Genomic DNA, 65,174 nt, shown 5'->3' with positions numbered 1-65,174 from the left:
AGGGAGAGAAAATATGGTCTAACTTGGGGACTATAACATTTTCATGCTCCGTATCTTCCAACTGGATTAACAGTCCTGAGACTATAAACTCTCACCAACCTCGATCTAACATTATAATCCAAAAGGAGTCATCCAGAAATCCTTTTTATTTCAGTATTTCTGTTTCCAAACCATAGAAACCACCTTTAATAAAGTCCCTTTACCGCATGTCCTGCCCGAGCTCCCAGATTGAGAATGTGGAAAATGTGGAGCAGGCTTCTGGAAGCAAACCGATTTATATATTGACCTCACAGCTTCGGCACTTCTGGGACTGAATTGCTGCTTTAAAGAATAAAATTGCCGTTTTCTTACGATATACTGAACACTGGCTGATTTTCCGGCGGTTATTATTTGAAGACTTTTGGAATATCTCCAGGCCGAGGAAAGTGGTTCTATTAAAATTTTGGAGCACGTCCAGGGTTTGAACCCGGAACCTCTTGCATTTTAATTGATGTGAATTCCCAAAACGACAACCACACCCCTAGACCAAAGAACCACTGAGCTTGCAATGGTTGTTTTATCTCAGCAATGAGAATTTCGCATACATAAAGCAGATATTTTAGATCAGAGACAGCGTTAAATCTCATTGCTTTCTAATGCATCAATGTGTGAATATGACATTAAATGTGTTTCAATACAGTAGGGGGATTTAAAGCAGATTCTGAGCCAATGGTTTCTAAGGTGATCTTACCTGTGGCTCGTTATTTCCCTCTCCCCTTCCTCCCACACGCTGACGGTTTTTAAACCTTGTTTTATTTGTGCTTCTCTGAGCCAGTGCATTCCACAGTCTCACAAGCCTTTCTACAAATACCCTTGCACTGCTTGACTTCTCTGTTTATTAGTTACTAGCTGGGGGGCCCAGCGTTGCCAGGGCTTTTTTGGGCTGCGCGGTTTGCGGCCAGCCACTGCCGGTCCCCCGCTCTGTGTCTTGGGACGTGCGGCTGACGGCGGACCGCTGCCGCTCCCCCGCTGTGTGTCTCAGGCTGAGCGGTTGTCAGGGCTGGCCCGAGTGACCCCAACTCACCTCCGAATCAGTCGGGCAGGGAGCGGGATACTGTGCCAGAGCTGCAATGAGGGGGTTTGTTGTGTTGGTGGTGTCGATGTAGGTATAAACAAAATGGCGGCGAAGTTTCGGGATGCTGCAGGGTTAGGTCCGCCCACACACACACACGCCATGAAATGCCCCCCGTGACGCAGCGCGCTCCCCCCCCGTAGGATTGGTCAACCTTCACGTCAGTCAATGCTAATTAGCGGATTTCCCCCCGTTTGATTGGCCAACCGCTAATGAGTGGAACTTTGAAAGTTTTTATCTACTGTCCGAACAATTTCTATCTGACCAAAAAGTAAATACACCTAGGATACCCTCCTAATCATAACCTTTCTTTTGATATAACATATGTGTAGGTAAGCTGTATAACGTTTGAGTGATGCCCAGACAGACAGACACCACTATCCTTTTATATGTATATACTAGCTGGGGGGGCCCCGTGTTGCCAGGGCTGTTTTGGGCTGGGCGGTTTAAATCGAGTCCCAGGCTTTTGGGACTGTCTCTGTGTCCCTCTGTGAATCTGCTGCCGGGCAACATTTCTACCGTTTAATACCTTCAAAGATGAAAGTGAAAGTACTTATCAAACGTTTTTGGTAAATCTTATGTTATTTATTAAAAGAGATACTAATTTTTAGCAGCTGGATTAGCAGATTTTGAGCTGGAAGTAGTTGAAGCAATGGCTGCCAGATCCATGAGATGAAAACAATTAGTCCCGCCCACACACACACTGATTGGCCAACCATCAGGTGACTGAACTGTAGGATTGGTCAATCATGATGGCGCAGGATTGGTCGACCTTGACATCAGTCAATCAATGGTAATTAGCAGATAATGAGATTAATTTTGAAGGTTTTTTGTATAACATGCGAAGAATTTTTGTCCGACTGAAAACTAAATATGCTTACGACCGTCCTGGAATGGTAAGCTTTCTTTGGACGTAACGCTAATGTAGGTACGCTCTATAACTTTCGAGTGTATAGCCGGACAGACACACAGAAGGACAGACAGACAGACAGACAGATAGACAGACAGACAGACAGATCAATCCTTTTATATATATAGATACTAGCTGAAGTGCCCGGCGGTGCCAAGGGATTTTTGAGGGCATGTTCTTGTTGGAAGAGAGAGAGAGAGCGACTGGGAGGAAGAGAGAGAGCGACTGGGGGGAAGAGAGAGAGCGACTGGGGGGAAGAGAGAGAGCGACTGGGGGAAGAAAGAGTGTGACTGGGGGGAAGAGAGAGAGTGACTGGGGGGGAAGAGAGAGAGCGACTGGGGGGGAAGAGAGAGACTGACTGGGGGGAAGAGAGCGAGCAACTGGGGGGAAGAGAGAGAGCGACTGGGGGGAAGAGAGAGAGCGATTGGGGGGAAGAGAGAGAGCGACTGGGGGGAAGAGAGAGAGCCACTGGGGGGGAAGAGAGAGAGTGACTGGGGGGTAAGAGAGAGAGCGACTGGGGGGGAAGAGAGAGACTGACTGGGGGGAAGAGAGCGAGCAACTGGGGGGATGAGAGAGAGCGACTGGGGGGAAGAGAGAGAGCAATTGGGGGGAAGAGAGAGAGCGACTGGGGGGAAGAGAGAGAGCCACTGGGGGGGAAGAGAGAGAGAGACTGGAGGAAGAGGGAGAGCGACTGGGGGGAAGAGAGAGAGCGACTGGGGGGAAGAGAGAGAGTGACTGGGGGGAAGAGAGAGAGCGACTGGGGGAAGAGAGAGAGCGGCTGGGGGGCATAGAGAGAGCGACTGGGGGGAAGAGAGAGAGCGAGTGGGGGGAAGAGAGATAGCGACTGGGGGGAAGAGAGAGAGCGACTGGGGGGAAGAGAGTGAGCGACAGGTGGAAGAGAGAGAGCGACTGGGGGAAGAGAGAGAGCGACTGGGGGGAAGAGAGATAGCGACTGGGGAGGGGGCAGGGGGAGGGTAGAGGGGGAGGGGAGAGGAGGCGGAGGAGCGGGGAGGGGGAGAGGGTGCAGGGGGAGGGGGGAGGGAGGGGGAGGGGGAAGGGGAGGCGGAGGGGGAGAAGGGGAAGGGGGCGATGGGGGAAGGGGGAGTGGGGGATGGGGAGGGAGGGGGTAAGTGGAGGGGAAGGGGAGGGGGAAGGGGAGGGGAAGCGGGGAGGAAGGGGAGGGGGAAGGGGAGGGGGGAAGGGGAAGGGGGGAGGGGGGAAGAGGGGAAGGGGAAGGGGAGGGGAGGGAAGGGGGAAATGGGGGGAAGGGAAAGGGGAGGAGGGGGGAAGTGGGAGGAGGGGGAGGGGAGTGGGGGGAAGGGGTGTGTGGGGGGGAGAGGGAGGGGGGTGTGGGGGGGAGGGGATTGGGGTAGGGGGATGTGGGGTGGGAAGGGAGGGGTGAAAAGGAGGGGGGAGAAAGGGAGGTAGAGAGAAAGGGAGGGGGGGAACCAGCAGATCCTTTCCTCTCTGCTGGCGTTGGCTCCGCAGAGCTCCATGCCACCCCATGCACTGACATGGCCCAGTCGAGCGCAGCACCCCGGTCAGGCAGAGCCCCGCTATCCTGAGCCCCGCCCCCCGCTCTCCCGAGTCCCGCCCGCTCTCATGAGACCCGCTCTCCCGCGTAAACCGGCTTCAAGACCGCCGAGCGTGGAAGAGAGAGAGAGAGACGCAGCATCTCACCTGCTGGCTTCCCGTGCTTTATGCCTCGGGCGTCTGTGTGTCGCCTGCTGTGCGTGCACCCTGTGCCTGTCCTGTGTCCATCGCGGCCGACGCCGTTGCCCCGGGTAATGTGATGGGGTTACTGGGTGAGGGGGGGAGGAGCTTGCCACAAGCCGTGGGACAATTACCTAGCTCGGGCGTGGCTGGGCAGGAGAGGGCCAGGCTTTGAGGCCTTACAAAAACGGGGAAATGTAGGAAAAAGAATCAGGTAATAGAAAATATTTACAAATGAATTCACTTTTTATTAAAAACTATTTAATAAAGGCAATTTTTTTTTACTGGAAATTTAGATTTGAAAAGAAACACGCAGAAAGTGGGAAAAATAAATGAACAGTTTGGAATCAAGATGGCGGCCACTCACCTCGGTTATGAATGATAAGGCCCACCCACACACGCACCGATTGGTCAACCGTCAGGTCGCTGAACTGTAGGATTGGTCAATCATCACATTACTCAACTGTGGGCTGGCCCGCCTGCACACAAAATGAACCCACCCCCACTCGATGCAAATGAGCTGATAATGAGCGGAATTTTGAAAGTTTTTTGGATACCGTCGGCACAATTGTTGTCCGACCAAAATGTAAATACGCCTACAAGATACCCCTAATGATGAGCTTTCTTTTCATATAACATATGTGTAGGTACGCTCTATAACGTTTGATTGTATAGACGGAAAGGCAGACAGACAGAGAGACAGACAGACAGAGACATACTGTTTTATATATACTAGCTGGCGTGCCCGGTGGTGACGAGGCTTTTTTGAGGAGAGAGAGAGAGAGAGAGAGCGACGGGGGGGGGGGGAGAGAGAGAGCGCGACTGGGGGGAAGAGAGAGAGCGCGACTGGGGGGAAGAGAGAGAGCGACTGGGGGAAAGAGAGAGAGCGACTGGGGGGAAGAGAGAGAGCAACTGGGGGGAAGAGAGAACGACTGGGGGGAAGAGAGAGAGCGACCGGGGAAGAGACCGAGTGACGGGGGGAAGAGAGAGAGCGACTGGGGGAAGAGAGAGAGCAACTGGGGGAAAGAGAGAGCATGATGGGGGGATGAGAGAGAGCGACTGGTGGGAAGAGAGAGAGCGACTGGGGGGAAGAGAGAGAGCGACTGGGGGAAGAGAGAGAGTGATGGGGGGAAGAGAGAGCACGATGGGGGGACGAGAGAGAGCGACTGGTGGGAAGAGAGAGAGCGACTGGGGGGAAGAGAGAGAGCGACTGGGGGAAGAGAGAGAGTGACTGGGGGGAAGAGAGAGAGCGACTGGGGGGAAGAGAGAGAGCGACTGGCAGATGAGAGTGAGCGACTGGGGGGAAGAGGGAGAGCGACTGGGGGGAAGAGGGAGAGCGAGTGGGGGGAAGAGGGGAGTGGGGGGAAGAGGGGAGGAAGGGGGAGAAAGAGGGGCGGAAGGGGAAGTGTGGGAGGGAGGGGCAGGGAGGGGGGAAGGTGGGAGGGGAGGGAAGGGGGGAGGGAAGGGAGGGAGGGGAGGGGAGGGGGGAGGGGAGTTGGGGGGAGGGGGGGAGGGAAGAGGGGAAGGGGGAGGGAAGGGCGTAAGGGGGAGGGAAGGGGAGGGGAGGAAAAGGGGAGCGGGGGGGAGGAGGGAGGGGGAAGGGGGAGGGAAGGGGGGGAGCTGGGGGGAGGAGGGAGGGGGATGAGGGGGGAGGGAGGGGGAGGGGAGGGGAGAGGGAGAGGGGGAGGGGGAGAGAGAGAGTGGGAGAGGCCGGGTTGCCGGGGTAACCCTCCTCCCCCTCCCGCGACCCGCCCCTGCCAAACCCGCCACCCTGCCCATCGCGAGCCCCGTCCCCCCAGCTCCCCGAGCCCCGCCCCCCTCCTGAGGCCGGGCCTGAGGCGGCTTGAGATGGCCGATTGCCGGGGTAACCCTCTTCCCTCTCCACCCTCCCGATCTCCGGGACCGGGACCGGGCTTGGGCCTGAGCGGGTTGAGATGGCCGATTGCGGCTGGCCAAGCCCGGTTGCCAGTTTAACACTCTACACTCCCCCTTCCCGCTAGCCCCTACCCCTCCCCTCCACCCCCTCCCCCTCCCCTCCTGAGCTCCGCTCCCCTTGAGCCCTGCCCCACAGTAAACTGCTCGCTTCCCTCTGCCCGCACTCTGTGGGCCCTGTGGTCAGCCTTCACCAAGATGGCTGGCTGCTCATTCGGAATCGGGCCCAGCGGGACGGCCAGTGCGCAGCTCGGGCGTGGTTGGGATGGTCAGGCCCAGGGTTGAAGGCCTGAGTCCTGCAGACAGCAGACCTGCAGAAATGAAACAGGTAATGGGCTCATTTATTACACACAAATTATATAATGAGTTAGTTGGGCTCCTAAGTACCAAATCTGTGGTGGATAAAATCCCCTACACACGTACAGAAGTGGGAAAAAAATAAACTTACGAATCAAGATGACTGACACTCACCTCGGTTCAGAATGATAAGGCCCGCCCGCCATCAGGTCACTGAAGTGTAGGATTGGTCAAGGGCCCTGTCACTCGACTCTATGACGGCCCGCCCGCCCGCGTGATGAACCCGCCCCTGTAATGCAGCGATTGGTCGACCGTCAGGTCGCTCGACCATATGATTGGTCGACCTTCACGTCACTCGATTCTAATGAGCGGATAATGAGAGGAATTTTGAATAATGAGCAGATAATGAGCGGAATTTTGAACGTTTTTTGGATATCGCGGGCGCAATTTTTGTCTCGCTGAAACGTAAACATGCTTATGACCGTTCTGGAATCGTAATCTTTCTTTTGATGTGACGCACGTTAGGCACGCTCTATAACTTGATAGTGTATAGCTGGACAGACAGACAGACATAAGTACCGCTATTATATATAGATAGATAGATGATAGATGAAGCACCTTGAGGTGCAATGGTGGCACTTGTGACGTCAACTTAAAAGGCGGCACTTTGGAAACACTTTGCCGTCTCAATTTTTTTGCACAGAATTGAACCGGAATCTTTCAACATGGACTATTGTATTTGCTGCATCACAATAAAACATATCTTGTTATAAATGCTGGCTCATTAGCTCCCCAGTATCGGAGGAAGGATGGTCTGATCTCCTCATTTATTTCATGTAAGACACAAACACAGGGTAATCATTCAGAATCATCTCACAGATTGACACAGATATAAACAAAGCGGGGGATACAGATAGCAATGGGACTCATGGCGGAATAGACAAGAGAACTGGAGAAATACAAAACGGCCTGTGACTCCAGGAGACAGTGACCGGTAGCTGATAGACATCAGTGAGTGGAGGCGAGCATATGGGTCGGGTTTTGGCCCATTGGCTTAGCTGGTCAAAGCGTCTGTATAGTGATAGATTGGTAGATCCTGGATTCGACTCCCTAGCGGAGCCTTTTTTTTTCTTAATGACTCTGTAGGGGTGAAATTCTTCCCGTGTGAATAGGCTACAGTCCTTTTAAATGTAACTGCGGCTGCTTTAGTTACCGTTCTGGATGAAGGCTCCAGTCGCTGCGGGTCTGGCTCGAATTCCACTGCTTCCTAATTTCTGGTGGTGCTCATTTTGGCCTTCACAAGAAATCCATCTTTTCTAAGCAGTGCCGTGCGTTACTTTGCTGTGATCAGAGCAAAGCTCCAGCTGTTGATGTGTGGCACTGTGAACCTCTAGTGCTTAGTACTCTGCGTTGTGGCAGTCGCAACCTCGGTTCGAATCGGAATCACCGCGCTGATTTTTCTTCCTTCCACAATCAATAGCCTTCCTTTACTTTACTCCTTCAATTTCACTGTAACTTTCCTGCGGTATTACCTTAATCTAATATTCACTTTCTCCTACTTAAACCACTAAGTGTGCTCCACTAAAACTGCTGTTCCTGGGGCACATGTCCCATTCGCCCCAATCTGAGTTGGTGCTTTGAAACGACTTGATACATTTAGATCCGCGGGACCGCTCGACAGTCAAGCTCTGCGAAAGCAGGGCCGGCCTTTGGAACCAAAGCAGCCAGATTGTACAAGAAAATTCAATCTGAAATCAAGTGAACTGCGGAGGCTAACTGAAGAACTGGGTTTTATTTACCTGGCAGTTGGCTCTTTTCCCTGAACACTTGAGTAGCGTGAGTGACGGGAAGCACTACATAGCCGCTGATGAAGGGAGAAATATGTAATTTTGGCAAACTTGTTATCAAAAAGGATAATGGACGCTCAGGAGGTATCAAGGAGAGTAATGGACACTGCGGATGCAGCAGACAGTGTAAGGGACGCTCTGGATGTAGCAGAAAGTTTAAGGGACGCTCCGGATTTACCAGACAGTGTAAGGGACACTCCGGATGTATCAGATAGGGTACGGGATGCTCCAGATGTGCCAGACAGGGTAAGTTACCCTCCCGGTGTACCAGACAGTGTAAGGGATGCTCGGGATGTATCAGGTAAGGTAAGCGACGCTCCAACAGTACCAGACACGGTGAGGGATGCTCAAGAAATTCTAGAGCGGGTAAGGGACTCTCAGGGCTTATCGGACAGGGTAAGTGCCGCTCAGGCGTTATCAGAGAGGCTGACGGATGCAGAGTTATTACTTTCTGAACATCATATTTTCAAAGTATCAATAAAAGCAAAAGTTGAATGCGAATGTAACAGATGGTCTGCCGTGTCCCACGTGGGGGCAATGAGAAGGTAGAATGGGGCCGGACTGGACATTTGAAGCGCTCAGAAATACATTTAAAACTGACACAGATTCCCCTAACCAATACATTAATAAATAATACAGATACATCTAAATACATTTGTAACGGACAGGTGTAAAAGCATTTACATGTAACACAATAGCAACTCACAAATACATTTGTATCTAATATTGCCAAACACAAATATACTTAGAACCATCAGGGGTGATTGTTTGCCATAAAAAATTACTTTAATTGATTGTCTTTAAAGCGATGATATTTACAATGCAGTTTGCATTGACCTTCCTCCAAAGCCGCTGGAGATTGTTGGAGAATGATTTGGGCCCTGATCGATTGTTTGTTAGGCCGATTGGAACAAGTTTTGAGCGCAAGTCCAATATTACAAGTAGACAATAAAAGGGGCTCACGCGGGACCGTTCGCAAATTTCAATCTACAATCCCCAAAGCGAGATTCACACCTCTAGACTTAAGAGCCACTCAGTCTAGAATACAGACCCAAAAATGAAATGGATTTGTCATGTATTGTCCATTGCATTTTGACTGATTCAGGTAAGCAGAGTATTGGAGACAGCAGTTTTACATTCCCAATGCTCTGTCACGTGTGCCCGCAGTTCCATTCCCGTTCCAGGCCCTCTTTTTACTGTCGATGACGGGCCCGGAATGTGCTTGGAGAAGTATTAGAATCGCAGCACAGCCCTTCCCAATGTCGCTTCCTCTAAATCTCCGTCCAGGATTTTCACCAGTGCAAGATGCATCAGCTTGAGCTACTGTTTAATTTGTTCTCGGCATTAACTGTGCTGATCCTTTAACTTGTCCCACTACACGGCATCTCCAAATTTGTCGATTGCATCTCGAGGGCATTTTTCATATGTAAACCTGCAACATCTGCTACAGGAGAAAGATTCAATTTCAGCGGTTCCAACAACAATGAGTCGCTCGATATCAACATCGACCATTCTCACCTACATGCTACCGATGCAAATCTCTGCGCTCCTCTGCTTCAGTGATATCTTGTTTCGCAGCGATGGGCAGTTTACGCTCTCTGAGGCTGCAATCGCTGCTGTCTGCCGGCAGCGGGCGCTTGGAGAGAGCGGGGCCGGACATGTGGCCTGAACTTCGCTGCTGTCGCGGCCTCACTCACTCCGGGAGCTGGGGAACAGCAAACAAACTCATGGGTTTGTTGCCGCGTCAGAAATGCGGCTCCGAACTGTTGCTATTAACAGAGGCAGCGCTGCCGGATGCTGTAATTAACCCTCACACTTTCGGTATCTCCCGACAATGGCCTGTGAAGAAAAGCCCGCGAAAGTGAGTTTAAATACTCACTGAACCTCCGGTCTCACCGTTCTCGACACTGGCCTGTGAATAAAAGACCGCGAAAGTTAGTTTAAATACTCACTGAACCTTCGCTCTCACCACTCCCGACAATCTCCCTATCGCCGTATCCCTTGATGCCCTGACTCGGCAGAAATCTATCGACTTCTGCTTTGAATATACCCAATGACTGAGCCTCCACACCCCTCTGGGGTAAAGAATTCCAAAGATTTACCTTCCACTGTCTGAAGAAATGTCTTCTCATCTCAGTCCTGAATGGCCTGCCCTTTATCCTGAGACTGTGGCCCCTGGTTCTGGACTCCCCAGCCTTGGGAAACATCCTCCCAGCATCCACCCTATCAAGCCCCGTAATAATTTTGTATGCTTCAATGAGATCCCCTCTCATTCTTCGGAATTCAAGAGAATACAGGCCTAGTTTACTCAATCTACTCTTATACGACAGTCCTGCCATCTCAGGAATTAATCTCATAAAACTTCGTTGCACTCCCTCTATGATAAGTATATCCTTCCTTAGGAAAGGAGACCAAAATTGTACACAGTACTCCAGGTGTGGCCTCACCAAGGGCCTATATAATTGGAGTAAGACTTCTTTACTCCTTTACTCAAATCCTCTTGTAATGAAGGCCAGCATACCATTTGCCTTGCTAGTGGTTTGCTGCACTTGCACATTCACATGCAGTGACCCATATACAAGGACACCCAAGTCCCTATTAAGCATCTGCATTCCCCAATTTTTCACCATTTAGGAAATACTCTGCCTTTCTGTTTTTTCTACCAAAGTGGATAACATCACATTTATCCACATTATATTCCATCTGCCATGTTCTCGCCCACTCACTGAGCCTGTCGAGATCCCCTTGAAGCTTCTTCACATCCTTTTCACAGCGGACACTGCCACCTAGCTTTGTATCATCAGCAAATTTTGAAATGATACATTTAGTCCCCTCATCCAAATCATTGATATAGATTGTGAATAGCTGGGGCCCGAGCACCGATCCTTGTGGTGCCCCACTAGTCACAGCCTACCATCCTGAAAAAGACCCGTTTATTCCTACTCTTTGTTTTCTGTCTGTTAACCAGTCTAAAGCCCGTGTAGATTGGTGTTCGCTCTCAGCTTTTCCCATCGATGTGAAAATGAAACAGGAGGAGGCGAGGATTGCCTTGAACAGCAGAGCTGCTCACTGACTCTGTTTCTATTGCTGCAGGAGTTGTTCTGTTCCTCTAAAGATTCCCCACACCATTAAAACGCCTGTCTTAACACACAGTCATTAAATGGGCGGTTTTATTATATTTTGGAGAGATTCCATCAAATAGATTTCAATAAATCTGCAAGAAGACGAGGTTAGGACTGGAACTGATAAGATGTTGATCACAGAGTTAACATCAAAGACAGGCTCCGTGTCCAATGAGGCAGGAAACTGCGAAAAAGGAGGATGGGAATGAAGTAAGGCGGGATGAATGTGAGAAAGGAGGAAGGAGCTCTCGATTCCATCTTCTTTCCATTAGAGCTGTGTGAAACATTACTTTGAGAAAGTGGGAGAATTTTAACAAACAGGGAGAGAAAATATTGTCTAAGTTGGGGAGTAACATCTCCAGGCCACGTATCTTCCAACTGGATTAACAGTCCTGAGACTTTAACGACTCACCAACCTCGATCTAACATTATCCAAAAGGAGGCATCCAAAAATCCCTTTTATTTCAGTATTTCTGTTTCCAAACCGTATAAACAATCTTTAATAAAGTCCCTTTACCACACGTCCTGCCCGTGCTCCCAGATTGAGAATGTGGAAAATGTGGAGCAGGCTTCTGGAAGCAAACGGTTTTACATATTGACCTCACAGCTTCGGCACTTCTGGGACTGAACTCCTGCTTTAAAGAATATAATTGCCGTTTTCTTACGATATACTGAACACAGGCTGATTTTCTGGCGGTTATTAGTTGAAGACTTGTGGAATGTCTCCAGGCCGAGGAAAGTGATTCTATTAAAATGTTAGAGCACGTCTGGGATTTGAATCCGGCACCTCTGGCATTTTAATTGATGTGAATTCCCAAAACGTGAATCACACTCCGATAGCAAAGAGCTGCTAACCTTGCACAGCGTGTTTAATCTCGGCTATGATAATTTCGCACATTAAGGCAGATATTTTAGATCAGAGACAGCGTTAAATCTCATATATTGCTCAAATGCATCAATGTGTGAATATGACATTAAATGTGTTTCAATACAGTGAGGGGATTTAAAGCAGATTCGGGGCCAGTGGATTCCAAGGTGATGTTAACTGTGTCTCTCTTGCCTCCCTCTCCCCTGCTGCCGGTTTTTAAACCTTGTTTTAAATCTGCTGCTCTGCTGGGCCAGTGCATTCCACAGTCTCACAACCCTTTCTACAAATACCCTTTCACTGCTTGACTTCTCTGTTTATTAGTTATGAATCACCTTGAGGTGGAATGGTGGCGTTTGTGACATCAGATTAAAAGGCAGCCTATCGGAAACACGTTGGGGTCACAGTTTCTTTTGCACAGAATTGAAACTGAATCTTTCAAGATGGAATATTGTATTTGCTGCATCACAATAAACAATATCTTGTTATAACTGTTGGCTTAATAGTTCCCCAGTGTCTGAGGAAGAATTGTCTGATGCCCTCATTTATTTCATATAAGGCACAAACATAGGATAATCATTCAGAATCACCTCACAGATTGACACTGAGATAAATTAACCGGGAGATACAGACAGCAATGGGACACATGGCGGAATGGACAAGAGAGCTGGAGAAATAAGAAACGGCCTGAGTGTCCAGAAGACAGTGACTGGTAGCTGATAGACATCAGTAAGTAGAGGCGAGAAATTGCATTAGCATTTGGCCCCGTGGCTTAGCTGGTTAAAGCGTCTGTCTAGTAAACAGAAAATCCTGGGTTCGATTCCCAGCGCGGCCTTTCTTGATGAATCTCTAGGGGTGAGGTTCTTTTAATGTGAAAAGGCTCAAATTCTTTTAAATGTAACTGTGGCTGCACTAGTTCCCATTCTGCATGAAGGTCCAAGTCGTTGCGAGGCCTGGGTCGAATTTCACCGCTTCTGAATTTCTGATGGTGCTGATTTTGGATTCTTCACCAAAAATCCATGTTCCTTATGCAGTGCAGTGCGTTACTTTGTTGCGGTCAGAGCAGCGTTCCAGTTGTTGATGTGTGGCGCCATGCTCGTATAGTGATTAATGCTCTGCGTTTTGGCCGCAGCAACTTCGGTTCGAATTCAAAACATAACGCAGATTTTTCTTCTTTCCACAATTAATAGCCCTCTTTTACTTTCCCCCTTCAATTTCATTGTAATTTTCCTGCGGTATTACCTTAATCCAACATTCACTTTCAGCCACTTAAACCGCTAAGTGTGCTCTGCTACCACCGCTCTTCCTGGGCCACATGTCCCATACGCCCCAATCTGAGTTGGTGCTTTGAAACCAGTCGATACATTTAGACCTGTGGGACCTCTCAATAGGCAAGCTCTGCGAAAGCAGGGCCGACCTTTGGAACCAAAGCAGCCCGATTGTACAAGAAAATTCCTAGGCAAATGAAGCTTTAAACTTTACAAACAAATCGTTTTATTAACATAATATTTCAAGTTTTACAGAGAGAGACTTGTACAACCTCAGTGGTGCAACTCAAAACTCAGAATGGTCAATTCTTCTGCTTCGGGAGAGGGAGAGATGAATTATGTATAGGTTTCCTCCTTGTTGTTTTCCTGGTCAGTCTTCCAGATCTCCACTCCGTTTGTCTGTCTCCAGGCCTGTCTCCTGGAATGTGTTGTGCTTTTCACTTTAGAATGGCTGCTGTTTTACCATTGCTGCTGACAGAAGCAAGCCTTCCAGTGACTCTCCATTCTCTCTCTCCCATGGTTACACAGACTGATGCTCCCGGTCAGCACTGAGTGTATGTGAAGGTTCCTCAGTGACTATCGAGGCCTCCTTACCTGGAGCTTCCAGACAGTCTGCGGAACACTTTTGGAATTCGGTCAGCAAACCTTCTTGAAGTAAGTGATCCAGGTCTCTCGGCAATCCTTTAGTTTCCGTAAAACCGGCACTGAAAATTCCAAAATCCTCCCAGAGGGAGCAGATTGAAGAAAATAAATTATTAGAAGTAATTAATTACAATAATGAGAGAACCCGCTGCGAGCAGGGCTCGAACCTTGTCGGGAAAACGCCATTGGATTTCAAGGCCAACGCCTTAACCACTCGGCCATTGCAGCCGCGACAAAGTCTGCTCCAAGATATTAAATTCTCAAATCGCTGACCCTGTTTATTATTGGCGATGACGGTTTTGTGATATTTAATTTGCTGCAAATTCAGCAAGTCCAGAAGAATCGCAGCGATCATTACAATAAAAGAAAACTTCCGATATTTAACGGTATGTAAGATGTTGAGAACAGTATGGAATATTCTGCAGGGTAATGAAAATAAATAGCAGAAACATTGTGTTATGCTCCCACATGACACAGATCAGCCACAGCCTCTGCTCGCTGGCTGCAGAAACCTTGCCTCCAGATTACAAACTGATTCTAGGTCGGAGATAAATATTCAGGGTAGAGCCTCAACACAGTGGGTGGGATCAAATAATAAAGCAGATATTTTAGACCAGAGACAGCGGTAAATGTCCTATATTGCTCACATGCATCAGTGTGAATCTGACATTCACAGAATCAATCACAGAAACCCCACAATGCAGATGGAGGCCATTTCGGCCCATTGAGCCTGCACCGACACATATCCCACCCGATCCCCGTAACCCCTACATATCCCACCCTATCCCCGTAACCCCACGTATTTAATCCCCCTAGCACTAAGGGTCAATTTATCATAGCTAATCAACCTAACCCACACATCTTTGGGACTAGTGGGAGGAAACCGGAGCACTAGCAGGAAACCCACGCAAACATGGGGAAAATGTGCAAACTCCACACAGACAGTCACCCGAGGACCAGAATCGAACTCGGGTCCCTGGCGCTGTGAGGCAACAGTGCTAACCACTATGCCACCGTGCTGGGTTTAAATACAGTGAGGCGATTTAAAGTAGATTCGGGGCCAATAGTTTCCAAGTTGATCTTTCCTGTGTCTCTCATGCCTCTCTCCCCCCTTCCTTCCACAGGCTGCCGGTTTTTTAACCTTGTTTTAAATCTGCTGCTTGCTGGGCCAGTGCATTCCACAGTCTCACAACCCTTTCTACAAATACCGTTTCACTGCTTGGCCTCTCTGTGTATTAGTTATGAATCACCTTGCGGTGAAATGGTGGCGTCTGTGACGTCAAATTAAAAAGTGGCCTATTGGAAACACGTTGGGATTGCAATTTATTTTGCACAGAATTGAACCTATATAATGAAAGATGGAATATTCTAATTGCAGCATCACAATAATCTAAATCTTGTTATCAATGTTGGCTCATTCGTTCCCCAGTGTCAGAGGAAGAATTGTCTGACCCCTCATTTATTTCATGTAAAACATAAACACAGATATTCATTTAGAATCAACTCAGAGATTGAAACTGAGATAAACACAGTGAGATACAGACAGCATCGGGACGCTTGGCGGAATAGACAGGAGAGATGGCTCGATACAAAACGGCCTCAGCCTCCAACAGGCTGTGACATGTAGCTGATTGATACCAGTGAGAGGCGACGGCATAATTCAGGCGCGATTTGCCTCTGTGGCTTAGCTGGTTAAAGCGCCTGTTCAGTAAACAGGCGATCCTGGGTTTGACTCCCAGCGGGGCCTTTTGTCCTAATGAATCTCCAGGGGTGAGTTTACTCTGTTGTGAAAGGGCTACAACCCTTTTAAATGTAACTGCGGCTCCACAAGTTCCCATTATGGTTTATGGCTCCATTCGCTGCGGGTCGTGGGTCTAATTCCACCGCTGTCAAAATTTCTGGTGGTGCTGATATTGACATCTTCCCCAAAAATCAAACTTTTCTAAGCAGTGCCATGCGTGATTTTGCTGTGGTAAGGGCAGTGTTGGAGTTGCTGATGTATGACGCTGGGATCATATACTGGTCAGTACTCTGCACTGTGGCCACAGCAACTTTGGTTCGAATCAGAATCACGCTATAGTTTGCTTTATATCATGTTTTTTGCGGCACCTGCTGATAGAACAAAGCGAAAAATCAATCTTCACTACATCAAACAGTATTCTTTTATTTATGGTGAAATCCTATTTACTCCTTCAAACCCCGCGCTCTCACATGCCTGAGCTTGATGCTCCATAATTCAAACCCGCCCCTTCTCCCAGCTTTATCTTCTGACCACAATCTAGAGCCGTCCTTTACTTTCCTCCTTCCGTTTCTTTGTCACATTCCTGTGGCATTACCTTAATCTAACATTCACTTTCACCCACTTACACCATTACGTTTGCTCTGCTACCACCGCTGTTCCTGGGGCACATGTCCCATTCGCAGCAATCTGAATTGATGCTTTGAAACCAGTCGATACATTTAGACCTGCGGGACCGCTCGACAGACAAGTATTTCGAAAGCACGGCCGGCCTTTGGAAGCAAAATAACAGGATTGCACGAGAAATGTTCTTGGCCTAATGGATAAGGCGTCTGACGTTGTTGCTAATCGTAGTCAGGATTGCTGTCAGTCACGGATCATTCTATGTCTGTCTAAAACGGGTTTGCTCACATTCTTGCTTTGGTGTTTCAAAGCTACGAGAAGTCCCGTGTTCAAATCCCGGACGAACCCCGCTAGATTTTAGTCAAATCTCAGCTTCTTACAGTCGATCGACATTGCAGAAAACATAAATACTTTCCATTAAAAACATGAGATTTCGTGTAATTTTGCCCATATATTTCGAAATCACAGAGCTTCACTGAAGCAACTGAAAACCCAACAACTGAGAAAAGTTAAAGTCTCCCAGGTGTATTCTGCTCGGTGTCTCATTGGACGTCCTGCATCCGTGTTCTATTCTGGCTAATGCAGGAACTTTACATTTTGCTTTCTGCACCCATGAGCTCGCCTGAATTGGGATAAACTTACATTCAGTGTCAATCTTCTGAAACACCCACTTCCCTGAATATTAGTCAGTTCTGCTTCCTCTATCGCTGAAAGGGTGTGAGAAGCTGGCTTGTGAATTGGTCCTATGGGTGTCGAATTCAAACCGTACAGGGTTCTGTACTGGCCGGGAATCAAACCGGTGTGACCAGCCTGCCTGGTCTGATTAAAAGGGGTGCACACCTCTTCTTTCGATCAGGCACATTACTGCCTTCCAGATGTAACGGAATACCCTTTGCTTGCAGCAGCTGATTCTACATTTTCAGCATTGTCGATCTGGGTGCACGGCAGGACAAACGGTAAAGGGGACTTTCTTGAGGAGTATTTCTGATTGGATGCAAAAAGCAGGAAATGGAATGGCTGAGTTGATGTAGACGGGAGACGAGAGGTTAAGACGATAGAATGTTAATCCATTGTGCTTATTTATTGTGTTGAATGTTTGATGCTGATAAACCTTCCCAGCATTTGACTGAATCTTACTTAAAATTAGCTTTAATTCTAATCTTGGCCAAACCAGTGGTCTCGGCCACTTCATTGTTCATATCTTGTTAAAATTAACACGGACCATTGGAATTCTCCATCTTCTCGAATGAAGGTGAAACAGAGATCACGAATCAGAGAGAGATCTTTCTTCCTTCTTCCTTCCGTTCGTTCGGCTGGAGTGAAATGACGGAGACAAAATAAAGATGACATCCAAACCGAAACAATGTGCACGAAAGTCCTCTTCACTGCAATCCTGCCCGTTACACCCGGATCCACAACGTTGAAAATGTACAGTCAGCTTCTGTGAACAAAAGCAATTTAGATATTTCCGTTACATGAGGTCAGTGATTGTTAGAAATGGTCAGGTGTAAAACAGGTCCGATCCAGGATGCAACCCAGTGTGCAAGCTGATCGCAGAAGACTGGAAACTACAATTGTCTGATAGCATTATAATACACCACAAAGTTAAACAGCTTATCCATTATGTGATCCGGTTATTAATGAATGATTTCTAATTTCCACTGAATTAACTGAATCTTTTTTTTATTTTTAACTTTGCAGCCAGCATTTCTTCAGACAACAACAAAACCAACACAATTTTATGGCAGCAGTGGGATTCGAACCATCGCCCCTGAAAAGACTAGAGCCTAAATCCAGCACTTTAGATGGCTCGGCCACATCACCACACCAACTCTGCCCCAGTTCTGATACTGTTGACTGATAATTGAATGCCGGCTCTCCTGTTGATTTTGCATTGAGGCAAGGGCTTTGCATTGCGTTCATGGAGGCAGGTGGTTGAGAGGTTAAAGCATAGGGTCGCTAATTGTTTATATTCTACACGCGTTGTTTCGAATTCTACCATTATTGCATTTATGATTGATCTTTTTCCCCTTTTTCAACACATCCAAGACTCAGGTATCTGAGTCCATTGCTTGCCCAATCCGCAGTGGGAAGTATTGTTTTGCTGCCTCACTCTATTTGCTCAAATCAACAAAGTCCTCATTTCGGCCCCAACTGCTCCTTGCACGGAGGTGTTGAAATTGTAAGATATGAGTTACGTGATGTATCAATCAAAGTGGATAGTGATGCCCTGGTAAAACGGAAATTTCTCTTCAGATGCTGCCTGAGCTGCTGAATATTTCCAGCATTTTCTTCTTTTAATTTTCTGCTTTCACTATTGCAGTTTACCCAACAACACAAAACTTGCCTCAAGGGCGCAGCTTCAGGCATAACGTTCCTGTGCTCTTCCCACACACAAGATCGCGCTTAACTTTCCCACACACGCTGTAAAGTCAGTCGGTTCCGCCCACATTGTCCTGCGCCACGACATTCCAGATACACTTTGCTCCTGGTATCAGGGAGTCTAAGAGTTTCTCAGTGGGGATTGTGAGGGCAATGGGATCTCAGAGGCTCTGAAAGAATTGAAGGGTTTCTGAGATAGTATCACGTGGGTATGAGGGCTCTAAGTGTATACCAGAGAGAGTAACGGAATCTCAGAAGGTATAGCAGAGGATAAGGGAACTCAGGAGGTACCAGAGAGGTTATGAGCGCTCGGGAGTTATGAGAGAGTGTAAGGGGCGCTCTGGAATGTATCGAAGAGAGTAAGGGACGCTGAGGAGCTATCACCAAGAGTAACCAATGGTCTGGAGAGATCAGAGTGGGAAATGAACACTCAAGTTTTATCAGAAAGATTGAGGAAGGCTTAGGTGGTAGCAGCGAGTCTGGTGGAACAGGAGGTGCTATCTTCTGAACATCACATTTTCTAAATATCAACATGGTGAATGAAAGCAAAGTTGAATCCGAATGTGACAGCTGGTCTGCCGTGTCCTAAGTGGCAACAATGAGAAGGTAGAATGGGGTCGGACTGGACATTTTCCGCGCTTAGAAATACATTTATAACTGACACAGATCGCCCACCCAATACATTAAATAATACAGACACATCTAAGTATATTAGTAACTAACAGAGACGCAAAATCATTTATATTCAACACATTAGCAACTAGCAAATACATGTGTATCTAACATGAACATACACAAATATATTTACAAGGATCACAGGTAATTGATTGCTAAAAAATGACTTTAGTTGAGTGTCTTTAAAGCCATGATGTAAATATGGCAGTTTACATTAACCTTCTTCCAAAGCCACTGGTGATTGCTGTGGAATGATTTGGGTCCTATCTGATAATTTATGACGTGGAACTGCAAGGTTGAAGCACATTGGATTGATTCCACTGGCCCTGTTCTGCTGACTCCCAACACAATACATATTACAACCAATCAAACAATCCTGCCTTGAATGGAAGTGGGCTTCGTTTTCTGGAAGGAATATATCAACTGGGCCGAAAAATGACTTCCAGCAGATCCAGATAAAATCGTACAGTATAGGTAAAGGACAAAATCTCTGAAGTGGGATTCGAACACACACGATCTAAACGCAGCACCCTAGACCGCTCGGCCATCCGGACTTCCTCCCGAATGGAAAAGTCAATGTCCCTCCACTTACACACTGAGGTGGACAAAATGCGACCTGTTGCTGGAAGGCCGAGTGACCGGGAGACAAGCTCCCCGGATTTCAATGTCAGTGTGCTCTGTGTATGAGGAGGCTTCGGCGGGCTGTGTGGCATGTTGCTTCACCGGCTGTATTGCGCTGCCTTCGCTGCAGTGGGTCCCCCAGTGATGGGTTTTAGGATACTTGCTTTTCTTGTTATATATAAATGACCTGGACTTGGGTATAGGGAGTCAAATTTCAAAGTTTGCAGGTGTGTTGGCAACGTAGTAAATAGTGGGAATGCAGCAGTTCGTGTTCACCTAGGTAGGTATTGGACGAATGACTACTAAATAATCGACTTCAACTTCAGAACAATCAGTAAGTTATTTAATGCAGGAAACCGATGTTATACAGCAGACAATGGAGTTGAATGCAGGAGAGCCAACAGATACGTCTTTACCCAGCGGGGACGCCACGAGGACTGAGTCTGCAGTCCTGTGGATTGCGTGATGACGTCATCACGCTTGGCTGTGTTTTCCCGTGCTTCGGGCGTCACGTGACCGCGTCGTGAAGTCAGCTCGTTCGCCCACGCTTGGGGCGGTCACGTGACACACGCCGATAAGTCGGCGCGTTACCCGGCACTGAGGCTGGCCGTTGCAGCCGAAGTCGCGGGAGCGAGAAGCACCCGGCACTGCAGCTGGCCGATGCGGCCGAAGTCGTGGGCGCAGTCGGCCGAGCTGTGCCAGCTGCCGTCACGGGAGGCCGAGTCGGGTCGGCGGCCGCCGCGCGTGCGTCACGTGATGCGTGACGTGAGCGCGTTAGGACGCGTCCTTAAAGTGGCAACGGCCCAAACAGGTAAGTTAAAGGGGCAACGGCCCAAACAGGTAAGTTATGCACATACAAAGGTAAGTTAAAGGGAATTATGTATATACATAGTGAGGGACACCCTGTGGAATGGTATTGGATGAATGAATACTAAATAATCGAGATCGACTTCAGGAGAACAATCAATAAGTTATTCAATGCAGGAAACAGATGTTATACAGCAGACAATGGAGTTGGATGCAGGAGAGCCAGTAGGCATGTCTTAACCCAGCGGGGATGCCACGAATACTGAATCCGCAGTCCTGTGGAGAGTGTGATGATGTCATCATGCTCGGCCGCGTCTCCCGCGCTTGTGTGGTCACGTGACCGCGTCGTGACGTCAGCGCATTTGCCCACGCTTGAGCGGTCACGTGACCTGCGTCGTTGCATCGGCGCATAACTGTGGCTGGCCGTTGAGGCCGAAGACGCGAGAGCGAGAGGCACCCGGCGCTGCTGCTGGCCGATGCAGCCGAAGTTGCGAGTGCGAGAGCGTCCACCCGGCACCCGGCACTGTGGCTGGCCGATGCCGCCGATGTCGCGGGCGCGGTAGGCCGAGCTGTGCTGGCGGCCATCACGGGAGGCTGAGCCGGGCCGGTGGCCACCGCCCGTGCGTCACGTGATGCGTGACGTGACGTCAGCTCCTTAGGACGTGTCCTTAAAGGGGCAATGGCCCAAACAGGTATGTTAAAGGGGCAATGGCCCAAACAGGTAAGTTATGTACATACAAAGTTAAGTTAAAGGGAATTATGTATATACATAGTAAGGGACAGCCGGTGGAACCGCCAATGCGCCCCCCCAGAATTCACATTAATGAAAGTCGAAAGATGAGATGGACTGACGAGCTAGTGGTCTCGGCGGGCATGCTGTCTCGACTTGGCAGGCCAGATTTGAAGATGCAGGTCATAAGCTGATCCTTACGCACATCATCGCAAATAAAATGTATCCATCAGGTGAAGGACGATGGAGGCATGTGAAACAGCAGGCCTTATCAGAGTGATGAGCAGGTTGGGTGGACGTGGGCGATGTCTCCGTTGATGTTGAAACAAGTCCTTGTTCTGACAAACTCTGCAGGAACGCCAAACGATTGATCCAGAAGGACTTGACAGGCAAGGTCGGTGAACTCGCTGACAGGTGAGCATATCCTTCGGGAGGCTGGAACGCACAGAATGGTGCGTGCCATAGTGCTATGACGATAACACAACGGAGGGTGAAAAGTTGCTGCGTTGATCAGTGATCGTTGAAAACAGCAACTTTCCCATGGCAGATTGTGGCCGCGGGATGCCCGTTGGACTGTCCTCGATGTTTGCAGCGTCAGTAGATGTTTGCGTTTGTTAAGGAGAAAACTGGAGAAAGGGCGGCAACGGTCCGGGTTGTTGTGAATTTCGGTAGCGGTAAACTGCCTGGAGGATGGCAACGCTTTTTGTTGTTGTTGACTTAGTGGAAAAACTTCCGAGAGGGCGGCACGCTTCTCTGCCTCACTGAAAAGTGTGGTAGTTAACACAACCAGCAGGCTGACGGGCTGGTGTATCGTCGGCCGGAACGAGTCTTCGTGGTTGGGGTCACCAATGTAGCAGTTCGTGTTCACCTAGGTAGGTATTGAATGAATGACTACTAAATAATCGAGTTGGACTTCAGGAGAACAATCAATAAGTTATTTAATGCAGGAAACAGATGTTATACAGCAAACAATGGAGTTGGATGCAGGAGAGCCGGTAGGTACGTCTTAACCCAGCGGGGACACCACAAGGACTAAGTCCACAGTCCTGTGGATTGTGTGATGACGTCATCACGCTCGGCTGTGTTTTCCCACGCTTCGTGCGTCACGTGACCGCATCGTGACGTCAGCGCTTTCGCCCGCGCTTGGGGCGGTCACATGATCCGCGCCGATATTTCGGCGCATTTATCCTGCACTGAGGCTGGCCGTTGTGGCTGAAGTCCGAGCGCGAGAGGCACCCGGCACTGTTACCGGCTGTTGTGACCGTCGAGGGAGTGGACGGCCGAAGTAGGCCAGCGGCCGACGGGTTTAGGTGTGTCACGTGATGCGTGAAGTAACGTCAGTGCATTATGTCGCATCCTTAAAGTGGCAACGGCCCAAACAGGTAAGTTAAAGGGGTAACGGCCCAAAGAGGTAAGTTATATACATACATAAGTATGTTAAAGCGAATTATGTATAATATATGTAAGGGACACCCGGTGGAACCGCCACAAGAATGTTATTGGCAGATTTCAGGAGGACATAGACAGACCGGCGAAATGTTCATGGCAGATGAAATTTGACGAATAAATTTTGGTAGGAAGTATCAGGAGAGTGAAAATAAACCACGTGTTACGTTTAAAGTGGGTGCAGGAACAGAGCGACCTGGGGGTGTACGGTCACAAGTAATTAGGGGTGGTAGAACAAGTTGAGAAGGCTGTAAGGAGGGCATCGCGGTCCTTGACTTTATAAATCGGGGAATAGAGCAAAAAAGCAAGGAATTTATGTTCAAACTTCATAAAACACTAATTAGGCCCAAGCTGGAGTATTGTGGCCAATTCTGGGCTCCACAGTGAGGAATGATGTCAAGCCCTCAGAGAGTGTGCAGTGGAGATTTACTAGAATTGTACCAGTGATCAAAGACTTCAGTTACGTGCAGAGACTAGAGAAGCTGGGTTGTTCTCGTTAGAGCAGAGAAGCTTAAGGGGAGATTTGAGGGAAGTCATTAAAAACTTGAAGGACTTGGGGAGAGTTAAGAAGAACAATCTGTTTCCAGTGACCAGAGGGCGGGTTACCTGAATTCACAGATTTATGGTATTTGGAACTGAAACAGAAGTGACAGGAGGAAACATTAATACAGTGAATTTTTATGATCTGTAATGCACTGCCTGAAGGGGTAGTGGAAGCAGGTTCAATACTAACATTTGAAAGGTAATTGGATAAACTCTTGGGAATAAAAAAATATGCTGGACTATGGGGAACCCGCAGGGGAGTGGGATTAATTGGTACACTCTTTCAAAGGCTGGATGGGCCGAATGCCCTCTACTGTGCTGTAATATTCTTCCATTCTATGATTCCATGATATCGATCTCAATGCCGTCGCCTATAGGGGAGAGATGCAAAGCTCTGCACAACTCTGCTTCAGCGGCATCTTATTCCCCAGAGGTGGGCTGTAATGTGCTGTCTGAGGCCACATTTGCTGCTATTTCCATCAGCGGGTTATTGAAGAGAGCTGCTTTTCGCGGCCTCACTCATTCTGGGCTCTGGAAAACAGCAGCAAAATGATAGATTTGCTGCCGTGTCTCAAATTCAGCTTAAAACAGTTGTTATTAACCGAGGCAGCCCTTCAGGATCTTATAATGATCTCTCACAAATCAACTGAAACCAGTCAGAATGTGAATATCATTTTGCTTTTCCAAAATAAAAGATGTGAGTTTCTTTGTGGAAACATGGAGAGAGTCTGGTCTGGCTCACTGCGGAAACATCCATGTCACAGCGAACCAGCTCTCCTGCAACCAGTGCAGCCTCCCATCCGGCATTTCGGGGCCTAGTCTGCTAAGATGAATTCTGATTTCCGTGAAGCCAGTCTCAGGCTTTTATATATTTTTGATGTGCGTGCTATCCGACCGCAGGGTAAATGTTGGGAATATCAACCGGGCCCAGCTGGCAATGTTTGCAGCACATTTGTGTTCATTCGTTGTCAACTGAAACTGTGAGACAATAAGGTAAAGATTACTCGATCGTTATTGGAACCATCAATTATTTGAGCTGGCAGCTGATCTTGTCAACCGGTTGTGCCACAGAGACCCAACCCTTTCCAAACTGAAACACCGAGCTACAACCTCAGGTTACAGCGACCAATATGGATCGATGATGTATTACAAATTACTTTCAGTCTGATTTAGATAAGTGGAGCATTGGAGACTGCACTTTATACATTCTGAATTCCAATGTCCTCTCAGCTCAGCCCGCAGATCTATTCCCGGTCCCAGATCTCTTTCACATTTCGATGACGCCCATCCTATAACCAAGTTTGCTGATGGCATTAAGTTAGGCGGCAAATTAAGTAGTGTAGGTGGGAGCAGAAAGTTCCAAAGGAACATTGATAGATTAAGTGAATGGGCACAACTGTGGCCGATGGAGTTCAACGTGGAGAACTGTGAGGTCATCCACTTTAGACCTGAGTAATACAAATCAGAGTATATTCAAAAAGGTGATGAGTTAGGAACTCTGGAGGAGCAGAAAGTATGAAAACTCCACGTAGAGTAATTACTTCCAACTACTGGACAGGTAAAACATAAAATGAAAGGTTCATGGAATTGTAGCCTTCATCTCAATTTGGCGGTAATACAGAGTGATGGAAGTTCTGCTGGACGTCTACAGGAAAGATAGGGAAATGGTACAGGGGGAGTAGTAGTCTTAGTGATTAAGCATGAAATCACTACAATGCTAAGAGAGGATATAATGAGAGATAAGTAGGCTATGGAGACTTTATGGGTAGAATTAAGAGCTAGGAAAAGATTTAAGACTGTCGTGGAAGTTGGGTAGAGGCCCCCTGGTCGCAGCTGTGAAATGTTAGATTTTATAAATGCAGAAATTAGACAAGCGTGTAGGAAAAGCAGAGTGGTTTTAATGGAGGATTTAAATTTTCCTATAGATAGCGATAAGCAGACTAGCACCTGTCAGATATTTAATTAATTTATTGAGTGCGTCCGGAATAGTTTTCTACAACAATATGCCTTAGAAAAAACAGGCGGGCAGGCCATATTTGATTTAGTAATGAGTAATGAGTCAGATTTATTCAACAGACTAAAGGTGCATCAACATTTATTTAATAGTGATCATAACATGATCGAGTTCAACGTAGTGTTTGAAAGGAAGAAACGCGAAACAACTACTAAGATTCTAGATTTAGGTGAGGCCGACTTCAACGGGATGAAGGAGAGACTGTCCACATTAAACTGGGCAAATCTGTTAATAGGTTAAATGACAGCAGATCAGTGTTCAAAATAAATTTAACATGGTACAGAATCAGTTTATACCCCTGAGGGGCAAGAACTCTACTGGACAATAAAACAGGCATGGACGACTAAAGAGGTAAGAGACAGACAGCAGTAAAATAAAATAAAAAGCATACAAAAAAGCTAAACATAGCACAGATCCTGACGAATGGGAAAGATACAAAGCACAGATAGCAAGAGCAGATAGTAATAGCTACAAAGAGGGAGTATGAACAGAAAGAGACTGGTGAAATGGGCAGAGACATGGCAGATGAAAGTTAACGCAGAGAAGTGCAAAGGGATATATTTTGGTCGGAAGAATGAGGAGAGGCAATGTAAACTAAATGGTACTAATTTAATGGGGCCGATTATTTCCTTTTATCGGCTCCCTCTGGAGATCACTGGCCCCTAAATTGCTCACAATGCTCTCCACTGCAATTTATTAAACAGCTCTAAATGGTTCAATTATAAAAAAGGTGCAGGAACAGGGAGACATTGGGTGTGTGCACACAAACCTTTGAAGGTGGCAGGACAAGGCGAGAAGGATGTTAGAAATGATTAGGGTTCCTTTCTTTTATTAATAGATGAATAGAGCATAAAAGCAAGGAAATTATGCTAAACATTTATAAAGCATTGGTGAGGCCTCAGCTGGAGTATTGCGTTCAATTCTGGGCAGCACACTTTAGGAAAGAACTCAAGGCCTTGTAGAGAGTCCAGAATAGAGTTACTGGAATGGTACCAGGGATGGGGGACCTCATTTATGCGAAGAGACTGGAGAAGCTGGGATTTTTCTCCTTAGAGCAGTGAATGTCAAGAAGATTGTTGATAGATATGTTCAAAATTAAGAATGGTTTTGATAGAGATAAAAAAGGAGAAACCTTAAAAATGTCAAATTAAATATGATAAAACCCTCCCAGGCACAGTTGGGGGTGATATTTGGTTTATGAGACGGACGCCTTACCACTTGGCCACCGTGCAGTACTCAGAGCTTGAGTTGAGGTTGAGGGAAAACAGAACAGATACTTGTATACAGCAATAAAATGAGATAGTGGAGCCGGCAAATAACCGCCTCATTTAGATGAATCCTTTAATAAAACCTTTCAGAGAATCAGAGAATCATACATCACAGAAGGAGGCCATTTGCCCCGTCGTGCTCTTGAAAGAGCAATCCAATTATTCCCAGTTCGTTCCCCATACCCCTGCACAATTTTCCAATTCAAGTATTTATCCAATTCCCTTTTGAAAGTTACTATTGAAGCTGCATCCACCATCACTTCAGGCAGAGCATTACAGATTATAATAACTCGTAATGTAAAAAAGAAAAACTCCTCATCTCCCCTCTGGTTCTTTTGCCAATTACATTTCGACTGTTGTCCTCTGGGTGTTGCCAGGACTGGAGAATTTTGGCTCTGAGGAAAGATTGGATAGGCTGGAGTTGTTTTCTTTGGAACAGAGGAGGCGGAGGTGAGACTTAATTCAGGTGTATGAAATATTGTGGGGCCGAGCTAGAGTGGATAGGAAGCACCCATTTCAGTTAGCAGAGAGGTTTATAACAAGGAGGAATAGATTTAAAGTAATTGGTAGAAGAATTAGAGGGAAGTTGGGGAGAACTTTTTTCACCCAAAGGGTGGTGGGGGTCTGTAACTCTCTACCTGAAATGGTGGTAGAGCAGGAACCCACGTCATATTTGAAAAGTACTTGGATATTCACTTGATGTGCCGTAAACTGCAAGGCTACGGACCAATAGCTGGAAAGTGGGATTAGGCTGGGTCGGTCTTTCAGCCAGAGCCTATCACCCTCCTTCTGGGCTGTAAATTTCTAAGGTTCTTTGAGTCTAAGAGGTACTGAGTTCTCCTAGGTGTCCTGGGCATAGCTGTGTCCGACAGCCAACATCACAGTGGGATCTTGCTGTGCAGAAATCGGCTGCCGTGTTTTCCCATATTATAAGCAGTGACTATGCTTCAAAAAGTACTTCATTTTCTGTAAAGCAATTTTTAAAAAATCAACATTGATGGGATGTGGGTGTCGCTGGCAATATCAGAATTTATTGCACATCCCTAATTGCCCTTGAAAAGGTGGTGATGAGCGCCTTTTCGAAACACTGCAGTCCGTGAGGTGAAGGTACCGACGTTGCTTTTAGGGATGGAGATCCCGGATTTTGACCCAGAGACAATGAAGGAACGATGATATATTTCCAAGTCAGGATGGTGCATTCCTTGGAGGGGAACTTGTAGGTGGTGGTGTTCCCATGCACTAACTGCTCTTGTCCTTCTATGAGGTACAGGTCGCGGTTTTGGGAGGTGCTGTGGAAGAAGCTTCAGCACTTGTGTAGCGCGATTGTTACTTTCCACATATCAGCCCAAGCCTGAATGTTGTGCAGGTCTTGCTGCATGCAGGCCAGGATTGATTCATTATCTGATGAGAAGAGAATGGAACTGAACATTGTGCAATCATCACTGAACATCCCCAGGTCAGACCTTATGATAGAAGGAAGGTCATTGATGAAGCAGGTGAAGATTAACTCCTGCAGTGATGTCCCGGTGCTGACGTGATTCGCCTCCAACATCCACAAGCATCTTCCTTTATGCTAGGTATGTCTCCAAAAGTCGGCTTTCCCCTGTGTCCACCCACAAGTTCCATTGACTTCAATTTTACTCGGGCTCATTGGTGCAACACTTGGTCTAATGCTGTTTTGCTGCTAAGAGCAATCACTCTCACCTCGCCTTTAGAATTCAGCTCCTTTGTCCATGTTAGAATCAAGGCTGTAATGTGGTCTGGAACCTAGTGGTCCTGTCGGGACTCAAACTGAGCATTGGTGAGCAACTGGGACGTCCGACGGTCGTGAAAGGTGCTATAGGAGTGCAAGTTGTCTTTTTTACTGTTTAAAAACTACTAACATATGCATGATGTTTATTTGTAGGAACAGATGATCATCGAGCTGAAACCTTAACTCTGCCTTCCTCTCCCCACAGATCCTGCCAGGGTGTCCCAGCATGGCCCGTTTATAAATGTTGATATTAAATAAATGGTTCCATCTGCAGTGGGGAAAGAGTAAAAGTGATATCGCTGGCAGTTTCACTGAATGGTGTAATAAAGAAAATAATCTAATAAGTCTTTGCAGTAGTAAGCTTTTTCTAAATTGCTGAACTGGCAGTTGAGATAACCTAAGCGGTAGAGTTAGAACTGCAGACTGTGTCACTTACAGACAATTGCAAATAGTCAGATGTGGAAACCATAAGAGGCCTAGAGGATGTAAGTTCTGTTCTAGCAGGAAAGTAAAACAATGAGTTGGAATTAAAGAGGCCTAGAGAGGCAGGAAAGGAGGACAATGAGTCAGAAGTACAATGTTGATGAGTCCCTATCTCGCATAAGCAAAGATCATAGGTGCAACAACAGCGTGGGGGATAACGGACATAAAGGTTTACGATAATAAAAGTGGTACTTTAATGTTATGCAGCATAGGCAACCAATCAGTGAAGATGCATATGGCCAAGGTCCAATCAGGTGGCAGGAATGAATTCTGAGCGAGCAGGACATATGTGTTTTAATGTATAAAAATGTAGTGTTTGCTGTACCAATTTGGTGAAGTCTGGCTAAGACAGAGCAGATTGTCTCCCCACCAGTGTAATAAAGAAGAGTTGATTATCGATCCGAAAACCTTGTGTCAAGTGTTTGTTTAAAATGCTCCACATCAATTGGCATCACGAACAGGATCCTCACGGACGGGAAGCATGGGCGAGTGAAGCTGAGCCAAAAACGTGAGTACTTTAAAAAGCCACATACAGTTAGGGCAAGGTAACACCGTCTCATGTCCACCGCCCCCTTTTGAATCAAAGAACTAAAACATGTGAATCGATAAGTCAAGCGGTCTTGGGGTGCAGGTGAAATGCGCGGAAGTGCAGGTGTGGTATGTGTTGCAAGTAGTGCGTTAACTTTGGAGAAAAAGTCTAAAGCATAACTCTGACAACTCGAGTTACAAGCAATGCAGAAAGTTTAAGCATACCTCTGACAACTCCAGTTGAAAGTAGTGCTCAGCATACATCTGACAACAAATTACCCGAACAAAATTGTTGCCAGTATGGACTCACTCTGTGAGAGTAAATAAGGGAGATACCTCTGAGAACTGCGGTTGCAAGTAACATCTCACTCTGCGAGAGTAAAGCAAAGATGGTAACTCTGACAACTGTGGTTGCAAGTACTGTCTCACTCTGCGAGAGTAAAGTACGGGACGTACTGCTGACAACAATTAACCATGGAAAGTGAATAACTCGAATGGGGACGGGTGGGGTCTCTGACACGCTATTTAGCGGACAAAAATAAAAGATTAATTGACAAAATTGTTAATAAGGATTGGCAACCGAATGACCCACCGGCGAAACAAAGAGAATGGTAAGCTAAAGAAACAAAATTAAATGAAGAAAAGGCCATCATTTTAGTGGCTCACGCATATTATGAGTTGAGTAGCCGTGCTCGAATTTGGACCAAAAACGGGCGCGAAAATTGTACCGAAGTACCAGTAATGGCAACAGATCCTGCAGCGCCATCAGAGGTGAAAAGAGTATTCAAGGACAGGATAGACTGGGAGGTGCTAAGCCAAAAAGGGGCTGAACATGACCTCGACTGTAATGATGGGGATATCCCGCCCCCATATGACGACATAAAAACGGCACCTATTAAGGTGGAATTTATTCCGGGCACCCCGGCGGTGCCTATACTGGTAGGGGCATCCCCAGGCACCATTACCATCCCAGCAGTACCAGTTCAGATAAAAAACACTTACGTACCTTTCTCCCCAGGAGATAAATTAAAGTTGCTTCAAATACTGCCGGAACTAAAGCCCCGACAGAGTAATGCCATACTCTGACAGAAACTAAGAGAAATGAGAATAGGTCAGAACTTCCAAAACCGCGATGCTGATGGAGTAGTGAGGGCAAAAATGAGTGAAGATCTGTGGGGTCAATTAACTCAACAATATAGGGACGGAACATGGTATCAAAATGTAGCCCCTACAAAGCAGCAACGAGATATGGATTATACAGCATTTAGGACCGCTGTTACGCACGTTTTAGGATTTGTACAAGTAAAGTAGGGACAAGTCATTGGAATTAGTCAGGGGAAAGGGGAGTCCGCCCATGACTATGGAGAACGGAAGTGGACTAGTTTTGTAGCCCACTCAGGTATAATAGCACCACAACAAGACAATTTGGCATGTTGTTAAATGTACAAGGAAGGGCTGTGTGGTGCCCATCAGGCCACACTGAAAACTGGATTGGTCACCATGCAGACCTTTGATGAACTGATCAGATGGGCGACCGAGGTAGACAACCAGCAGAAAGTTAAAGTGGCTGCCTTGGAGGAACATATAGCTGCAGTATAGGAGATGGCAGAGCTAAGCGATCTCACAACCATCGGATCAAATCAAAGCTCTGCAGCCCTGCCACATCCAGTCGCGAGTGGTGGTGGACAATTAAACAGTTAACAGGAGGAGGAGGCTCCAAACATATCCCCATCCTCAATGATGGTGGAGCCCAGCACGTGAGTGCAAAAGACAAGGCTGAAGCATTTGCAACTATCTTCAGCCAGAAGTGCCGAGTGGATGATTCATCTCGGCCTCCTCCTGAGGTCCCCAGCATCACAGATGCCAGTCTTCAGCCCATTCAATTCACTCCACGTGATGTCAAGAAACGGCTGAAGACAGTGGATACTGCAAAGGCTATGGGCCCTGACAACATTCCGGCAATAGTACTAAAGACTTGTGCTCCAGAACAAGCTGCGCCCCTAGCCAAGCTCTTCCAGTACAGCTACAACACTGGCATCTACCCGGCAATGTGGAAAATTGCCCAAGTATGTCCTGTCTACAAAAAGCAGGACAAATCCGACCCAGCCAATTACCGTCCCATCAGTCTACTCTCAATCATCAGCAAAGTGATGGAAGGTGTCCTTGACAGTGCCATGAAGCGGCACTTACTCAGCAATAACCTGCTAACTGATGCCCAGTTTGGGTTCCGCCAGGGCCACTCAGCTCCTGACCTCATTACAGCCTTGGTCCAAACATGGACAAAAGAGCTGAACTCAAGAGGTGATGTGAGAGTGACTGCCCTTGACATCAAGGCAGCATTTAATCGAGTGTGGCATCAAGGAGCCCTAGCAAAACGGAAGTCAATGGGAATCAAGGGGAAAACTCCCCATTGGTTAGAATCATACTTAGCACAAAGGAAGTTGGCTGTGGTTCTTGGAGGTCATTCATCTCAATCACATGACATCACTGCAGGAGTTCCTCAGGGCAGTGTCCTAGGCCCAACCATCTTCAGCTGTTTCATCAATGACCCTCCCTCCATCATAAGGTCAGAAGTGGTGATGTTCGCTGATGATTGCACACTGTTCAGCACCATTCGAGACTCGTCAGATACTGACACAATCCGTGTCCATATGCAGCAAGACCTGGACAACATTCAGACTTGGGCTGGCAAGTAACATTCGCACCACACAACTGCCACGCAATGACCATCTCCAACAAGCGAGACTCTAACCATCTCCCCTTGACATTCAATGGCATTACCATCGCTGAATCCCCCACTATCAACGTTCTAGGGGTTACCATTGATCAGAAACTGAACTGGACCAGCCATGTAAATACTGTGGCTACAAGAGCAGGCCAGAGGCTGGGAATTCTGCGGCGAGTGTCTCACCTCCTGACTCCCCAAAGCCTTTCCACCATCTATAAGGCACAAGTCGGGAGTGTGATGGAATACTCTCCACTTGCCTGGATGAGTGCAGCTCCAACAACACTCAAGAAGCTCGACACCATTCAAGATAAGGCAGCCCGCTTGATTGGCACTCCATCCACCACCTTCAACATTCACTTCCTCCACCACCAGCGCACTGTGGCTGCAGTGTGTACCATCTACAAGATGCACTGCAGCAACTCGCCAAAGCTCCTTCAACAGCACCTTCCAAACCCGCGACCTCTACCACTTAGAAGGACAAGGGCAGCAGACGCATCGGAACATCACCACCTACAAGTTCCCCACCAAGCCACACACCATCCGGACTTGGACCTGTATCGCCGGTCCTTCACTGCCGCTGGGCCAAAATCCTGGAACTCCCTTCCGAACAGCATTGTGGGAGTACCTACACCATATGGACTGTACCAGTTCAAGAATGCGGCTCACCACCATCTTCTCAAGGGCAATTAGGGATAAGCACTAAAGGCAGGCCAACCAGCTAGCGACGCGCACATCCCATCAATGAATAATAAAAAAAAATGTCAGTTTTAAATGCAATAGGCTTTGGCACAAGAGTTATGAGTGGTCAGTTGTTAATGACTTCTTTTTGCGAGCAGTTTCCTTGAATCTGCTCACAATTCTCCCCTTAAAAAGAGGCGCAGTATCATCAGCGGCCGCGTGGCCTAATGGATAAGGCGTCTGACGTCAGTTGTGAGTTTTACAGTTATCAGAAGATTCCAGGTTTGAGTCTTGCCGCGGTCGTTTAATTAAGTGGGCGACACTTTATCTGTTCTGAATCTGGCTTCAAACCGAACATCTTTGACAGTCCCTCAACTGAAGCAACGGAAGGACTTTTGCTTACATTAAGCTGATTGTTCATTTTCAACATTATAGATCTGTGTGCACGGGCAGGATAAGCGGTGAAGTGGACTTTCTTTCAGGGTATTTCTGCTTAGATGCAAAAGGCAGGAAATGGATTGGCTGAGAGCAGTGTATGTTTGAGACGAGGTGGCCGAGAGGTTAAGGCGATGGACTGTTAATCCATTGTGCTCTGTACGCGAGGGTTTGGATCCCATCCTCGTCGTTTTTACGTTTGATGCTGGTACACTTTCCGAGCATTTAACTGAATATTGCCTAAAATAAGCTTTGAAATGCAATTTCGTCAGAACCGCCCTGGTGCTCCTGGACTGTGCACCATGCATTACTCATATCTTGTTAAAATTAAAAGAGACCACTGCAATTCTTCAACTTCTTGAATGAAGGTGGAGCAGAGATCGCGATTCGGAGATTGTCGAACTCCTCCTTTCTTCTGCTGAGATTGTCACCGAATGAAAGAGTAGCGGGACCAGAGCCAAATGATTAGGGAGCAGAAATTATATTTCTCCTTTAGGAGGCAATGTAATTTCAAAAATATTTATCAACCTTAATGACGAGATTTTCTGTTTTAGTGTCTTTGGTTGAGAGATACATAATGGGTGAGAAATCCTCGTTCTTTTCGGCATTCTCTCATGGGATCAGAGGGCCCGATTTAACGTCTTACTAGAAAGACGGAGGCACCAACAGTGCAGCACTGGAGTGTCAGCCTGGATTATGTGCTCAAGTCTCTGGAGCGGTGCTTGACTTTGCTGCCGCTGAGCCACGGCTGACACCAACACTCAGTTCATTTGGCTGGAGAGAAATGACGGAGATAAAGGGAAAAATTAAAATGGAAAAATCTTCCATTTGTTGTCCAACAGAAAATCGGGCATCGTAATCGGCCGCCTAATATAGAATCAGTCCGTTTGATATTGCCATCGATTTCATAAGCATTGAAAATCAGGCCTGTCTAGAATGGAATGGGTCGTGGTCAGTTGTTCATCACTCTGGGAAATTATAATGGAGTAAACCTTCAATTTGTCGTCCAACAGAAGAGCAGGCATTGTAATCGGCCGCCTATTATAGAAACAGTCCGATTTATGTTGCCATCGATTTCATAAGCATTGAAAATCAGGCCTGTCTTTAATGGAATGGGTCGTGGTCATAGTCATAGAGTCATAGAGTAATACAGCACGGATAGAGGCCCTTCGGCCCATCGTGTCCATGCCGGCCATCAAGCCCTGTCTAATCTAATCCCATATTCCAGCATTTGGCCCGTAGCCTTGTATGCTATGGCATTTCAAATGCTCATCCAAATGCTTCTTAAATGTTGTGAGGGTTTCTGCCTCCACAACCCTTTCAGGCAGTGAGTTCCAGACTCCAACCACCCTCTGGGTGAAAAAGTTCTTTCTCAAATCCCCTCTAAACCTCCCGCCCTTTACCTTGAATCTATGCCCCCTAGTTATTGACCCCTCTACTAAGGGGAAAAGCTCCTCAGCATCCATCCTATCTATGCCCCTCACAATTTTGTACACCTCAATCATGTCCCCCCTCAGCCTCCTCTGCTCCAAGGAAAACAAACCCAATCTGCCCAGTCTCTCTTCATAGCTGAAGCGCTCCAGCCCTGGTAACATCCTGGTGAACCTCCTCTGCACCCTCTCTAACGCGATCACATCTTTCCTGTAGTGTGGCGACCAGAACTGCACACAGTATTCCAGCTGTGGCCTAACCAGTGTTTTATACAGCTCCATCATAACCTCCTTGCTCTTATATTCTATGCCTCGGCTAATGAAGGCAAGTATCCCATATGCCTTTTTTACCACCTTATCCACCTGTTCCGCCGCCTTCAGGGATCTGTGTACCTGCACACCCAGATCCCTCTGACCCTCCGTCTTGCCTAGGGTCTTTCCCTTCATTGTGTATTCCCTTGCCTTGTTAGACCCCCCAAAGTGCATCACCTCGCACTTTTCCGGGTTAAATTCCATTTGCCACTGTTCCGCCCATCTGACCAACCCATCTATATCGTTCTGCAGACTGAGGCTACCCTCCTCGCTATTTACCACCCTACCAATTTTAGTATCATCCGCGAATTTACTGATCATACCCTTTACATTCATATCCAAGTCATTAATGTAGACCACAAACAGCAAGGGACCCAGCACCGATCCCTGTGGTACCCCACTGGCCACAGGTTTCCAGTCACAAAAACAACCTTCGACCATCACCCTCTGCCTTCTGCCACTAAGCCAGTTTTGTATCCAATGTGCCAAGGCACCCTGGATTCCATGGGCTCTTACCTTCTTGACCAGTCTCCTGTGCGGGACTTTATCGAAGGCCTTACTGAAATCCATGTATACCACATCCACTGCGTTACCCTCATCCACACACCTAGTCACCCCCTCAAAAAATTCAATCAAATTAGTCAGACATGATCTTCCCTTGACAAAGCCATGTTGACTATCCCTGATTAATCCTTGCCTCTCCAAGTGGAGACAAATTTTGTCCCTCAGGATTTTTTCCAGTAATTTTCCTACCACTGATGTTAGGCTCACTGGCCTGTAGTTCCCCGGTTTTTCCCTACTACCCTTCTTGAATAATGGTACTACATTAGCGGTTCTCCAGTCCTCTGGCACATCCCCTGTGGCCAGAGAGGTCCTGAATATATGTGTTAGAGCCCCCGCAATCTCCTCCTTTGCCTCACACAGCAGCCTGGGGTACATTTCATCCGGGCCTGGGGATTTATCCATTTTTAGGCCAGCTAAAACCGCCAATACCTCCTCCCTCTCGATGTTAATATGTTCGAGCATATCACAGTCCCCCCGCCCTATTTCTATGTCTACATCGTCCTTCTCCATAGTGAAAACAGATGCAAAAAATTCATTTAGAACCCCTCCTACATCTTCCGGCTCCACACACAGATTGCCACTTTTGTCCCTAATGGGCCCTATTTTTTCCCTAGTTATCCTTTTACCCTTAATATACTTATAAAACATCTTCGGATTTTCCTTTATTTTGCTCGCCAGTGTTATTTCATGGCCCCTCCTTGATCTCCTAATTTCTTTTTTAAGTATCCCCCTGCACTTTTTGTACTCCTCTAGGGCTTCCTCCGTCTTTAGCCTTTTGTATCTACCAAAAGCCCTCCTTTTTTTCCAAATCCATTCCCGTATATCCCCTGACATCCACGGTTCCCTGTGGTTTTTGGAACCACTCTTGACATTTATGGGAACATGTTGCCCTTGTATGATCTCAATCTCCCTTCTGAAAGCCTCCCATTGCTCCGATGCGGATTTTCCTACAAGTAGCTGATCCCAGTCCATTTTGGCCAGATCCTGCCTTATCCTATTAAAATCGGCCTTCCCCCAATTTAGAACCTTTATTTCCGGCCCATCCCTGTCCTTTTCCATGACCACCTTAAATCTTACCATATTATGGTCACTATCACCAAAGTGCTCACCTACTAGCACTTTTTCCACTTGGCCGGCCACATTCCCTAGAATTAGGTCCAGTACCGCCCCCTCTCTTGTAGGACTTTCTACATGCTGGCTCAAAAAGCTCTCCTGGATGCACTTTAAGAATTCTACACCCTCTGAGCCTTTCACACTTTGACTATCCCAGTTAATATTGGGGAAGTTGAAATCCCCCATTATTATTACCCTATAATTTGCACATTTCTCTAAGATTTGCCTACATATCTGTTCCTCTATTTCCCCCTGACTGTTTGGAGGCCTATAGTACACTCCCAGCAAAGTGCTTGCCCCTTTTTTGTTTTTAAGCTCCACCCATATGGCCTCATTAGAGGACCCTGCTAATATATCATCCCTCCTTACTGCAGTAATTGACTCCTTAATTAATATTGCGACACCCCCTCCTCTTATACCTCCCCCTCTGTCTCGCCTGAAGATTCCGTACCCCGGAATATTGTTCCGTTGTTAATCACTCTGGGTCTGTTTAAACCGGGAGTGCTCACAGTCCCGGATCATTCTGTGTCTGTTTAAAATGGCAGAGCTCACATGACCGGATCATTCCGTTTTTGTCAAAGCAGAGCGATTTCAGCTTTCATGACTGAGGTGTTGAGTTTAACTAAATGTGACGGGGCTCGTCCGGGATTTGAACCCGGGACCTCTCGCATATGTAAGCCAGAGCAATTCCCGAAGCGATAATCATACCCCTAGACCAACGAGCCGCCGATGTTATGTTTCAAGTTGCATTGCGATTCCCTGCGCTGGTGCAAACCCAGCTCGCAGAAGTCCTGTTCATTCAGTTAAATATGTTTATCTTTTCCTCAATCCGCTTCATTTTGCGAGCATTTTACTTGAATCTGCTCACAATTCTCCCCATAAAAAGAGATACAGCCGCATCAGTGGCCGCGTGGCCTAATGGATAAGGCGTCTGACTTCGGTTGCGAGGTTTTTCAGTTATCAGACGATTGCAGGTTCGAGTCCTGCCGCGGTCGTTCAATTAACTGGGCGACACTTTTTCTGTTCTGAATCTGGCTTCAAACCGACCATTTTTGACAGTACCTCAACTGAAGCAGCGGAAGGCCTTTTGCTTACATTAAGCTGATTGTACATTTTCAACATTGTAGATCTGTGTGCATGGGCAGGATAAGCGGTGAAGTGGACTTTCTTTCAGGGTATTTCTGCTTAGATGCAAAAACCAGGATATGGAATGGCTGAGAGCAGTGCATGGTTGAGACGAGGTGGCCGAGAGGTTGAGGCGATGGACTGTTCATCGAGAATGCGGATCCCATCCTCGTCGTTATTACGTTTGATCCTGGTACCCTTTCCGAGCTTTTCACTGAAACTTGCCTAAAATAAACTTTCAAATGCAATTTCGTCAGAATCGCCCTGGTGCTCCTGGTCTGTGCCCCATGCATGACTCATATCTTGTTAAAATTAAAAGAGACCACTGCAATTCTTCAACATCTTGAATGAATGTGGAGCAGTGATCGTGATTCGGAGATTGTCGAACTCCTCCTTTCTTCTGCTGAGATTGTCACCGAATGAAAGAGTAGCGGGACCAGAGGCAATTGTTTAGGGAGCAGAAACTTAAATTTCTCCTTTAGGTGGCAATGTAATTTCAAAAATATTTATCAACCTTAATGAAGAGATTTTCTGTTTTAGTGTCTTTGGTTGAGAGCTAAATAATGGGCGAGAAATCCTCGTTCTTTTCGGCATACTCTCATGGGATCGGAGGGCCAGATTTAACGTCTTACAAGCAAGACGGGGGCACCAACAGTGCAGCACTACCTCAGTCCTGCACTGGAGTGTCAGCCTGGATTATGTGCTCAAGTCTCTGGAGTGCTGCTTGACTTTGCTGCCGCTGAGCCACGGCTGACACCTACACTCAGTTCATTTGGCTGGAGAGAAATGACGGAGATAAATGGAAAAATTATCATGGAGTAAACCTTAATTTGTCGTCCAACAGAAGAGCGGGCATTATAATCGGCCGCCTATTATAGAAACAGTCCGATTTATGTTGCCATCGATTTCCTAAGCATTGAAAATCAGGCCTCTCTTTAATGGAATGGGTCGTGGTCAGTTGTTAATCACTCTGGGTCTGTTTAAACCGGGAGTGCTCATCGTCCCGAATCATTCTGTGTCTGTTTAAATTGCAGAGCTCACATGACCGGATCATTCCGTTTTTGTCAAAGCAGAGCGATTTCAGCTTTCATGACTGAGGTGTTGAGTTTAACTAAATGTGACGGGGCTCGTCCGGGATTTGAACCCGGGACCTCTTGCATGTTTAAGCCAGAGAAATATCCCTAAGCGATAATCATACCCCTAGACCAACGAGCCGCCGATGTTATGTTTCAAGTTGCATTGCGATTCCCTGCGCTGGTGCAAACCCAGCTCGCAGAAGTCCTGTTCATTCAGTTAAAATATGTTTATCTTTTCCTCAATCCGCTTCTTTTTGCGCGCATTTTAATTGAATCTGCTCACAATTCTCCCCATAAAAAGAGGTACAGCCGCATCAGTGGCCGCGTGGCCTAATGGATAAGGCGTCTGACTTCGGTTGCGAGGTTTTTCAGTTATCAGACGATTGCAGGTTCGAGTCCTGCCGCGGTCGTTCAATTAACTGGGCGACACTTTATCTGTTCTGAATCTGGCTTCAAACCGACCATTTTTGACAGTCCCTCAACTGAAGCAGCGGAAGGCCTTTTGCTTACATTAAGCTGATTGTACATTTTCAACATTGTAGATCTGTGTGCATGGGCAGGATAAGCGGTGAAGTGGACTTTCTTTCAGGATATTTCTGCTTAGATGCAAAAACCAGGAAATGGAATGGCTGAGAGCAGTGCATGGTTGAGACGAGGTGGCCGAGAGGTTGAGGCGATGGACTGTTCATCGAGAATGCGGATCCCATCCTCGTCGTTATTACGTTTGATCCTGGTACCCTTTCCGAGCCTTTCACTGAAACTTGCCTAAAATAAACTTTCAAATGCAATTTCGTCAGAATCGCCCTGGTGCTCCTGGTCTGTGCCCCATGCATTACTCATATCTTGTTAAAATTAAAAGAGACCACAGCAATTCTTCAACATCTTGAATGAATGTGGAGCAGTGATCGTGATTCGGAGATTGTCGAACTCCTCCTTTCTTCTGCTGAGATTGTCACCGAATGAAAGAGTAGCGGGACCAGGGGCAAATGTTTAGGGAGCAGAAACATAAATTTCTCCTTTAGGTGGCAATGTAATTTCAAAAATATTTATCAACCTTAATGAAGAGATTTTCTGTTTTAGTGTCTTTGGTTGAGAGCTAAATAATGGGCGAGAAATCCTCGTTCTTTTCGGCATACTCTCATGGGATCGGAGGGCCCGGTTTAACGTCTTACAAGTAAGACGGGGGCACCAACAGTGCAGCACTACCTCAGTCCTGCACTGGAGTGTCAGCCTGGATTATGTGCTCAAGTCTCTGGAGTGCTGCTTGACTTTGCTGCCGCTGAGCCACGGCTGACACCTACACTCAGTTCATTTGGCTGGAGAGAAATGACGGAGATAAATGGAAAAATTATAATGGAGTAAACCTTCAATTTGTCGTCCAACAGAAGAGCGGGCATTGTAATCGGCCGCCTATTATAGAAACAGTCCGATTTATGTTGCCATCGCTTTCTTAAGCATTGAAAATCAGGCCTGTCTTTAATGGAATGGGTCGTGGTCAGTTGTTAATCACTCTGGGTCTGTTTAAACCGGGAGTGCTCACAGTCCCGGATCATTCTGTGTCTGTTTAAAATGGCAGAGCTCACAGCCCCGGATCATTCCGTTTTTTTTAAAGTAGAGCGATTTCAGCTTTCATGACTGAGGTGTTGAGTTTAACTAAATGCGACTGGGCTCGTCCGGGATTTGAACCCGGGACCTCTCGCATTTTAAGCCACAGAAATTCCCTAAGCGAGAATCATACCCCCTGGACCCACGAGCCGCCGATGTTATGTTTCAAGTTGCATTGCGCTTCCCTGCGCTGGTGCAAACCCAGCTCGCAGAAGTCCTGTTCATTCAGTTAAAATATGTTTATCTTTTCCTCAATCCGCTTCTTTTTGCGCGCATTTTACTTGAATCTGCTCACAATTCTCCCCATAAAAAGAGATACAGCCGCATCAGTGGCCGCGTGGCCTAATGGATAAGGCGTCTGACTTCGGTTGCGAGGTTTTTCAGTTATCAGACGATTGCAGGTTCGAGTCCTGCCGCGGTCGTTCAATTAACTGGGCGACACTTTTTCTGTTCTGAATCTGGCTTCAAACCGACCATTTTTGACAGTCCCTCAACTGAAGCAGCGTACGGCCTTTTGCTTACATTAAGCTGATTGTACATTTTCAACATTGTAGATCTGTGTGCATGGGCAGGATAAGCGGTGAAGTGGACTTTCTTTCAGGGTATTTCTGCTTAGATGCAAAATCCAGGAAATGGAATGGCTGAGAGCAGTGCATGGTTGAGACGAGGTGGCCGAGAGGTTAAGGCGACGGACTGTTAATCGAGAATGCGGATCCCGTCCTCGTCGTTATTACGTTTGATACTGGTACCCTTTCCGAGCTTTTAACTGAAACTTGCCTGAAATAAACTTTCAAATGCAATTTCGTCAGAATCGCCCTGGTGCTCCTGGTCTGTGCCCCATGCATTACTCATATCTTGTTAAAATTAAAAGAGACCACTGCAATTCTTCAACCTCTTGAATGAATGTGGAACAGTGATCGTGATTCGGAGATTGTCGAACTGCTCCTTTCTTCTGCTGAGATTGTCACCGAATGAAAGAGTAGCGGGACCAGAGGCAAATGTTTAGGGAGCAGAAACATAAATTTCTCCTTTAGGAGGCAATGTAATTTCAAAAATATTGATCAACCTTAATGAAGAGATTTTCTGTTTTAGTGTCTTTGGTTGAGAGCTAAATAATGGGCGAGAAATCCTCGTTCTTTTCGGCATACTCTCATGGGATCGGAGGGCCCGGTTTAACGTCTTACTAGCAAGACGGGGGCACCAACAGTGCAGCAGTACCTCAGTACTGCACTGGAGTGTCAGCCTGGATTATGTGCTCAAGTCTCTGGAGTGCTGCTTGACTTGGCTGCAGCTGAGCCACGGCTGACACCTACACTCAGTTCATTTGGCTGGAGAGAAATGACGGAGATAAATGGAAAAATTATAATGGAGTAAACCTTAATTTGTCGTCCAACAGAAGAGCGGGCATTATAATCGGCCGCCTATTATAGAAACAGTCCGATTTATGTTGCCATCGCTTTCTTAAGCATTGAAAATCAGGCCTGTCTTTAATGGAATGGGTCGTCGTCAGTTGTTAATCACTCTGGGTCTGTTTAAACCGGGAGTGCTCACAGTCCCGGATCATTCTGTGTCTGTTTAAAATGGCAGAGCTCACAGTCCCGGATCATTCCGTTTTTTTTAAAGTAGAGCGATTTCAGCTTTCATCACTGAGGTGTTGAGTTTAACTAAATGTGACTGGGCTCGTTCGGGATTTGAACCCTGGACCTTTCCCATTTTAAGCCACAGAAATTCCCTAAGCGAGAATCATACCCCCTGGACCCACGAGCCGCCGATGTTATGTTTCAAGTTGCATTGCGATTCCCTGCGCTGGTGCAAACCCAGCTCGCAGAAGTCCTGTTCATTCAGTTAAAATATGTTTATCTTTTCCTCAATCCGCTTCTTTTTGCGAGCATTTTACTTGAATCTGCTCACAATTCTCCCCATAAAAAAAGATACAGCCGCATCAGTGGCCGCGTGGCCTAATGGATAAGGCGTCTGACTTCGGTTGCGAGGTTTTTCAGTTATCAGACGATTGCAGGTTCGAGTCCTGCCGCGGTCGTTCAATTAACTGGGCGACACTTTTTCTGTTCTGAATCTGGCTTCAAACCGACCATTTTTGACAGTCCCTCAACTGAAGCAGCGCAAGGCCTTTTGCTTACATTAAGCTGATTGTACATTTTCAACATTGTAGATCTGTGTGCATGGGCAGGATAAGCGGTGAAGTGGACTTTCTTTCAGGGTATTTCTGCTTAGATGCAAAAACCAGGAAATGGAATGGCTGAGAGCAGTGCATGGTTCAGACGAGGTGGCCGAGAGGTTAAGGTGATGGACTGTTAATCTAGCAGTGCTCTGTACGCGAGAATGCGAATCCAATCCTCGTCGTTATTACGTTTGATACTGGTACCCTTTCCGTGCTTTTAACTGAAACTTGCCTAAAATAAACTTTCAAATGCAATTTCGTCAGAATCGCCCTGGTGCTCCTGGTCTGTGCCCCATGCATTACTCATATCTTGTTAAAATTAAAAGAGACCACTGCAATTCTTCAAATTATTGAATGAATGTGGAGCACTGATCGTGATTCGGAGATTGTCGAACTCCTCCATTCTTCTGCTGGGATTGTCACCGAATGAAAGAGTAGCGGGAACAGAGGCAAATGTTTAGGGGAGCAGAAACATAAATTTCTCCTTTAGGAGGCAATGTAATTTCAAAAATATTTATCAACCTTAATGAAGAGATTTTCTGTTTTAGTGTCTTTGGTTGAGAGCTAAATAATGGGCGAGAAATCCTCGTTCTTTTCGGCATACTCTCATGGAATCGGAGGGCCCGGTTTAACGTCTTACTAGCATGACGGGGGCACCAACAGTGCAGCACTACCTCAGTACTGCACTGGAGTGTCAGCCTGGATTATGTGCTCAAATCTCTGGAGTGCTGCTTGACTTTGCTGCCGCTGAGCCACGGCTGACATCTACACTCAGTTCATTTGGCTGGAGAGAAATGACGGAGATAAAAGAAAAAATTATAATAGAGTAAACCTTCAATTTGTCGTCCAACAGAAGAGCGGGCATTGTAATCGGCCGCCTATTATAGAAACAGTCCGATTGATGTTGCCATCGATTTCATAAGCATTGAAAATCAGGACTGTCTTTAATGGAATGGGTCGTGGTCAGTTGTTAATCACTCTGGGTCTGTTTAAACCGGGAGTGCTCACAGTCCCGGATCATTCTGTGTCTGTTTAAAATGCCAGAACTCACAGTCCCGGATCATTCAGTTTTTTTTAAAGTAGAGCGATTTCAGCTTTCATGACTGAGGTGTTGAGTTTAACTAAATGCGACTGGGCTCGTCCGGGATTTGAACCCGGGACCTCTCGCATTTTAAGCCACAGAAATTTCCTAAGCGAGAATCATACCCCTAAACCAACGAGCCGCCGGTGTTACGTTCCAAGTTGCATTGCGATTCCCTGCGCTGGTGCAAACCCAGCTCGCAGAAGTCCTGTTCATTCAGTTAAAATATGTTTATCTTTTCCTCAATCCGCTTCCTTTTGCTAGCATTTTTACTTGAATCTGCTCACAATTCTCCCCATAAAAAGGGGTGCAGCAGCATCAGTGGCTGCGTGGCCTAATGGATAAGGCGTCTGATTTAAATTGCGAGGTTTTTCAGTTATCAAACGATTGCAGGTTCGAGTCTTGCTGCGTTCGTTCAATTAACTGGGCGACACCTTTTCTGTTCCGAATCTGGCTTCAAACCGACCATTTTTGACAGTCCCTCAATTGAAGCAGTGGAAGGCCTTTTGCTTACATTAAGCTGATTGTACATTTTCAACATTGTTGATCTGGGTGCACGGGCAGGATAAGCGGTGAAGTGGACTTTCTTTCAGGGTATTTCTGCTTAGATGCAAAAAGCAGGAAATGAAATGGCTGAGAGCAGTATATGGTTGAGTCGAGGTGGCCGAAAGGTTAAGGCGATAGACAGTTAATTTATTGCCGATCTGTACGCGAGGGTTCAGCTCCCATCCTCGTCGTTATTACGTTTGATACTGGTACACTTTCCGAGCATTTAACTGAATCTTGTCTAAAATAAGCTTTCAAATGCAATTTCGTCAGAGGCGCTCTGGTGCTCCTGGTCTGTGCCCCATGCATTACTCATATCTTGTTAAAATTAAGAGAGACCACTGCAATTCTTCAACTTCTTGAATGAAGTTGGAGCAGTGATCGCGATTCGGAGATTGTCGAACTCCTCCTTTCTTCTGCTGAGATTGTCACCGAATTAAAGAGTAGCGGGACCAGAGCCAAATGATTAGGGAGCAGAAACATAAATTTCTCCTTTAGGAGGCAATGTAATTTCAGAAATATTTATCAACCTTAATGACGAGATTTTCTGCTTTAGTGTCTTTGGTTGAGATATAAATAATGGGCGAGACATCCTCGTTCTTTTCGGCATACTCTCATGGGATCCGAGGGCCCGGTTTAACGTCTTACTAGAAAGACGGAGGCACCAACAGTGCAGCACTACGTCATTACTGCACTGGAGTGTCTGCCTGGATTATGTGCTCAAGTCTCTGGAGTGGTGCTTGACTTTGCTGCCGCTGAGCCACGGCTGACACCTAGACTCAGTTCATTTGGCTGGAGAGAAATGACGGAGATAAAGGGAAAATTACAATGGAGTAAACTTTCAATTTGTCACCCAACAGAAAAGCGGGCATCGTAATCGGCCGCCTGTTATAGAAACAGTCCGATTTATGTTGCCATCGATTTCATAAGCATTGAAAATCAGGCCTGTCTATAATGGAATGGGTCGTGGTCAGTTGTTAATCACTCTGGGTCTGTTTAAAAAGAGAGTGCTCACAGTCCCGGATCATTCTGTTTCTGTTTGAAATGGCAGAGCTCACAGTCCCGGATCATTCCGTTTTTTTTAAATGAGAACGATTGCAGTTTTCATGACCGAGGTGTTGAATTCAACGAAATGTGGCGGGGCTCGTCCGGGATTTGAACCCGGGACCTCTCGCAATTTAAGCCATGGAAATTCCCTAAGCGAGAATCATACCCCTAGACCAACGAGCCGCCGATGTTATGTTTTAAGTTGCATTGCGATTCCCTGCGCTGGTGCAAACCCAGCTCGCAGAAGTCCTGTTCATTCAGTTAAAATGTTTAACTTTTCCTCAATCCGCTTCTTTTTGCGAGCAGTTTCCTTGAATCTGCTCACAATTCTCCCCATAAAAAGAAGCTCAGCAGCATCTGCGGCTGCGTGGCCTAATGGGTAAGGCGTCTGAATTCGGTTAGCGAGTTTTTCAGTTATCAGAAGATTGCAGGTTCGAGTCCTGCTGCGGTCGTTTAATTAACTGGGCGACACTTTTTCTGTTCCGAATCTGGCTTCAAACCGACCATTTTTGACAGTCCCTCAGCTGAAGCAGTGGAAGGCCTTTTGCTTACATTAAGCTGATTGTACATTTTCAACATTGTAGATCTGGGTGCACGGGCAGGATAAGCGGTGAAGTGGACTTTCTTTCAGGGTATTTCTGCTTAGATGCAAAAAGCAGGAAATGGAATGGCTGAGAGCAGTATATGGTTGAGTCGAGGTGGCCGAAAGGTTAAGGCGATAGACTGTTAATCTATTGCCGATCTGTACGCGAGGGTTCAGCTCCCATTCTCGTCATTATTACGTTTGATACTGGTACAATTTCCGAGCATTTAACTGAATCTTGCCTAAAATAAGCTTTCAAATGCAATTTCGTCAGAGTCGCTCTGGTGCTCCTGGTCTGTGCCCCATGCATTGCTCATATCTTGTTAAAATTAAAAGAGACCACTGCAATTCTTCAACTTCTTGAATGAAGTTGGAGCAGTGATCGCGATTCGGAGATTGTCGAACTCCTCCTTTCTTCTGCTGACATTGTCACCGAATGAAAGAGTAGCGGGACCAGAGCCAAATGATTAGGGAGCAGAAACATAAATTTCTCCTTTAGGAGGCAATGTAATTTCAAAAATATTTATCAACCTTAATGACGAGATTTTCTGTTTTAGTGTCTTTGGTTGAGATATAAATAATGGGCGAGACATCCTCGTTCTTTTCGGCATACTCTCATGGGATCCGAGGACCCGGTTTAACGTCTTACTAGAAAGACGGAGGCACCAACAGTGCAGCACTACCTCATTACTGCACTGGAGTATCAGCCTGGATTATCTGCTCAAGTCTCTGGAGTGGTGCTTGACTTTGCTGCCGCTGAGCCACGGCTGACACCGAGACTCAGTTCATTTGGCTGGAGAGAAATGACGGAGATAAAGGGAAAATTACAATGGAGTAAACTTTCAATTTGTCACCCAACAGAAAAGCGGGCATCGTAATCGGCCGCCTGTTATAGAAACAGTCCGATTTATGTTGCCATCGATTTCATAAGCATTGAAAATCAGGCCTGTCTATAATGGAATGGGTCGTGGTCAGTTGTTAATCACTCTGGGTCTGTTTAAACCGGGAGTGCTCACATTCCCGGATCATTCTGTTTCTGTTTAAAATGGCAGAGCTCACAGTCCCGATTAATTCCGTATTTTTTAAAGTAGAACGGTTTCAGCTTTCATGACCGAGGTGTTGAGTTTAACTAAATGCGGCGGGGCTCAGCCCGGGATTTGAACCCGGGACGTCTCGCATTTTAAGCCACGAAAATTCCCTAAGCGAGAGTCATACCCCTAGACCAACGAACCACCGATGCTCTGCTTCAAGTTGCATTGTGATTCCCTGCGCTGGTGCAAACCCAGCTCGCAGAAGTCCTGTTCATTCAGTTAAAATGTTTAACTTTTCCTCAATCCGCTTCTTTTTGCGAGCAGTTTCCTTGAATCTGCTCACAATTCTCCCCATAAAAAGACAACCAGCAGTATCAGCGGCTGCGTGGCCTAATGGCTAAGACGTCTGACTTCGGTTATGAGTTATTCAGTCATCAGAAGATTGCAGGTTCGAGTCCTGCCGCAGTCGTTTAATTAACTGGGCGACACTTTTTCTGTTCCGAATCTGGCTTCAAACCGAACATTTTTGACAGTCCCTCAACTGAAGCAGTGGAAGGCCTTTTGCTTACATTAAGCTGATTGTACATTTTCAACATTGTTGATCTGGGTGCACGGGCAGGATAAGCGGTGAAGTGGACTTTCTTTCAGGGTATTTCTGCTTAGATGCAAAAAGCAGGAAATGAAATGGCTGAGAGCAGTATATGGTTGAGTCGAGGTGGCCGAAAGGTTAAGGCGATAGACAGTTAATCTATTGCCGATCTGTACGCGAGGGTTCAGCTCCCATTCTCGTCATTATTACGTTTGATACTGGTACACTTTCCGAGCATTTAACTGAATCTTGTCTAAAATAAGCTTTCAAATGCAATTTCGTCAGAGGCGCTCTGGTGCTCCTGGTCTGTGCCCCATGCATTACTCATATCTTGTTAAAATTAAGAGAGACCACTGCAATTCTTCAACTTCTTGAATGAAGTTGGAGCAGTGATCGCGATTCGGAGATTGTCGAACTCCTCCTTTCTTCTGCTGAGATTGTCACCGAATTAAAGAGTAGCGGGACCAGAGCCAAATGATTAGGGAGCAGAAACATAAATTTCTCCTTTAGGAGGCAATGTAATTTCAGAAATATTTATCAACCTTAATGACGAGATTTTCTGCTTTAGTGTCTTTGGTTGAGATATAACTAATGGGCGAGACATCCTCGTTCTTTTCGGCATACTCTCATGGGATCCGAGGGCCCGGTTTAACGTCTTACTAGAAAGACGGAGGCACCAACAGTGCAGCACTACCTCATTACTGCACTGGAGTGTCTGCCTGGATTATCTGCTCAAGTCTCTGGAGTGGTGCTTGACTTTGCTGCCGCTGAGCCACGGCTGACACCGAGACTCAGTTCATTTGGCTGGAGAGAAATGACGGAGATAAAGGGAAAATTACAATGGAGTAAACTTTCAATTTGTCACCCAACAGAAAAGCGGGCATCGTAATCGGCCGCCTGTTATAGAAACAGTCCGATATATGTTGCCATCGATTTCATAAGCATTGAAAATCAGGCCTGTCTATAATGGAATGGGTCGTGGTCAGTTGTTAATCACTCTGGGTCTGTTTAAACCGGGAGTGCTCACAGTCCCGGATCATTCTGTTTCTGTTTGAAATGGCAGAGCTCACAGTCCCGGATCATTCCGTTTTATTTTAAAGGAGAACGATTTCAGTTTTCATGACCGAGGTGTTGAATTCAACGAAATGTGGCGGGGCTCGTCCGGGATTTGAACCCGGGACCTCTCGCAATTTAAGCCATGGAAATTCCCTAAGCGAGAATCATACCCCTAGACCAACGAGCCGCCGATGTTATGTTTTAAGTTGCATTGTGATTCCCTGCGCTGGTGCAAACCCAGCTCGCAGAAGTCCTGTTCATTCAGTTAAAATGTTTAACTTTTCCTCAATCCGCTTCTTTTTGCGAGCAGTTTCCTTGAATCTGCTCACAATTCTCCCCATAAAAAGAAGCTCAGCAGCATCTGCGGCTGCGTGGCCTAATGGATAAGGCGTCTGAATTCGGTTAGCGAGTTTTTCAGTTATCAGAAGATTGCAGGTTTGAGTCCTGCTGCGGTCATTTAATTAACTGGGCGACACTTCTTCTGTTCCGAATCTGGCTTCAAACCGACAATTTTTGACAGTCCCTCAACTGAAGCAGTGGAAGGCCTTTTGCTTACATTAAGCTGATTGTACATTTTCATCATTGTAGATCTGGGTGCACGGGCAGGATAAGCGGTGAAGTGGACTTTCTTTCAGGGTATTTCTGCTTAGATGCAAAAAGCAGGAAATGGAATGGCTGAGAGCAGTATATGGTTGAGTCGAGGTGGCCGAAAGGTTAAGGCGATAGACTGTTAATCTATTGCCGATCTGTACGCGAGGGTTCAGCTCCCATTCTCGTCATTATTACGTTTGATACTGGTACAATTTCCGAGCATTTAACTGAATCTTGCCTAAAATAAGCTTTCAAATGCAATTTCGTCAGAGGCGCTCTGGTGCTCCTGGTCTGTGCCCCATGCATTACTCATATCTTGTTAAAATTAAAAGAGACCACTGCAATTCTTCAACCTCTTGAATGAAGTTGGAGCAGTGATCGCGATTCGGAGATTGTCGAACTCCTCCTTTCTTCTGCTGAGATTGTCACCGAATGAAAGTGTAGCGGGACCAGAGGCAAATGATTAGGGAGCAGAAACATAAATTTCTCCTTTAGGAGGCAATGTAATTTCAAAAATATTTATCAACCTTAATGACGAGATTTTCTGTTTTAGTGTCTTTGGTTGAGATATAAATAAGGGGCGAGACATCCTCGTTCTTTTCGGCATACTCTCATGGGATCGGAGGACCCGGTTTAACGTCTTACTAGAAAGACGGGGGCACCAACAGTGCAGCACTACCTCATTACTGCACTGGGGTGTCTGCCTGGATTATCTGCTCAAGTCTCTGGAGTGGTGCTTGACTTTGCTGCCGCTGAGCCACGGCTGACACCTAGACTCAGTTCGTTTGGCTGGAGAGAAATGACGGAGATAAAGGGAAAAATTACAATGGAGTAAACCTTCAATTTGTCACCCAACAGAAAAGCGGGCATCGTAATCGGCCGCCTGTTATAGAAACAGTCCGATTTATGTTGCCATCGCTTTCTTAAGCATTGAAAATCAGGCCTGTCTCTAATGGAATGGGTCGTGGTCAGTTGTTAATCACTCTGGGTCTATTTAAACCGGGAGTGCTCACATTCCCGGATCATTCTGTTTCTGTTTAAAATGCCAGAGTTCACAGTCCCGATTAATTCCGTATTTTTTAAAGTAGAACGGTTTCAGCTTTCATGACCGAGGTGTTGAGTTTAACTAAATGCGGCGGGGCTCAGTCCAGGATTTGAACCCGGGACATCTCGCATTTTAAGCCACGAAAATTCCCTAAAGCGAGAGTCATACCCCTAGACCAACGAACCACCGATGCTGTGCTTCAAGTTACATTGTGATTCCCTGCGCTGGTGCAAACCCAGCTCGCAGAAGTCCTGTTCATTCAGTTAAAATGTTTAACTTTTCCTCAATCCGCTTCTTTTTGCGAGCAGTTTCCTTGAATCTGCTCACAATTCTCCCCATAAAAAGACAACCAGCAGTATCAGCGGCTGCGTGGCCTAATGGATAAGGCGTCTGACTTCGGTTATGAGTTATTCAGTCATCAGAAGATTGCAGGTTCGAGTCCTGCCGCAGTCGTTTAATTAACTGGGCGACACTTTTTCTGTTCCGAATCTGGCTTCAAACCGAACATTTTTGACAGTCCCTCAACTGAAGCAGTGGAAGGCCTTTTGCTTACATTAAGCTGATTGTACATTTTCAACATTGTTGATCTGGGTGCACGGGCAGGATAAGCGGTGAAGTGGACTTTCTTTCAGGGTATTTCTGCTTAGATGCAAAAAGCAGGAAATGAAATGGTTGAGAGCAGTATATGGTTGAGTCGAGGTGGCCGAAAGGTTAAGGCGATAGACAGTTAATCTATTGCCGATCTGTACGCGAGGGTTCAGCTCCCATCCTCGTCGTTATTACGTTTGATACTGGTACACTTTCCGAGCATTTAACTGAATCTTGTCTAAAATAAGCTTTCAAATGCAATTTCGTCAGAGGCGCTCTGGTGCTCCTGGTCTGTGCCCCATGCATTACTCATATCTTGTTAAAATTAAGAGAGACCACGGCAATTCTTCAACTTCTTGAATGAAGTTGGAGCAGTGATCGCGATTCGGAGATTGTCGAACTCCTCCTTTCTTCTGCTGAGATTGTCACCGAATTAAAGAGTAGCGGGACCAGAGCCAAATGATTAGGGAGCAGAAACATAAATTTCTCCTTTAGGAGGCAATGTAATTTCAGAAATATTTATCAACCTTAATGACGAGATTTTCTGCTTTAGTGTCTTTGGTTGAGATATAACTAATGGGCGAGACATCCTCGTTCTTTTCGGCATACTCTCATGGGATCCGAGGGCCCGGTTTAACGTCTTACTAGAAAGACGGAGGCACCAACAGTGCAGCACTACGTCATTACTGCACTGGAGTGTCAGCCTGGATTATCTGCTCAAGTCTCTGGAGTGGTGCTTGACTTTGCTGCCGCTGAGCCACGGCTGACACCTAGACTCAGTTCATTTGGCTGGAGAGAAATGACGGAGATAAAGGGAAAATTACAATGGAGTAAACTTTCAATTTGTCACCCAACAGAAAAGCGGGCATCGTAATCGGCCGCCTGTTATAGAAACAGTCCGATATATGTTGCCATCGATTTCATAAGCATTGAAAATCAGGCCTGTCTATAATGGAATGGGTCGTGGTCAGTTGTTAATCACTCTGGGTCTGTTTAAAAAGAGAGTGCTCACATTCCCGGATCATTCTGTTTCTGTTTGAAATGGCAGAGCTCACAGTCCCGGATCATTCCGTTTTTTTTAAAGGAGAACGATTTCAGTTTTCATGACCGAGGTGTTGAATTCAACTAAATGTGGCGGGGCTCGTCCGGGATTTGAACCCGGGACCTCTCGCAATTTAAGCCATGGAAATTCCCTAAGCGAGAATCATACCCCTAGACCAACGAGCCGCCGATGTTATGGTTTAAGTTGCATTGCGATTCCCTGCGCTGGTGCAAACCCAGCTCGCAGAAGTCCTGTTCATTCAGTTAAAATGTTTAACTTTTCCTCAATCCGCTTCTTTTTGCGAGCAGTTTCCTTGAATCTGCTCACAATTCTCCCCATAAAAAGAAACTCAGCAGCATCTGCGGCTGCGTGGCCTAATGGGTAAGGCGTCTGAATTCGGTTAGCGAGTTTTTCAGTTATCAGAAGATTGCAGGTTCGAGTCCTGCTGCGGTCGTTTAATTAACTGGGCGACACTTCTTCTGTTCCGAATCTGGCTTCAAACCGATAATTTTTGACAGTCCCTCAACTGAAGCAGTGGAAGGCCTTTTGCTTACATTAAGCTGATTGTACATTTTCAACATTGTAGATCTGGGTGCACGGGCAGGATAAGCGGTGAAGTGGACTTTCTTTCAGGGTATTTCTGCTTAGATGCAAAAAGCAGGAAATGGAATGGCTGAGAGCAGTATATGGTTGAGTCGAGGTGGCCGAAAGGTTAAGGCGATAGACTGTTAATCTATTGCCGATCTGTACGCGAGGGTTCAGCTCCCATTCTCGTCATTATTACGTTTGATACTGGTACAATTCCCGAGCATTTAACTGAATCTTGCCTAAAATAAGCTTTCAAATGCAATTTCGTCAGAGTCGCTCTGGTGCTCCTGGTCTGTGCCCCATGCATTACTCATATCTTGTTAAAATTAAAAGAGACCACTGCAATTCTTCAACTTCTTGAATGAAGTTGGAGCAGTGATCGCGATTCGGAGATTGTCGAACTCCTCCTTTCTTCTGCTGAGATTGTCACCGAATGAAAGAGTAGCGGGACCAGAGGCAAATGATTAGGGAGCAGAAACATAAATTTCTCCTTTAGGAGGCAATGTAATTTCAAAAATATTTATCAACCTTAATGACGAGATTTTCTGTTTTAGTGTCTTTGGTTGAGATATAAATAAGGGGCGAGACATCCTCGTTCTTTTCGGCATACTCTCATGGGATCGGAGGACCCGGTTTAACGTCTTACTAGAAAGACGGAGGCACCAACAGTGCAGCACTACCTCAGTACTGCACTGGGGTGTCAGCCTGGATTATGTGCTCAAGTCTCTGGAGTGGTGCTTGACTTTGCTGCCGCTGAGCCACGGCTGACACCTAGACTCAGTTCATTTGGCTGGAGAGAAATGACGGAGATAAAGGGAAAATTACAATGGAGTAAACTTTCAATTTGTCACCCAACAGAAAAGCGGGCATCGTAATCGGCCGCCTGTTATAGAAACAGTCCGATTTATGTTGCCATCGATTTCATAAGCATTGAAAATCAGGCCTGTCTATAATGGAATGGGTCGTGGTCAGTTGTTAATCACTCTGGGTCTATTTAAACCGGGAGTGCTCACATTCCCGGATCATTCTGTTTCTGTTTAAAATGGCAGAGCTCACAGTCCCGATTAATTCCGTATTTTTTTAAGTCGAACGGTTTCAAGCTTTCATGACCGAGGTGTTGAGTTTAACTAAATGCGGCGGGGCTCAGTCCGGGATTTGAACCCGGGACGTCTCGCATTTTAAGCCACGGAAATTCCCTAAGCGAGAGTCATACCCCTAGACCAACGAACCACCGATGCTCTGCTTCAAGTTGCATTGTGATTCCCTGCGCTGGTGCAAACCCAGCTCGCAGAAGTCCTGTTCATTCAGTTAAAATGTTTAACTTTTCCTCAATCCGCTTCTTTTTGCGAGCAGTTTCCTTGAATCTGCTCACAATTCCCCCCATAAAAAGACACCCAGCAGTATCAGCGGCTGCGTGGCCTAATGGATAAGGCGTCTGACTTCTGTTATGAGTTATTCAGTCATCAGAAGATTGCAGGTTCGAGTCTTGCCGCAGTCGTTTAATTAACTGGGCGACACTTCTTCTGTTCCGAATCTGGCTTCAAACCGGCAATTTTTGACAGTCCCTCAACTGAAGCAGTGGAAGGCCTTTTGCTTACATTAAGCTGATTGTACATTTTCAACATTGTTGATCTGGGTGCACGGGCAGGATAAGCGGTGAAGTGGACTTTCTTTCAGGGTATTTCTGCTTAGATGCAAAAAGCAGGAAATGAAATGGCTGAGAGCAGTATATGGTTGAGTCGAGGTGGCCGAAAGGTTAAGGCGATAGACAGTTAATCTATTGCCGATCTGTACGCGAGGGTTCAGCTCCCATCCTCGTCGTTATTACGTTTGATACTGGTACACTTCCGAGCATTTAACTGAATCTTGTCTAAAATAAGCTTTCAAATGCAATTTCGTCAGAGGCGCTCTGGTGCTCCTGGTCTGTGCCCCATGCATTACTCATATCTTGTTAAAATTAAAAGAGACCACTGCAATTCTTCAACTTCTTGAATGAAGTTGGAGCAGTGATCGCGATTCGGAGATTGTCGAACTCCTCCTTTCTTCTGCTGAGATTGTCACCGAATGAAAGAGTAGCGTGACCAGAGGCAAATGTTTAGGGAGCAGAAACATAAATTTCTCCTTTAGGAGGCAATGTAATTTCAAAAATATTTATCAACCTTAATGAAGAGATTTTCTGCTTTAGTGTCTTTGGTTGAGAGCTAAATAATGGGCGAGAAATCCTCGTTCTTTTCGGCATACTCTCATGGGATCGGAGGGCCCGGTTTAACGTCTTACCAGCAAGACGGGGGCACCAACAGTGCAGCACTACCTCAGTACTGCACTGGAGTGTCAGCCTGGATTATGTGCTCAAGTCTCTGGAGTGCTGCTTGTCTTTGCTGCCGCTGAGCCACGCCTGACACCTACACTCAGTTCATTTGGCTGGAGAGAAATGACGGAGATAAATGGAAAAATTATAATGGAGTAAACCTTCAATTTGTCGTCCAGCAGAAGGGCGGGCATTGTAATCGGCCGCCTATTATAGAAACAGTCCGATTTATGTTGCCATCGATTTCATAAGCATTGAAAATCAGGCCTGTCTTTAATGGAATGGGTCGTGGTCAGTTGTTAATCACTCTGGGTCTGTTTCCACCGGGAGTGCTCACAGTCCCGGATCATTCTGTGTCTGTTTAAAATGGCAGAGCTCACAGTCCCGGATCATTCCGTTTTTTTTAACGTAGAGCGATTTCAGCTTTCATCACTGAGGTGTTGAGTTTAACTAAATGTGTCGGGGCTCGTCCGGGATTTGAACCCGGGACCTCTCGCATTTTAAGCCACAGAAAATCCCTAATCGAGAATCATACCCCTTGACCAACGAGCCGCCGATGTTATGTTTCAAGTTGCATTGCGATTCCCTGCGCTGGTGCAAACCCAGCTCGCAGAAGTCCTGTTCATTCAGTTAAAATATGTTTATCTTTTCCTCAATCCGTTTCTTTTTGGCCAGCATTTTAATTGAATCTGATCACAATACTCCCCATAAAAAGGGGTACATCCGCATCAGTGGCCGCGTGGCCTAATGGAGTAAGGCGTCTGACTTCGGTTGCGAGGTATTTCAGTTATCAGACGATTGCAGGTTCGAGTCCTGCCGCGGTCGTTCAATTAACTCGGCGACACTTTTTCTGTTCTGAATCTGGCTTCAAACCGACCATTTTTGACAGTCCCTCAACTGAAGCAGCGGAAGGCCTTTTGCTTACATTAAGCTGATTGTACATTTTCAACATTGTAGATCTGTGTGCATGGGCAGGATAAGAGGTGAAGTGGACTTTCTTTCAGGGTATTTCTGCTTAGATGCAAAAACCAGGAAATGGAATGGCTGAGAGCAGTGTATGATGGAGACGAGGTGGCCGAGAGGTTGAGGCGATGGACTGTTCATCGAGAATGCGGGTACCATCCTCGTCGTTATTACGTTTGATACTGGTCCCCTTTCCGAGCTTTTAACTGAAACTTGCCTAAAATAAACTTTCAAATGCAATTTCGTCAGAATCGCCCTGGTGCTCCTGGTCTGTGCCCCATGCATTACTCATATCTTGTTAAAATTAAAAGAGACCACTGCAATTCTTCAACATCTTGAATGAATGTGGAGCAGTGATCGTGATTCAGAGATTGTCGAACTCCTCCTTTCTTCTGCTGAGATTGTCACCGAATGAAAGAGTAGCGGGACCAGAGGCAAATGTTTAGGGAGCAGAAACATAAATTTCTCCTTTAGGAGGCAATGTAATTTCAAAAATATTTATCAACCTTAATGAAGAGATTTTCTGTTTTAGTGTCTTTGGTTGAGAGCTAAATAATGGGCGAGAAATCCTCGTTCTTTTCGGCATACTCTCATGGGATCGGAGGGCCCGGTTTAACGTCTTACCAGCAAGACGGGGGCACCAACAGTGCAGCACTACCTCAGTACTGCACTGGAGTGTCAGCCTGGATTATGTGCTCAAGTCTCTGGAGTGCTGCTTGACTTTGCTGCCGCTGAGACACGCCTGACACCTGCACTCAGTTCATTTGGCTGGAGAGAAATGACGGAGATAAATGGAAAAATTATAATGGAGTAAACCTTCAATTTGTCGTCCAGCAGAAGGGCGGGCACTGTAATCGGCCGCCTATTATAGAAACAGTCCGATTTATGTTGCCATCGATTTCATAAGCATTGAAAATCAGGCCTGTCTTTAATGGAATGGGTCGTGGTCAGTTGTTAATAACTCTGGGTCTGTTTCCACCGGGAGTGCTCACAGTCCCGGATCATTCTGTGTCTGTTTAAAATGGCAGAGCTCACAGTCCCGGATCATTCCGTTTTTTTTAACGTAGAGCGATTTCAGTTTTCATCACTGAGGTGTTCAGTTTAACTAAATGTGTCGGGGCTCGTCCGGGATTTGAACCCGGGACCTCTCGCATTTTAAGCCACAGAAATTCCCTAATCGAGATTCATACCCCTTGACCAACGAGCCGCCGATGTTATGTTTCAAGTTGCATTGCGATTCCCTGCGCTGGTGCAAACCCAGCTCGCAGAAGTCCTGTTCATTCAGTTAAAATATGTTTATCTTTTCCTCAATCCGTTTCTTTTTGGCGAGCATTTTAATTGAATCTGATCACAATTCTCCCCATAAAAAGAGGTACATCCGCATCAGTGGCCGCGAGGCCTAATGGAGTAAGGCGTCTGACGTCGGTTGCGAGGTATTTCAGTTATCAGACGATTGTAGGTTCGAGTCCTGCCGCGGTCGTTCAATTAACTCGGCGACACTTTTTCTGTTCTGAATCTGGCTTCAAACCGACCATTTTTGACAGTCCCTCAACTGAAGCAGCGGAAGGCCTTTTGCTTACATTAAGCTGATTGTACATTTTCAACATTGTAGATCTGTGTGCATGGGCAGGATAAGAGGTGAAGTGGACTTTCTTTCAGGGTATTTCTGCTTAGATGCAAAAACCAGGAAATGGAATGGCTGAGAGCAGTGTATGATGGAGACGAGGTGGCCGAGAGGTTGAGGCGATGGACTGTTCATCGAGAATGCGGGTACCATCCTCGTCGTTATTACGTTTGATACTGGTCCCCTTTCCGAGCTTTTAACTGAAACTTGCCTAAAATAAACTTTCAAATGCAATTTCGTCAGAATCGCCCTGGTGCTCCTGGTCTGTGCCCCATGCATTACTCATATCTTGTTAAAATTAAAAGAGACCACTGCAATTCTTCAACATCTTGAATGAATGTGGAGCAGTGATCGTGATTCAGAGATTGTCGAACTCCTCCTTTCTTCTGCTGAGATTGTCACCGAATGAAAGAGTAGCGGGACCAGAGGCAAATGTTTAGGGAGCAGAATCATAAATTTGTCCTTTAGGAGGCAATGTAATTTCAAAAATATTTATCAACCTTAATGAAGAGATTTTCTGTTTTAGTGTCTTTGGTTGAGAGCTAAATAATGGGCGAGAAATCCTCGTTCTTTTCGGCATACTCTCATGGGATCGGAGGGCCCGGTTTAACGTCTTACCAGCAAGACGGGGGCACCAACAGTGCAGCACTACCTCAGTACTGCACTGGAGTGTCAGCCTGGATTATGTGCTCAAGTCTCTGGAGTGCTGCTTGACTTTGCTGCCGCTGAGCCACGGCTGACACCTGCACTCAGTTCATTTGGCTGGAGAGAAATGACGGAGATAAATGGAAAAATTATAATGGAGTAAACCTTCAATTTGTCGTCCAGCAGAAGGACGGGCACTGTAATCGGCCGCCTATTATAGAAACAGTCCGATTTATGTTGCCATCGATTTCATAAGCATTGAAAATCAGGCCTGTCTTTAATGGAATGGGTCGTGGTCAGTTGTTAATCACTCTGGGTCTGTTTCCACCGGGAGTGCTCACAGTCCCGGATCATTCTGTGTCTGTTTAAAATGGCAGAGCTCACAGTCCCGGATCATTCCGTTTTTTTTAACGTAGAGCGATTTCAGCTTTCATCACTGAGGTGTTGAGTTTAACTAAATGTGTCGGGGCTCGTCCGGGATTTGAACCCGGGACCTCTCGCATTTTAAGCCACAGAAATTCCCTAAGCGAGAATCATACCCCTTGACCAACGAACCGCCGATGTTATGTTTCAAGTTGCATTGCGATTCCCTGCGCTGGTGCAAACCCAGCTCGCAGAAGTCCTGTTCATTCAGTTAAAATATGTTTATCTTTTCCTCAATCCGTTTCTTTTTGGCGAGCATTTTAATTGAATCTGATCACAATTCTCCCCATAAAAAGGGGTACATCCGCATCAGTGGCCGCGTGGCCTAATGGATAAGGCGTCTGACTTCGGTTGCGAGGTATTTTTATCAGACGATTGTAGGTTCGAGTCCTGCCGCGGTCGTTCAATTAACTCGGCGACACTTTTTCTGCTCTGAATCTGGCTTCAAACCGACCATTTTTGACAGTCCCTCAACTGAAGCAGCGGGAGGCCTTTTGCTTACATTAAGCTTATTGTACATTTTCAACATTGTAGATCTGTGTGCATGGGCAGGATAAGAGGTGAAGTGGACTTTCTTTCAGGGTATTTCTGCTTAGATGCAAAAACCAGGAAATGGAATGGCTGAGAGCAGTGTATGATGGAGACGAGGTGGCCGAGAGGTTGAGGCGATGGACTGTTCATCGAGAATGCGGGTACCATCCTCGTCGTTATTACGTTTGATACTGGTCCCCTTTCCAAGCTTTTAACTGAAACTTGCCTAAAATAAACTTTCAAATGCAATTTCGTCAGTATCGCCCTGGTGCTCCTGGTCTGTGCCCCATGCATTACTCATATCTTGTTAAAATTAAAAGAGACCACTGCAATTCTTCAAATTCTTGAATGAATGTGGAGCAGTGATCGTGATTCGGAGATTGTCGAACTCCTCCTTTCTTCTGCTGAGATTGTCACCGAATGAAAGTGTAGCGGGACCAGAGGCAAATGTTTTTGGAGCAGAAACATAAATTTCTCCTTCAGGAGGCAATGTAATTTCAAAAATATTTATCAACCTTACTGAAGAGATTTTCTGTTTTAGTGTCTTTGGTTGAGAGCTAAATAATGGGCGAGAAATCCTCGTTCTTTTCGGCATACTCTCATGGGATCGGAGGGCCCGGTTTAACGTCTTACTAGCAAGACGGGGGCACCAAAAGTGCAGCACTACCTCAGTCCTGCACTGCAGTGTCAGCCTGGATTGTGTGCTCAAGTCTCTGGAGTGCTGCTTGACTTTGCTGCCGCTGAGCCACGGCTGACACCTGCACTCAGTTCATTTGGCTGGAGAGAAATGACGGAGATAAATGGAAAAATTATAATGGAGTAAACCTTCAATTTGTCGTCCAGCAGAAGAGCGGGCATTGTAATCGGCCGCCTATTTTAGAAACAGTCCGATTTATGTTGCCATCGCTTTCTTAAGCATTGAAAATCAGGCCTGTCTTTAATGGAATGGGTCGTGGTCAGTTGTTAATCACTCTGGGTCTGTTTAAACCGGGAGTGCTCACAGTCCCGGATCATTCTGTGTCTGTTTAAAATGGCAGAGCTCACAGTCCCGGATCATTCCGTTTTTTTTAACGTAGAGCGATTTCAGCTTTCATCACTGAGGTGTTGAGTTTAACTAAATGTGTCGGGGCTCGTCCGGGATTTGAACCCGGGATCTCTCGCATTTTAAGCCACAGAAATTCCCTAATCGAGAATCATACCCCTAGAACAACGATCCGCCGATGTTATGTTTCAAGTTGCATTGCGATTCCCTGCGCTGGTGCAAACCCAGCTCGCAGAAGTCCTGTCCATTCAGCTAAAATATGTTTATCTTTTCCTCAATCCGCTTCTTTTTGGCGAGCATTTTAATTGAATCTGCTCACAATTCTTCCCATAAAAGAGGTATAGTCGCATCAGTGACCGCGTGGCCTAATGGATAAGGCGTCTGACTTCAGTTGCAAGGTTTTTCAGACGATTGTAAGTTCGAGCCCTGCCGCGGTCGTTCAATTAACTCGGCGACACTTTTTCTGTTCTGAATCTGGCTTCAAACCGACCATTTTTGACAATCCCTCAACTGAAGCAGCGGAAGGCCTTATGCTTCCATTAAGCTGATAGTATATTTTCAACATTGTAGATCTGTGTGCATGGGCAGGATAAGCGGTGAAGTGGACTTTCTTTCAGGGTATTTCTGCTTAGATGCAAAAACCAGGAAATGGAATGGCTGAGAGCAGTGCATGGTTGAGACGAGGTGGCCGAGAGGTTGAGGCGATCGACTGTTAATCGAGAATGCGGATCCCATCCTCGTCGTTATTACGTTTGATACTGGTCCCCTTTCCGAGCGTTTAATTGAAACTTGCCTAAAATAAACATTCAAATGCAATTTCGTCAGAATCGCCCTGGTGCTCCTGGTCTGTGCTCCATGCATTACTCATATCTTGTTAAAATTAAAAGAGACCATTGCAATTCTTCAACTTCTTGACTGAATGTGGAGCAGTGATCGTGATTCGGAGATTGTCGAACTCCTCCTTTCTTCTGCTGAGATTGTCACCGAATGAAAGAGTAGCGGGACCAGAGGCAAATGTTTAGGGAGCAGAAACATAAATTTCTCCTTTAGGAGGCAATGTAATTTCAAAAATATTTATCAACGTTAATGAAGAGATTTTCTGTTTTAGTGTCTTTGGTTGAGAGCTAAATAATGGGCGAGAAATCCTCGTTCTTTTCGGCATACTCTCATGGGATCGGAGGGCCCGGTTTAACGTCTTACCAGCAAGACGGGGGCACCAACAGTGCAGCACTACCTCAGTACTGCACTGGAGTGTCAGCCTGGATTATGTGCTCAAGTCTCTGGAGTGCTGCTTGACTTTGCTGCCGCTGAGCCACGGCTGACACCTACACTCAATTCATTTGGCTGCAGAGAAATGACGGAGATAAAGGGAAAAATTATAATGGAGTAAACCTTCAATTTGTCGTCCAACAGAAGAGCGGGCATTGTAATCGGCCGCCTATTATAGAAACAGTCCGATTTATGTTGCCATCGATTTCATAAGCATTGAAAATCAGGCCTGTCTTTAATGCAATGGCTCGTGGTCAGTTGTTAATCACTCTGGGTCTGTTTACACCGGGAGTGCTTACAGTCCCGGATCATTCTGTGTCTGTTTAAAATGGCAGAGCTCACAGTCCCGGATCATTCCGTTTTTTTTAACGTTGAGCGATTTCAGCTTTCATCACTGAGGTGTTGAGTTTAACTAAATGTATCGGGGCTCGTCCGGGATTTGAATCCGGGACTTCTCGCATTTTAAGCCACAGAAATTCCCTAAGCGAGAATCATACCCCTAGACCAACGAGCCGCCGATGTTATGTTTCAAGTTGCATTGCGATTCCCTGCGCTGGTGCAAACCCAGCTCGCAGAAGTCCTGTTCATTCAGTTAAAATATGTTTATCTTTTCCTCAATCCGCTTCTTTTTGGCGAGCATTTTAATTGAATCTGCTCACAATTCTCCCCATAAAAAGAGATCCAGGCGCATCAGTGGCCGCGTGGCCTAATGGATAAGGCGTCTAACTTCGGTTGCGAGGTTTTTCAGTTATCAAACGATTGCAAGTTCGCGTCTTGCCGCGGTCGTTCAATTAACTCGGCGACACTTTTTCTGTTCTGAATCTGGCTTCAAACCGACCATTTTTGACAGTCCCTCAACTGAAGCAGCGGAAGGCCTTTTGCTTACATTAAGCTGATTGTACATTTTCAACATTGTAGATCTGTGTGCATGGGCAGGATAAGAGGTGAAGTGGACTTTTTTCAGGGTATTTCTGCTTAGATGCAAAAACCAGGAAATGGAATGGCTGAGAGCAGTGCATGGTTGAGACGAGGTGGCCGAGAGGTTGAGGCGATGGACTGTTAATCGAGAATGCGGATCCCATCCTCGTCGTTATTACGTTTGATACTGGTCCCCTTTCCGAGCTTTTAACTGAAACTTGCCGAAAATAAACTTTCAAATGCAATTTCGTCACAACCGCCCTGGTGCTCCTGGTCTGTGCCCCATGCATTACTCATATCTTGTTAAAATTAAAAGAGACCACTGCAATTCTTCAACTTCTTGACTGAATGTGGAGCAGTGATCGTGATTCGGGGATTGTCGAACTCCTCCTTTCTTCTGCTGAGATTGTCACCGAATGAAAGAGTAGCGGGACCAGAGGCAAAAGTTTAGGGAGCAGAAACATAAATTTCTCCTTTAGGAGGCAATGTAATTTCATAAATATTTATCAACCTTAATGAAGAGATTTTCTGTTTTAGTGTCTTTGGTTGAGAGCGAAATAATGGGCGAGAAATCCTCGTTCTTTTCGGCATACTCTCATGGGATCGGAGGGCCCGGTTTAACGTCTTACCAGCAAGACGGGGGCACCAACAGTGCAGCACTACCTCAGTACTGCACTGGAGTGTCAGCCTGGATTATGTGCTCAAGTCTCTGGAGTGCTGCTTGACTTTGCTGCCGCTGAGCCACGGCTGACACCTGCACTCAGTTCATTTGGCTGGAGAGAAATGACGGAGATAAATGGAAAAATTATAATGGAGTAAACCTTCAATTTGTCGTCCAGCAGAAGAGCGGGAATTGTAATCGGCCGCCTATTATAGAAACAGTCCGATTTATGTTGCCATCGATTTCATAAGCATTGAATATCAGGCCTGTCTTTAATGGAATGGCTCGTGGTCAGTTGTTAATCACTCTGGGTCTGTTTACACCGGGAGTGCTCACAGTCCCGGATCATTCTGTGTCTGTTTAAAATGGCAGAGCTCACAGTCCCGGATCATTCCGTTTTTTTTAACGTGGAGCGATTTCAATTTTCATCACTGAGGTGTTGAGTTTAACTAAATGTGTCGGGGCTCGTCCGGGATTTGAATCCGGGACCTCTCGCATTTTAAGCCACAGAAATTCCCTAAGCGAGAATCATACCCCTAGACCAACGAGCCGCCGATGTTATGTTTCAAGTTGCATTGCGATTCCCTGCGCTGGTGCAAACCCAGCTCGCAGAAGTGCTGTTCATTCAGTTAAAATATGTTTATCTTTTCCTCAATCCGCTTCTTTTTGGCGAGCATTTTAATTGAATCTGCTCACAATTCTCCCCATACAAAGAGGTACAGACGCATCAGTGGCCGCGTGGCCTAATGGATAAGGCGTCTGACTTCGGTTGTGAGGTTTTTCAGTTATCAGACGATAGCAGGTTCGAGTCTTGCCGCGGTCGTTCAATTAACTCGGCGACACTTTTTCTGTTCTGAATCTGGCTTCAAAACGACCATTTTTGACAGTCCCTCAACTGAAGCAGCGGAAGGCCTTTTGCTTACATTAATCTGATTGTACATTTTCAACATTGTAGATCTGTGTGCATGGGCAGGATAAGAGGTGAAGTGGACTTTCTTTCAGGGTATTTCTGCTTAGATGCAAAAACCAGGAAATGGAATGGCTGAGAGCAGTGCGCGGTTGAGACGAGGTGGCCGAGAGGTTGAGGCGATGGACTGTTAATCGAGAATGCGGATCCCATCCTCGTCGTTATTACGTTTGATACTGGTACCCTTTCCGAGCTTTTAACTGAAACTTGCCTAAAATAAACTTTCAAATGCAATTTCGTCACAACCACCCTGGTGCTCCTGGTCTGTGCCCCATGCATTAATCATATCTTGTTAAAATTAAAAGACACCACTGCAATTCTTCAACATCTTGAATGAATGTGGAGCAGTGATCGTGATTCGGGGATTGTCGAACTCCTCCTTTCTTCTGCTGAGATTGTCACCGAATGAAAGAGTAGCGGGACCAGAGGCAAATGTTTAGGGAGCAGAAACATAAATTTCTCCTTTAGGAGGCAATGTAATTTAAAAATATTTATCAACCTTAATGAAGAGATTTTCTGTTTTAGTGTCTTTGGTTGAGAGCTAAATAATGGGCGAGAAATCCTCGTTCTTTTCGGCATACTCTCATGGGATCGGAGGGCCCGGTTTAACGTCTTACTAGCAAGACGGGGGCACCAACAGTGCAGCAGTACCTCAGTACTGCACTGGAGTGTCAGCCTGGATTATGTGCTCAAATCTCTGGAGTGCTGCTTGTCTTTGCTGCCGCTGAGCCACGGCTGACACCTGCACTCAGTTCATTTGGCTGGGGAGAAATGACGGAGATAAATGGAAAAATTATAATGGAGTAAACCTTCAATTTGTCGTCCAACAGAAGAGCGGGCATTGTAATCGGCCGCCTATTATAGAAACAGTCCGATTTATGTTGCCATCGATTTCATAAGCATTGAAAATCAGGCCTGTCTTTAATGGAATGGGTCGTGGTCAGTTGTTCATCACTCTGGGTCTGTTTAAACCGGGAGTGCTCACAGTCCCGGATCATTCTGTGTCTGTTTAAAATGGCAGAGCTCACAGTCCCGGATCATTCCGTTTTTTTTAAAGTAGAGCGATTTCAGCTTTCATCACTGAGGTGTTGAGTTTAACTAAATGCGAGTGGGCTTGTCTGGGAATTTGAACCCGGGATCGCTCGCATTATCAGACACAGAAATTCCCGAGGCGAGAATCATACCCCTAGACCAACGAGCCGCCAATGTTATGGTTCAAGTTGCATTGCGATTCCCTGCGCTGGTGCAAACCCAGCTCGCAGAAGTCCTGTTCATTCAGTTAAAATATGTTTATCTTTTCCTCAATCCGCTTCTTTTTGCGAGCAGTTTCCTTGAATTTGCTCACAATTCTCCCCATAAAAAGAGGCTCAGCAGCTTCAGCGGCCGCGTGGCCTAATGGATAAGGCGTCTGAATTCGGTTGCGAGTTTTTCACTTAACGAAAGATTGCAGGTTGGAGTCCTGCCGCGGTCGT

General features: G+C 46.3%; 12 non-coding genes across 12 annotated transcripts; 7 read left to right on the top strand and 5 right to left on the bottom strand.

Moving 5' to 3' along the window:
* Positions 1-12,558: 12,558 nt before the first annotated feature.
* On the top strand, positions 12,559-12,632 carry trnat-agu (transfer RNA threonine (anticodon AGU)). Its single transcript has one exon. It is a non-coding gene; the product is annotated as a tRNA-Thr (tRNA).
* A 24,581-nt stretch (positions 12,633-37,213) lies between these two features.
* Positions 37,214-37,304, bottom strand: trnap-cgg (transfer RNA proline (anticodon CGG)). Its single transcript is given in 2 exon segments — positions 37,214-37,249; positions 37,269-37,304. It is a non-coding gene; the product is annotated as a tRNA-Pro (tRNA).
* Positions 37,305-37,483: 179 nt separating this feature from the next.
* On the top strand, positions 37,484-37,574 carry trnar-ucg (transfer RNA arginine (anticodon UCG)). Its single transcript is given in 2 exon segments — positions 37,484-37,520; positions 37,539-37,574. It is a non-coding gene; the product is annotated as a tRNA-Arg (tRNA).
* A 1,525-nt stretch (positions 37,575-39,099) lies between these two features.
* On the top strand, positions 39,100-39,190 carry trnar-ucg (transfer RNA arginine (anticodon UCG)). Its single transcript is given in 2 exon segments — positions 39,100-39,136; positions 39,155-39,190. It is a non-coding gene; the product is annotated as a tRNA-Arg (tRNA).
* A 1,526-nt stretch (positions 39,191-40,716) lies between these two features.
* Positions 40,717-40,807, top strand: trnar-ucg (transfer RNA arginine (anticodon UCG)). Its single transcript is given in 2 exon segments — positions 40,717-40,753; positions 40,772-40,807. It is a non-coding gene; the product is annotated as a tRNA-Arg (tRNA).
* A 1,525-nt stretch (positions 40,808-42,332) lies between these two features.
* Positions 42,333-42,423, top strand: trnar-ucg (transfer RNA arginine (anticodon UCG)). Its single transcript is given in 2 exon segments — positions 42,333-42,369; positions 42,388-42,423. It is a non-coding gene; the product is annotated as a tRNA-Arg (tRNA).
* A 1,274-nt stretch (positions 42,424-43,697) lies between these two features.
* trnap-agg (transfer RNA proline (anticodon AGG)) lies at positions 43,698-43,787 on the bottom strand. Its single transcript is given in 2 exon segments — positions 43,698-43,733; positions 43,752-43,787. It is a non-coding gene; the product is annotated as a tRNA-Pro (tRNA).
* A 1,544-nt stretch (positions 43,788-45,331) lies between these two features.
* trnap-agg (transfer RNA proline (anticodon AGG)) lies at positions 45,332-45,421 on the bottom strand. Its single transcript is given in 2 exon segments — positions 45,332-45,367; positions 45,386-45,421. It is a non-coding gene; the product is annotated as a tRNA-Pro (tRNA).
* Positions 45,422-48,594: 3,173 nt separating this feature from the next.
* trnap-agg (transfer RNA proline (anticodon AGG)) lies at positions 48,595-48,684 on the bottom strand. Its single transcript is given in 2 exon segments — positions 48,595-48,630; positions 48,649-48,684. It is a non-coding gene; the product is annotated as a tRNA-Pro (tRNA).
* Positions 48,685-50,496: 1,812 nt separating this feature from the next.
* trnar-ucg (transfer RNA arginine (anticodon UCG)) lies at positions 50,497-50,586 on the top strand. The gene is given in 2 exon segments: positions 50,497-50,533; positions 50,551-50,586. It is a non-coding gene; the product is annotated as a tRNA-Arg (tRNA).
* Positions 50,587-51,858: 1,272 nt separating this feature from the next.
* Positions 51,859-51,948, bottom strand: trnap-agg (transfer RNA proline (anticodon AGG)). The gene is given in 2 exon segments: positions 51,859-51,894; positions 51,913-51,948. It is a non-coding gene; the product is annotated as a tRNA-Pro (tRNA).
* A 1,811-nt stretch (positions 51,949-53,759) lies between these two features.
* trnar-ucu (transfer RNA arginine (anticodon UCU)) lies at positions 53,760-53,849 on the top strand. The gene is given in 2 exon segments: positions 53,760-53,796; positions 53,814-53,849. It is a non-coding gene; the product is annotated as a tRNA-Arg (tRNA).
* The last annotated feature ends 11,325 nt before the right edge of the window (positions 53,850-65,174 follow it).

This window comes from Somniosus microcephalus, unplaced genomic scaffold, assembly GCF_052327205.1.
Source record: "Somniosus microcephalus isolate GS21.2 unplaced genomic scaffold, FLI_Smic_1.0 unresolved_chr1, whole genome shotgun sequence".
Classification (NCBI taxonomy): Eukaryota; Metazoa; Chordata; class Chondrichthyes; order Squaliformes; family Somniosidae; genus Somniosus; species Somniosus microcephalus.
This window is presented reverse-complemented; position numbering and strand designations above follow the sequence as displayed.